The sequence below is a fragment of the Pinus tabuliformis genome, chromosome 4_2, assembly GCF_031772625.1.
Source record: "Pinus tabuliformis cultivar Carrire ecotype Pingquan chromosome 4_2, CPIR1, whole genome shotgun sequence".
Taxonomy (NCBI): Eukaryota; Viridiplantae; Streptophyta; class Pinopsida; order Pinales; family Pinaceae; genus Pinus; species Pinus tabuliformis.
The window spans coordinates 662,793,054-662,865,142 of NC_142304.1; positions in this window are offsets into that span (position 1 = coordinate 662,793,054).

Here is a 72,089-nt window from a genome sequence, read left to right on the forward strand (position 1 = left end):
ACATAATTTAAAAGAAAAAATAAATCTATAAAAGAAAAAGCACACGCCCACAGGCTCTGTTTTTGACAAAAATCTGAAAAACCAATATGGATACATTATTTTTAATTAATCCACCTTTTAAATAAAATGAAAACGAGTGTTTAAAATTAAAGAGTGTGTTTCCCCGATGGGGTGCCAATCCCTGGAGTGCCCTTATGATCATACAAATGATCCTTGATCTTCATGGCATGACGACACTCGCTTATGCAGGAGCGTGGGAGTCGAATGGTTTACAACGGGTGGCATTTAATGCACTCCTCTTTTTTCACCCATGATGGCTCCTCATGTGAGTGGGTTGTATGTAGGAGCTAGGAGTTCATGGCTATGTGGGAAAGGTCTTCTTTGCCCTTCTCTTTTATCCTTGGGGTGGTGCAATGGCTTGACGGATGGTCTTCTGTGGTGCTCGAGGTGTCTTTTGTTTTAGCTGTGAGCTCCTGTGATAGAATTCCTCATCGGTGTGGTGGCCAACACGACTCGGGGGGACAAGGACGGTGGAGGGTCTCCTCTCGTTAGGGTTCCATGAGATGAAGGGGACCTTTTGTTCCATCCTCACCTCAACTAGCATAAAGTGTTTCAAGTGATTCCTAATCTCATATTACTTTGAATATATTGGTCCAGTTCTTGTTAGTGATCCAAATTGGATTATTATATTTTTTTTCATCCATCTCGATGCATTTAGAGTGGAAAAAGTGGAGGAATTAGCTCACGAGACCGTTTTTACAAGAGGGACCTAGTTTGGTGAAACAAGGCTCGAAACCTTCCGGGAGCATTTTGAGGCATCAAACGACATTTTTTGGGGGTCATTTTTTTTTGCTTAAGCATATCACCTTTGTAGCCTATTCTAAACACAAAGATCTTTCCAACAACGCAAGAATCACATCAATCAAAGTATGTATGCAAAAGTTATGCCACCCAGAGGTTGACCTTCTTATTTTCACACCTATAGTTCGGGAAGATGTTGTGTCAGCCCCCATTATTCATGGAAAAGGAGCTAGCCACATGTTTGTGATGTAAAATACCCTAGAAGAGTCTATTTTGTAACTCTAGTTAAGCGTTGATGTAGTCAAACTTAACCACTAGTAGGCTATCGGGCGGTGTTATAACCGGGCCACTAGGAGGAAGAGGCATTCCATTCTTTCGAGAGCATTCTGTTCCATAGTTGAGAAAATATAGGTAGGAGAGATAGGAGGTAGAGCACACACAGAGGATTTGGGCACTATAGAAACCCACGGGCCACATACATTACTTCTTTGTATCTGCAGCCATATTTCCAGATAGAGAAAGAGAGCGAATCGACTTCACCTTCCAGCTGGGTTTTTTCTCTAAAGGGTTTCCCAGAGAACATATCTTGTGTCTTATGTGTGTGAGAGCTTATTTTTTCATTCTCTATTTTTCTGCTTGATTTACTTTTACATGCATGCACTAATTACAATTAATTTTACAAATCTAGAAATTAAATAAAACTGTAATAGTGTAGAATCTCAAATTTTTGATATAATATTATCGTATATGTTGTGACGAACTGTGCAGTGGAATATCCACGACGGTTTACGAATCAATATCCAAAATTGGATCAGTTGAATTAAACTTGCCAAGAGAATCATGTGGAATTCATGAAAGTCCTTAGTCATATCCAACATAACCAATGGCCATTGCATGATCAGATGGTGAATTCATGGTGTAGTAAACATTTCACTTTGGAAAAATTAGAGAGATTGAAAACAAGTTTGGCTCACATGGAGGGCCATGTTCACTATGATTTCAAACCACCCTCATCTCCAGGGGCAAGTTCGAATAACACTACTCGAGTTAACTCAGTTGATTAGTAATGAACGTGAGAGTTTTTCTTACTTTGCATGTGATTTGGCGCTTTTGGCCTGCAAAATCTTTGGTCGTCTTATGTTTTTTGTATGTTGTCTACGTATATGGGTTTTAATCTACTAGCCAACAAATTCGGTCCGATTGATGTTGGTTTTTCGAGATGTACTTTGCAAAACTTAACTTTATGAGTTAATAGAAAACCTCGGCTTACAAAATAAAATAAAATGAAGAGTATTTAAAATAATATCAAAATTTTTGAAAAATCTAAAATAATAATAATATTAAAAAATGAATCATTATAAATATTATATATATATGATTTTGTTCATGGTTTATTTTAAGTTTTAAATTAAGTATAGTTTAATGAATAGAAAAAGTGATTATTTTTCTAGTCATTTTTGCCAAAATTGGATAGAGATTTTTAAAGACCATAAGTTTAAGCTATTTAATTTGTAAAGTTCAAATGCTCCAAGGATTTTTTAGGGTGCTTAATCCATTTATGCATTCAAAAAAATATTTTAAACAATAAGAAATCACAATCTCGCCTGAAATTGTATTTCTAGATTTCAAGGTAAAAGATCATTTCATTTATTAGTTAGACCAATGTTGCACTAATCGTTATCGGAATATTATCGGCGTGGGGAAAAAATGGGAAAAAATCGTAAAAATCAGGAAAAAAATCAGTAAAAATCGGGAAAAAATCCTAACATACAAAAATATTCATTTTTTACCATTTTTTAATATCTAAAGCATCTACAACATAAAACAAATACATTGACACATAAGTATGATAAAAGAACTAATATATAAGATGTTTAATATCATTTCTAGTGCCACATCACACATAACAGTGAATCATGTCCTGAATAGTAAGTCCTGACTCATGACTCCCAAATCAGCCTCAAAATATCAATAAAAAAATATAATAATGTATCTCATATCATGAGTCATAATGTCATATACAATGAAATGAACCAAATAACTAAAGTCTAATACCAGTGATTTTCTTTGCCCTTCTAGATGTAGATGTTGGTGGAGTTGGCAGTAGACTCTGTTGTGCTCTAGAAGCTGAAGAACTAAGAGCTACAGGAGGTAGACCACATCCTCTACTTGTGCTCTAGAAGCTAAAGAACTAAGAGCTACAGGAGGTAGACCACGTCCTCTACTTGTGACAGGGGTAGCTTGGGTCACCTCTTCCTCCTCATAATTATTATTATTTTTTTTCCACGATTTTTTCTTAAAAAATTGTGATTTTTCAAAATCGGCAAAAAAACCCCGATTTTATATTCTTTTTGAAAAATTGCGATAAAACGATTTTTTCGCAATTTTTTGGCAATTAGTGCAACACGAGTTAGACTACCCCTTTTAAGTTATGTTTTTTCAATTTTCTTTGTTATATTGCTTTTTTATTAGTTTTTTAATGGTTTTGTTGGTAATAAAATTAGTTTTTGAATTATGATTTTATAAATATAGTAATTTTAACTTAAAAATAAATAAATAAATAATTGGTAACATTTTTTGATTTGAAGGTTAATTTTAAGACTTTGGTTACAACAATATAAGTTGTCAAAGCAATAGTTTTGACCAAATTATATTTTTCGTCTTAAAAAAATGCTAAAGAAGATAAAGAGTGGGGTGAGGTAAGGTGATACTAGTAACTCATTTTTTCTATTCAATAGTTTATTTTATTTTGATTACAAACAACCAATTAGGAGTGGCGTGAGTAGTTGACTTACTGAAACAACTTGGTACCATGCTTCCAAATAAGTTCTTTGGATTAGATTTCCATGTTTCCCTTAATATTATTACAAGTTTTTAAAATTATTGTTATCAAAAATTATAATTATAACTTTGAACAAAAAATGATTTCTAAAATGTTATTTTAGATTTAAAATAAAAACAACCATATAGCCTCTAAAATTATAAAAAAACAATAATTATTTATAAACAATAAATTAACAAAGATATTAAAATATCATATTAATGAAATATCATATTAATGATTGAAATTTAATGTATAAAAAATAAAATAATAACTCATATAGTTCTTGCTTTAGCGATCATCACCCACAACCATAACCCTAAATTCTAGGGTTGTATTCCATTGTGATTTTATTGAACTTTACCAAAGTCATCACCAAATCATACTCAATGCACATGGAAAGATAAAGTTTAATAAAGAACATAATTTTATTTTAATTAATATAAAATTGATTAACATGTGCTTACAATGTTAAGTTTTAATGAGAAATATAATTTTAGATCTTAGACTTTTGTGATTTATATTGATAATAAGATTGTTTTTCAGAGTAATCATATTAAGAGATTTGGTTGACGTTTCAAACCAATTAATGTGGTTCATCTTCAAGACAAAGGTGAGAAAATCAATCTTCACAAATGTTTAAATAGCAGAGAAACATCCTTTCTTGGAATTAACCTTTATGAAACGATGATTAATATGGGTGAAAATCGGAACAACAGATGGATTCCTGCAACGTTTCAGAAAAGTGAGATCTGATTTTTTATTTGAAACTTGTAGACGAGCTCGTTTGAACCGGGCGAACCTTATCAGCCAACTCCCTTCTGTGCAGGGTTATGATGTTAGATCTTAGACTCTTGTGATTCATAATGATAGTAATATTATCTTTTGGATTAATCACATTATAGAGATTTGGTCGGCCTTTTGAACCAACTAATGTGGTTCATCCTTAGGACAAAGGTGAAAAAATAAATCTTCACAAATGTTTAAATAACAGAGAAGCATCCTTGCCCGGAATTAGTCGTTATGAAATGATGATTAATATGGGAAAAAACTAGAACAACAGATGCATCCCTGCAGTGTTTCAGAAAAGTAAGATCTGATTTTTTCTTTGAAACCTATAGACGAGCTCGTTCGAATTGACGAACCTTATCAGCCAACTCCCTTCCATGCAGGGTTATAATGTTAGATCTTAGAATTTTATAATTCATATTGATAATAATCATTGTGATTCCGTATTAATCATCGTTTCATAACGCCTAATTCTGGGCAATGATGCTTCTCTGTTATTTAAACATTTGTGAGGATTGATTTTTCCACCTTTGTCCTGAGGATGAACCACATTAGTTGGTTCGAAATGTCAACCAAATCTCTATAATGTGATTACTCTGAAAGACAATCTTATTATCAATATGAATCACAAAAGTCTATCTAACATTATAACCGTGCACGAAAGAGAGTTGGATGATAAAAATCGTCAATTCGAATGAGCTCGTCTACAGGTTTCAAAGAAAAAATTAGATGTTACTTTTCTGAAATGCTGCAGGGATGCATCTGTTGTTCCGGTTTTCACCCGTATTAATCATCGTTTCATAACGAATAATTCTAGGCAAGGATGCTTCTATGCTATTTAAACATTTGTGAAGATTGATTTTTTCACCTTATCTTGAGGATGAACCACATTAGTTGGTTCAAAAAGTTGACCAACTCTCTATAATGTGATTAATTCTAAAGACAATCTAAATATCAATACAATTTTACTTTAACTAATAATACTACAATCACACTAGTAAATGCCTATATAAAATATATTAATAATTATTAAGTATATGGTAAAATTTAAACCTAATATTAAACTTTAATAATAAATTTTAATAATAATTCAAATTCAAAATTGTAAATTTTTTATTAAAACTACTTAAATCCCAATAATTTAATCAATTTATTTATTTATTTTAGGTTCAAAATAGTATAACATTTCAGAATAAAAATTAAATTATTTAATAAATTCAAGACGCACCTCAAATACAATATATTCTCTCACATACATACATACATATATTAAACCTAATGTATACTATAAACCCTAATATTATTAAAGCAAATATTAAACCTAAAAATTAAACCCTCATATTTATGAACGCTCTGCACATGAAAAAAGGAAATAAATACCAATCCTATTTCGAAAAGGAATCAAGAACATAAATTCAACTAGATGGAATCGATCCTATTCCTGCAAGTACCATCGCGACCACATCTATGGCATCAAATTCAAAAAATTAATTTAGCAGACTAACGACATCTCTGTAGTCAAATCCTAGCTCCTTGAACACAAATTCTACTTCCAGAAAGAAATCAAGAATCAAGAACAACAATGTAAAAAATCAAGAAAATCAATCCTATCACTGCAATTGCCATGGTGAAGGCGTCTCTGGCACTTAAGGTAATAATACCAGCCCAATAATACGAGCCCACGAGATGGTGAGAGGGAACGCCTCTTCTAATATGGTCGTGAATTCATACCCTCTCCAGAACTCACCTTTGGGAATACTTTTTTCTATAAAAGAATTTATCGGAGTTGTTTATAATGCGATTTTTTGGAGATTCAAGTCACGGAATCCGGTCGAAGAAATTGAGGTTAAATCTTGGTTTGTTGCAGTTAAAATGATTTTTTAACTGCATATTTGGATTCAGCACCCTGAAAAACCCGCTTTGATTGTGCAGAAACTAGCTATCAAACTTGCGATTCCAATAAATTGCTGCCGATTTTCACTGGAAAAACCCACCGGAAAGGCTTCCAAAAAGTCGCATTATAGACAACTGCGAACTTATCCGCTGAATCCAAAAAAGCAGAGGCATTGCATCTCTGTAAGGAAATAAAATCTTGTTGATCCGGGAGAAATGGGGATAAAAAAAAATTGAGATTTTGTTTCGATTAAGGTTTTGACTCATAAACTAATATCATAATTTAAATATTATTTTTTAAAAACAATTTAATGTAACAATTTCTTAATAATATTTGTTTTTAATATATTAATAAATTAATATCATAATTTAAATATTATTGTTTAAATATAGTCCTTACTTGAAATTCTGGTTTTTACATTGCTTTCTATTTAACCTTTTGCTATGGTCTATCTCTTGATCTGGTTACTTGAAATTATGGTCTTTACATTGAACCATACTTGCTGGTTCGAAACGCATGACCAAAAAATAATTTATTTATTTATTAAAAATATAAAAAATTCAAACTTAATTTTAATATAAATATTGATTATCGACTTAATTAATATAAAAATTAAATTAAAACTAAAATTATATATTTAATAATTTAATTATAAATTATAAATTTAAATATAATTTAGAAAATTGGGTAAATCTATCTTATTTTATTTATATTCAAAATAAATTATATATATTTTGGACCAGCAGAAAACCTATGTTTTAAGCCCTAAACATATATATATTCTGGTTTTAAGCCCTAAACATATATATATATATTCTGGTTCTAAAGAAAGTTGGAGGAAATATGTTTAAGCTATAAATATTTTTTACTAGATTTAATTATTTATTTAGATATAGCTTCTATAGAAAATAATAATAATAATTATTATTTTATTTTAATTTATGTGAAAATTATATGTTTTTTTGTTATTTCAAAATCAATTAACTTCTCATGTTTAAATTAATTAACTTCTAATGGTTAAATTTGATTTTTATTTGTCAGGCTTATAATCATTATTTGATGGACTGGATATGAACTCCTTAATTCAACATATTTTTTCATTTCAAATCTGGTTTACTAAATACACTAGGGTTCCTACTTTAGCATGGGCGGAGAAATAGTGTTTGTAAAATTAACTTATTATCATTTAGTGATTTTTTTGTGCTATTCACGAGTGGAGTTGGTTAGGAATTCATTTCTTCAACCTTTCATCTTCAATTCAAATCTCGATTACTTGAAGAGTTGGCATTCTGGTTGGCTCTTGTGTGTGTATATGGTGTTGGTAGAATTAATTTGACTTCTGAGAGTCATTTATTTATGGAGGTGATTATGATTTTTTGTTTTCTAATTCTGATTTTTTAGTATTGGATTTCATATACCTATATGATTGCTTGTATGTAAATGCTGGTAGACTCAGCCCATTGCCATCAAGTGACTCTTCATAATGTTTAATAGCAAAGTTGGTTATGAGTTATTTTTTTCAACATTTTATCTATTTAATATTTATAATTTATATATTTACTTGGAATATGGTAAAAGCTTCATAATTTAATGGTCAATTCACAATGAAAATAATGATCATTCAATGTTATATGTCAATGTGGGTGGACTCCTCAATGTTAATCAGTGACTAAAATGACCCATTGATGGTTCATTTCTATCAAAAATATTTTTTTTCTAGTGTAAAGAAGAAGGAATAAAAATATTGTTAAAATTAAAAAAATTCTCATGATCACCATAGTGATAATGCATATTTGCCAATTCCCAAACTACACTAGATTCAAAGAGTCTGTCACTTTTCTATCACCAAATGGGTTGAAGATGAAAAGTATTTTCTCTTAGATTGTTTGGCTTATATTTACATTAGATTTAAATTTTAAAAAAATAGTCATGCCACTAAACTTGTTGGCCTTATAGCTCAAGAAAACTATGTTGATTTTGGAACTATTCTTTTATTGCTTCTTTAGTATAGAAATAAAACTGTAAAGAATTCCATATGATCTCTTACCTTTTAAATCTGTTATGTAAAAAAATTAGTTAATTTTAGGTTTATTATTTAATTTAGGTTTAGTTAGACGAAAGGGCACGATCATAAGATCATGCCCTTTCCTAAAGGGTGCCCATGGCGGTATATAAGCCAGGCAACCCACTGTAAACATCATCATCTGTAATTTTCATCTCTTAATAAAATATTTATATATAAATTCTGGGTATCAGACATTTTCTGTTTCATTGGTATCAGAGCGGTTCATTCTCGGTCTAGAGTTGTCCGTCCGTCCGCTGCCCACAGTCCCCCGTCCTCGCTGCGTCCGTCCCATACACCACCATCGACCGTGGCCAGCCTGCGGTGTTACAATGATATTCAATATTTCGATATAATTTGCCAGCTTGCGGTGATATATATCGATATTCGATATAAATTGCCAGCCTGCGGATATATATATAATCGATAAATTGCCAGTCTGCGGTGACATATATAATCAATAAATTGCCAGCCTGCGGTGATATATATAATCGACGTGACTGTTCAGAGTGCCTGCGGTGACATATATAATCAATAAATTGCCAGCCTGCGGTGATATATATAATCGACGTGACTGTTCAGAGTTTAATGATATATAAAAAAAATAGTTATAACGTGATTTGTATATCATATTTTAATTTATATATAATATACATATATATAATTTAATTAAAAGTTATATAATTCATAACTTTAATTTATATATATATATATCTATATATATATATATATATATATATATATAAATAAAAGAAGTTAATAATTATAAATTATAATTATTATAATTTATAAATAAATAAAAAATAATAATAATAATAATTAAATTATTAATTTAATTTAAAAAAAAAAAAAAAAACTGGCAGATAAATACACGCCCCCGCAAACCCGCTCAATGTCAACAATGACAATGGCGGATTTCCAGAAAAAATTGGTTGACGCAGAGCATAAGATAAATAACAACCACGACGAGGTCAGTAAAAGATTAAATGAAGTCGAAAGCAAGCTTGGGGAGCAAGCAGACAAAATCAAAAATCTTCAAGATTCAACAAATCAAATAGAGATTAAGATGGAAAGTCAACATGTCCAAACAGAAGTAAACATCAGAGATGCTTTAACAATGCTGAGACTTCTGTGTAAAAGGTCGAATTGTACACCCGAAGAGCTATTAAAAGAAAGTGAAGAGAATCAAGAACACCTCTCATTAGATTCAACAAAATCAACAAATTCTCATGAAAAGGTCGAATCCCCAAGAAAATCAGCGACACCCCACCAGGAAGCAAGTAATACGGCCTTTACAAACAAGCAACTTTGGGATACCCTTACTAATCAACACCCTCTTTTTGCTCAACCATTAGCCACATACCAGAAGAGGGCAAAGGTTGAGATGCCTAAATTCGATGGAAACGAAAAAAACAACGTTGCATGGATAAATAAAGCAGAAGAATACTTTGAGATATATGACATCACTGACGATGACGAAAAGCTCAGACATGCATCCATGAAAATGGAAGGAGAAGCATATAACTGGTATATGTGGTGGAAAAAAACAACACACGTCATTAGCTGGAGAAAATTTAAAGATGCTTTTTTTAAAGATTTCAAGGTGTAAAAGAAAGAAGAGTTCTTTTCAAAACTCATCAAATTACGACAAAAAGGAAGTGTGGATGAATACATTCAAGAATGGGAGACCTTAGTAACTCGAGTGCCTGGGTTATCAGAATCTCGTTTAATTCAGTCATACATCTCGGGACTTAAAACCCATTTACAAGTAGAACTTGAGATGCATGACATTTCATCAATAGAAGTAGCAAGACGAAAAGCAAAAACAGCCGAAAAGAAATTCGAACAAATATTTTGGTCAAAAGCCGAAAAAACATATTCAAGACGAAGAACACCTCAGTACGCAGACGAAAAAAATACAAGATATGTTCCACCACATCGTCGTGAAGATGAAAAATCTAATGTGGAAGCGCAAAGGATAAAGGAGGGTAAATGCAAGCGTTGTGGTGAAAAGTGGGATCCCAAACATAGGTGTGCTAAAGGAAAAGAACCAAAAAACCTATATAATTGTGAAGCAACCAATGACTCAAACAGTGAAGATTCTGACATAGAAGAAACAGGAGATGCCCCAGAATTCTCACCAGAATTAGATGACGAAAGTATTCCGCAAGTGTCGTTATCAGCTATGACAGGTATATCACAACCTCAGACTCTAAAGTTAAAGGGACACATTAAGAAGAACAATGTGGTGGTTCTCATTGACTCTGGTAGCACACACAATTTTTTGGATGCAACCATGGCCAAGAGACTCAATATTTTTTCATTTCCCTTACCAAGCATGAAGGTAATGGTAGCAGACGGTAAGAGGATTGAAAAAGTGGGGAAATGTCATAAGGTTAAATTGCAAATTCAAGACTTCAGTTTAGAGTCTTCGTTCTTCACAGTACCATTAGGAGGAGTAGATGTAGTCTTAGGTGTCCAGTGGTTACGAACCTTAGGTACTTATGCCGCTAACCACCAAGTACAATTTATAAAATTCAAATGGGGAGGTCAAAAGTACAAATTACATGGGTTCCAAGCACCAGAAAATCAAATTGTATCATCATCTCAGATGATGAAGATGATTCGAAGAGGAGCACCTGCTTATGTAGTACAATGTCATTAGTTAGAAATGTTATCTGCAAATATGACCAGTGAAGAGTCACCAGAGATACAAGAACTAATTAGGAAACATGAAGAAGTATTTCAAGGTCTACCTCTAAAGATGCCGCATAATAGGGAAATTGAGCATACAATAGAAGTCAAGGCAGGATCAGACCCGGTTAACATCAAGCCATACCGATATCCACATCACCAAAAAACAGAAATCGAGAGATTAATCCAAGACCTCTTAAGGTGTGGAATCATCTCGAAAAGTAAAAGTCCTTACGCTGCTCCAGTGGTGTTGGTAAGGAAGAAAGATGGGTCATTCAGGCTATGTATTGACTATAGGGGATTAAACAAAATAACAATTAAAAACAAGTTTCCAATCCCCTTTATCGACGAAATGTTGGATGAGCTACATGGCGCAAGGTATTTCTCAAAATTGGACCTAAGATCAGGTTACTATCAAATTAGAATAAGATTAGAAGACATACCAAAAACCGCATTCCGAACACACGAAGGTCATTATGAATTTAAAGTAATGCCATTTGGATTAACCAATGCACCAGCAACGTTTCAAGCAACTATGAATGAATTATTTCGCCCACATCTCAGAAAGTTTGTATTAGTATTCTTTGACGATATTCTAATTTACAGTAAAACATGGAAGGAGCACTTGCAACATTTGGATAAAGTTCTTACACTACTTAAAGAACACCAATTTTACGCAAAAAAATCCAAATGCACCTTCGGAAAGGAAGAAGTAGAATACCTTGGACACATTATATCCCATGAAGGTGTAAAGGTGGACCCTAACAAAATCAAAGCTATAAAAGAATGGACCAAACCTGTTAATATATCCAAGCTAAGAGGGTTCTTAGGTTTGACAGGATATTACCGAAGGTTTATTAAAAACTATGCACATATCACTGCACCTCTAACAAATCTTTTAAAGAAGAATTCGTTTCTATGGGATGAGGAAGCAGGAAGGTGTTTTGAAAAATTAAAAGAAATTATGTCTAATTCTCCCGTATTAGCAACACCAGATTTTTCTAAACCATTTATCATTGAGTGTGATGCTTCTGGATTCGGTACAGGTGTAGTACTAATGCAACAAGGACATCCCATAGCTTTTGAAAGCAGGAAGCTCAATAAAAGAGAGCGCCTCAAATCCACATACAACAAAGAAATGCTCGCTATCATGCACGCACTAGCTAAGTGGAGGCAATATCTTTTGGGAAGTAAGTTTTCTATTCGAACAGACCATAACAGTCTCCAACATCTCCTTCAACAAAAAACGCTTTCCGAAGAACAACAAAAATGGATTGAAAAAATTGCCGCTTTTGACTTGGAAATACTACATAAAAGAGGTAAAGACAATGTAGTAGCAGATGCCTTATCCAGGAAAGATGAAGAACCAACACTACTTGCAATGTCGTTTGTTGTTCCTGAGTGGCTTAACGAAATTCGAAGTGAGTATGCCAAGGATCCAGAAGTAACAGCAATAATCAATAACCTTCCCAATAACTCAAAATTTGAGTGGAAGAATGATATCCTATGGTATAAGGGAAGAATATATCTAAGTACAAATTCCAAGTTTAAGTTTAAGATACTCAAGGAATTACATGACTCACCGTCAGCTGGACACGTAGGATTCTTTAAGACTTACTACAATGCACGTCAATCCTTCTTTTGGAAGGGAATGAATCGTGATATTCAGAAGTATGTAGCAGAGTGTGACACATGTCAAAGGAATAAAAGCGAAAATATTACGACACCAGGATTACTTCACCCCTTAAACATTCCAAATCAGAAGTGGGAAGAAATCTCAATGGACTTTATCGAAGGATTACCAGTATCTGAAGGCAAGGACAAGATTTTCGTAGTAGTCGACAGACTCACCAAATATGCTCACTTTATGGCAATAAAGAAGTCATACTCAACAAAAGAAATCGATGAAATATTTTGCAAAAATATATATAAGTTGCACGGTTTTCCAAAAGTCATTGTAAGTGATAGAGATGCCAAGTTCAAAGGTAATTTCTGGAAGGAATTGTTCAACCATATAGGAACTTACTTAAATATCAGTTCCGCTTATCACCCGCAAACAGATGGCCAAACAGAAGTTGTCAATAAATGTTTGGAGGACTACCTACGTTGCTACGCTACAGAAAAACAAAATAAATGGGCTCAATGGTTACACCTTGCTGAATGGTGGTATAACTCCATCTATCATACATCAGCAAAAATGACGCCATTTCAAGCCCTATATGGATATGAACCCCCGAAATGGAAAGATCTATCTATTGTCCAAACAAATCTACCTGCTGTTAAAGATCAACTAGAAGAAACCCAAAAAATCGTCCAAATATTAAAAGAAAACCTGAATAATGCAAGGAATCGTATGAAGCAACAAGCAGCCCGTAACAGAACCGAAAGAGAGTTTGAAGTTAGAGAATGGGTATTTGTTAAGCTCCAACCATACAAACAATTATCCTTAAAACAGAAAGGAAAAAACAAATTGGAACCAAAGTTTTATGGACCTTATCAGATCAACAAAAAGATTAGCCAAGTTGCGTATGGTTTAAGCCTTCCAGAGACAAGTCGTGTTCACAACGTCTTCCACGTATCTTGCCTTAAAAGGGCACTAGGTAACAATCAAACGGCACAAACATCACTTCCATCCCTAGATGATGAGGGAAGAGTCATTTTAGAACCAGAAGGTATTTTGTCTACTAGAGAAAGGAAGCTTCGTTATCGTACTATCAAGGAATATCTGATCAAGTGGAAGGACTTGCCCGAAGAAGAAGCTTCTTGGGAGAATGAAGCATTTTGTCAACAACATCCATCGTTATGTATGCTTTGAGGACAAAGCATTCTTTCGAGAGGAAGGCAATGTTATGTAAAAAAATTAGTTAATTTTAGGTTTATTATTTAATTTAGGTTTAGTTAGACGAAAGGGCACGATCATAAGATCATGCCCTTTCCTAAAGGGTGCCCATGGCGGTATATAAGCCAAGAAACCCACTGTAAACATCATCATCTGTAATTTCATCTCTTAATAAAATATTTATATATATAAAATTCTGCGTATCAGACATTTTCTGTTTCAAAATCTCATAGAGTATTACAATATCTACTCTTTGCAATACTTTCCATCATTAACAAACTTTAAGAGTAGTGGTAAAACTCATTCTAATACCAACAAAATACTTCAAACCCTAAATAACATCCACCATAAGGAATTAATATCCATTAACATCCACAATTGTTACAATGCGAAGTTGCCTATCTATTATATGTTTTGGAGTCTTTGGCGGGAATCTAGGGGATGTTTTTTTGGTCAAACCTTGATTTATGTTGTTTAAAATAAGTTTTTGATAGTATGTATGGGTTCAACACCCTTAAAAACCCCTAGGACACTCGGATTGTGGAGATTTCAGAACTCAAACATGAGATTCTAACAAATCCCTGCTACATTCTAAACAAATTACCACTGAAAATATGTTGAAAAACCTTACAAGACATATAATAGATAGAAACTATCGGATTCTCGTCAAATTACAAGTGAAAATATGCTGAAAAACCCACCAAAATATATAATAGATATAATACGACTTACAAATCTAGCTACTCCATTGAAATATGGAGAATTTTAATTTAATTTTATTTATTTTCAGAGGAAAAAAAATATTAATATACATTATGAAAATAGTCTCCAGTACATCTATCAGAGATTGTTCAAAAAAGATTGCAGCATAAGGGAGATGTCCATCACTATCTAGACAAATTGACTTATAATAACTAAATTCCCTAACGCCCTAGAAGTCCACTGCTTAACATTTACAGTACATTATACCATATAGAAATGTAAAAAATGTCTTGTATGTATTCATTATTATTAGACTAAGAACGTAGCCTATGGGAGTGGAAGCGAGCAAACTTCTTTAATTATGTTATCCTCATAGTACTTGAAATTCAAAACGTCGACAACAACATTTAGACCTTCTTTTAATAGAGCATCTGCAACCATGTTTGATTCTCAAAAGGTGTGTTGGAAATATATAATCTAAAAAACAACTTAAGAGATCTGATATGTTCGAACCAACAACATAGGATTGGAGGAGCAAAATTAGTGTACCCCATAACACCATCAATAAGTGACTACGAATCTCCATATATATATGAATGAATTCCATAGACCTTCTCTTAATAAACAAGAGCAATCCCCATAGTGCTAGTGACTACGAATCTCCACATATATTAGTGCATTCCATAAACTTCTCTTGATGAACAAAAACAATCCCCATAATGGCAACATCTCAGCGCTTGTATTTGTACCACTCCCACCATACCAACTTAATTTGAAATGTGTTCTATCACTTTCTATTACAAATTCTGAGACATGCCCCACAGCCACAGAAACCGCCCTATGCCACTCCATTACTTGTCGAGTCAAGACTTCGGAGGGAAATTTTTTTATTTTATATATACTAGTGTTCTTCATAACCAACCAATACGTGAATTTGAGGCGACAAAAATCTTAGGCCCCAAGATTAGGGAAGTCTAAATTTAGCGGCGTTCACGGTTCAAATTTCATATCGAACAATGAAACTCTATCTTTGTAGCTCTTGACTTTCGTTTTTAGTATGAAAACTTTTAATTTAAAAGCCATTTTATTTTTCCTCTGAAATGTCGAAAGCCTACCAAAACGGCTTTGATGGCAGGCTACCTTTAAATGTCCTTCCAGAAATGTTAGCCGGTTTCTGGTGAAATGAAACCAACCGATTTTTGTTGAAACGTGACCTAGAGAGGAAGCGGTTGTGTTCGGGGAAGCATTTGTTCACAGAGTCACTACCAGTGATCAAATTTGAAGAGCAAGTCTTAATTTTATTTAGAAGGGCGTACATTCTAATCGCCCTTCCATAATGAAAAGCATTAAAAAAAAAAGAAATTCAATTGACAAGAGTGAATTACCCTCCCATTTCTTTTTCCTTAACAAATCAGTAACTGTTTGGACTAATCTAAGGGAGACCCCGGATCAACCCTCATGGCTGCCACTATAACACATAGAGTATTTCCAGTAACCTTCAAGCCAGATATACCAAATCTTATGATTTAGCAAGAGTTGAGACTCACAAATAAGGGGAGTCTACTCCTTGAGCCAAGATTGTAGCAGGACACCAAGAGTCTTCCCATTTCTAGTGAATGTTTTGAAAGATCAAAGGGTGTGTTGATTGATCAATTCCGAGTTCCCCACCAGGCAATTCAATCCTTAGATTCTACACTTTCTTGAAATTATTTAAAACCTCACCAGGAGAATGATGGGAAACCTCTGCAACCATGGATTTCTTTGGGCCCAAAACATGTTGCAATGTCTGCCATGGCCTAACAATGTTACCTAGTACCCATCATGATTCTCATCAAATAGCTCCATATACCCCTGTTTTTACTACTTTTGTTAAGGATGGTTTCTTCATTGGATATAACATAGTCCACCTTAACTACCACAGTCTGCACTTGGGGGACTAGACTAGAGAACCTCTTTGAAACTGCACAACATCATCCCAAGGTCTTAATATCACCAAATTTGTTGAATATAAGCAACAAAAGTGAATCTAGGAGTCTGACAATGTGGTCTACCGATGCATTAAACCCCATGTTTGGATCAATATAGATATTCCTCAATATAGCACATAACCACGTAAAAATCAATTAATTTAGGACTTAATCAGAAACTGCTTCACAATCAAATGCAAATCTTCAAATCTTTGATAAATCTTAAATATCATGAATTCTCATAATCATTTACACAAAATCTCATACTATTATGGCTAGAAAATCCTATAAGAACCTTCAGATTTATAGTAAAACAAATAACAGTCAGGCTCACTCTAGTGCAAATCTTCAATCTTGTTCCATCTCGTGCAACCTCATATTATCCATTACCAAACCCAATCCCTTAGAAAAACTACAAGAACCTCAACACAGTGATTAAGCTCCAAATTTTTATGAATTCCCACAACGATTCATACTAAACTCAATATCATTAGATCCCAGAAAACTCCAAAGTTAAGATGGATCTAGTCTGGTATTTTAGCATAGATCATATTATGATAATAGTTTTACCCCTGGCCTGCTGTAAAAGATTGAACACCAAAATCTTCAGTATTTGTATCTTGGAGTATTTGTTTTTGAGTTGACACTTCACTTGTTGTTTGGTTCGCAGATTGATGGACATGAACAACAAAGAATATTTATAGGAACATACTGCATGTTTGGCATGAAACAAGGATCATAAAAATTGCTTCCAACAGCTTTGAAGGAGAATTCAATCATTGCAAGAAGATATAACTTGTATTCAGAGAAAATTATTCAAATTTTCCATCTCTGCCATTATTGATATGGCTGCAGCTTGATCAATTTTTGAGAACTTGCTCTACCAAATTGCAATTCCAGACTTTCTCAAGAACTATAAATGGTAGACTTTGGCAAGAGCTGTAAAATAGTTTCTCTTTGAATGTATAATAAGGCCATTTTCATTTTGTAACCTTATTTGGGATTATATACAATTGTAAAGCAACATCGTATATGACTTGTAATGTACTCATTCAGACATAATCATGAATAATCCATGCTAAAAATTTAGGACGAGCTTCAATATAGCTTTCGTGGTTCGGAATTATGGCTTCTCAATATTTTGTCACTTCTAATTCAAGCTAGATATTGTTTAAGAATGTGCATCAATTTAATAAAATAAACCCTGAAATTGCCTGCGTTTGAGAAACAATTTTCAAATTCTAACCAGAAATATTCATGCCTACTTATGCTCCTACATCATCCAACTAACAAGAAAACGTCAGTATAGTACTTCCATCTATAGAATTAGACGAGGATCATTGATCCCTCCTTGTTGAAAGGTGATCCACATAAGTACTAATAGACAAGAAATGTTGTAATTAAATAATCATTTTCTTAGGCAATAGCTACTCATCTTGCTTGGCCAATCACCCAATACATAATCAATTGTGTCTAAATATAATTTTCCCTTTTACTCCTATCATCTATGTAGCGTATCCCTCCCCTATGTGACTAATGCAAATTAGATATAATGTGTATTATCCTTGCAATTGTGCATTTGTTATGTTTATATCGCAGTCCATGTGCTTTCCATTAAAAAAATTACTTAGATCTATAACCAGTTAGCTCACATGACATAGAAGTATGTTTAAGGAAATTAAGGGTACCTACACTTATCTACTTAGTATTTATCATTCTTTATCAATTGTAAGCAAAGACATGGTTCCTGCACACTCATTCTTCTCCCTAGAAAAGTTGCATAGAACTCTGTTTCATCACATATCATACATGGGGTTGAGCTTAGGATAATTCCTAAAAGCACTAAGATGGTAAGAAAATTTTATTTTAAGAGGCCTTTCAGTTTATACAATTTATACGCATTGTAACTGACAAGTGAATTTCAAACAGGCCAACTATGTTCATAACATTTATGTTCAGCAAATGTTATGTTTTAAGTCTTTTTCCTTGAATTATTGTTATATTAAGCAAAGGTTGGATGTTTGGTGTAAGAACATCCAAAAAAGAATTAGTTTGAGATGAAAGAAAAACTGTACATCTCAACATGCAGTTGAAGGTTAAACTCTGAAAACATGGGGCTGAAGAGCCTCAATAAGATGATTTCACAGTACAAATTCCATTGTGCCAAGAGTCATTTGATGTGGTATGGGAAATTGCTATTAAATTGATAGGAGTAGTGAAGAACATATATGTAAGAAATACAATGTTATCCAAATAGTAAAAGGAAATGATGTCGATGGATGGTCAACTTATAGTTAATGGGATTTGTAATTACAAACATGCTACATTGGACTGAAAGAGTGCCTTTAGTAGTTTTCCAATGATGAGTAAAATAGATGTGGCATTTGAAGATTCAATACACATTTTGTCAAAGAAATGGCAACACTAAGACAACTGAAAAATTTCTATTCATTTTGACTTCATGTCTGAAGAACTTTTGTTGAGACGTGGTTAGCTAGATTCAAAATCATACCAAAGGCTTTGGATGGTTGTATTGTCTTGGTGTTAAGTGTACAGAAAGTAAATCATATCATCAGATTGGAACTACTTACATCATTGGCACTCTAGTGAAGTTAAAGAATAAGGAAGTTTCATAAGAATTGGCATAATCTGTAGGTACAAGCAATGTCATTGCAATATAATGGTAGTTATGATCTATTATATGGACATGCTAAGAAATCCAAGGCCAAAAATTGGCCAGAAAAACATGGCAATACAACAAGTTGTACAAAATCAACACAGAAAAGGAATGCATTCAATAGATGGTGGGACTCAATAAAAAAGGTAGATATAACTCTGGCCACTTATTTCAGCTCACTGAGAAGATATACAAATGGTAACTTTTACAATTTGGTGGAGGAACTCGCAACTACAATCAATTATTTTTGTTATATCTATTTCAGTCTTGTTAAGTATCTACAATAAAAGAGGCTCAACTTGAAATAGCACTGTCAAGCATGGCCTCCCAGAATTCTCTTGATTCTAGCCTTCTGCTTAGCAGTGAGTTTGGAGGGAAATCTAATTTCAAACTTGATTCTAACGAGGAGCATTTGTGGAGGATAAGTTTCACTGACCAGGTGTTGAAAAGTGAAGTTGTTGTGTCAATAACCGAAGGCCGCCTCCACAATAGTTCTCAGATTCCTTCTCATCGTTCCCATGCCGGCGTCACAGGGCGGAGTCCATCATGCCGATTTTTTCTCTTGAATTTATCAATGCGTTCCTCATTTTTCGAGGTTTGGGAGCAACTGTGGCTTTGATCCATGGCAACATCGGTTTTTATGGCCACGATAGCCATATCAGAGGTTGTCAGATGATTCTGTAGTTTGGTTACAAGAAGCATAAAATAGAGGTTCTCCATCTACAGTTCATGCTCTAGAGAAAGCAGAGAAACATACTCATCAAAACTCTTTGAATCAGCAAGGTAGACTAAAAATCTGGGACTTACTCTTAATATTTGTGCTACCTTCACCCTCTCCGGTAAATCTCTGATCACCACAACATCGCCTTTTTGAAGCAGCACTAACTTGGTAGTAGTGGGGTTTAACGATGTATAAGATAGGCAACCATCATATGAAACCCCTTTGCAGGTGACATCCAAAGGGAAATGTAAGGGGCAGGTTCAGAGACTGCTCTTTCTTGGCGAATGCAAAAAGAAAAGGGGTAACCACTGTGGTGACTCGGTGAGTTGAAGACAAGTCGGGGACAAGACTTTGGACTTCAATAAAATTGAAATTAAAAAAAAATCCACGAGTTGACAACCCTTCTTAAAACATTCTGAAATATTATTTCAATTTTTTTTTTTTAACTTACAAAACTCAAATTTTAATTTTTTTTTGACCGGGAAATTTTTCTCCGCACTTCTGTGACGTACCAGAGGCCCTTTGAAGGGCTCTGACGTGTTCAATTTTGAACGCTGGACTCACGACCTTGGGCTGTTGAAGGTTTTGAATATGATGAAACAAAATAACGCACGGTATGTATGCATTTATTTGAAGAGTAAAGAGTAATATACTTGAATACGCAGGTTTTCACATTGGGAGATTATGTTAATAATTTTATTTATTTATTTATTTTTAATTAGGGAATAACGGTTTAGATTATAGTAAATTTCTATGATAATAGTAATATTATTATTATTAAATAATATTATTACGACATTTTTATTATTAGGGTATTAAGGCGGAGTGTCCATTTAAATGTCGGATGTTTCTAACAATTTATGTAATTGTCTATAAAAGTAATATATGTTTAATGTTAAATATTAATTAATGCACATTATGATCATTATAAAAAGGAGTTGAGAATAATGGAAGTTAGATTATTATTTGGAATTTTAATTTAAATATTAATTAATAAATATTAAATATTTTATTTTTAATAATTATATATATATATTTTAAATATGAAAAATAATGTACGTAATTCTAGATTCTGGGTGTTTGTTAGTAGAGAATTATTTATCATTTTAATGGTTAACATGTCCAAGGCATCTAATCCAAGGGATTGGTGGCGCCTCAAACCTATCCCTCATCTTTCCACCAATCAAGAGATCATGATTGTCACGCCCCTATATTGGTGGTAGTCTTTCAACCACTCATAGGCGGGTGCGACACTGCCATACTTTTTCTTTTCACTAATACTCAAATGTGCGGACTATGCCTAACCAAACACTTAGCCAAATTTTACTTCAAGTGTTATATCGAAGTGGAAATAAAGTTCAATTAATCTTCATTGATCATAAATATGCACAGCGGATACAAACCATTCAACACATCATCATAATGGGAGGGGCAACTCCCATGAACTGAAGTATGCCTAATATTAATAATAAACACAAGTTTTGTAATTCAATTGTACATAAAATTACAACTGTTGCGCTACTAACAAACATGGCTAGCACACTGCTCTTTTACAAGTCGTGCATGTAGAAATTAACCAAGTTGTGCCACCGTGCACGGTTTGCCCAAACACCGAACTACCTTGGTACTGTCGTGCCCACCATCCACTGTCTTGGTCTATCCGCGCCATTCTACACCTTTGTCGCACTGCTTCATGCCCTCTTCACCTCTCGACACACCCCCGTGCCTTATCGCACTGTTCAACACATCATTGCACCGTTCTGCACACGTCTCATAGTTCTGCAGCCATCGCACAGTTCCTTACCCACGTCCTTCATGTTGAGTCGCCCTCGGGTTGGGTCGCCTTGTCAACAAGTCATATTTCTGCGTGTTGTGGCTTGTAACACTGTTCACCCATCGCACCACCCTGTGGTCTGCCCAGAAACTTTGACTTTCAACCAAGAAAACACGGCCCTGTGTTCTACACTCTGCTTGTTGTTGTTCGACGTTCCTTTCTCACTTCCTGCGTCTAAGTCCTTGGTCGATGCTTGCTTTTTTGCTGATCGATGATGATGCCTTCCAACACCATCGCCATATTTTATTTATAATCATGCCACACAGTCATGGCAACTCCAAGGGACGCGACCCTTCATTTCACCATAGGTCGGCCCATCCACAATTCAACACATCAGCGTGCCTATAATATTCAAGTCGACCCTCTCATATAAATTCAGCTTGCCCAACATATTAACTCAACCAACAGTTACATGACTCATCACACTTCCACCGTGGGTTGCTCGGGTTGGTTGCCCACTCACTTGACTCACCCAAACATCGATGCACGACTCGTCCACACGTCTTGCCTGACACCCAATCGTCTCGCCCACTTGCTATGGGCGTGCGCTCGCCCAACGCCTTTAACCAACACACTCACCCAACACGTTCACCATGTCTCACATCAACCCAAGTTGGGTAGTAAGGAGCCCGTCGCACATGGGCGTGCCTGCTACAACTTGGTCGCCTTTAACCGAACGTCATCCCGTCATTGCACTTTGCCCGAGTTGGTCATTACGGGCGCTCGTCACACATGAGTGTGCTCGACCCAACTTTGGGCCTGGCATCCTCCACCACTCTAGAAATGTTGTCACCCTCGACAACACCATCTCAAAAACCTCCATTACTAAGACATATCCATATGTGTGGGCACCTAGATAGCTCTACCCATGACCTACTCCATGCTACAAATCTATCGAAATCTGCAAGAAAATCATGTTTTGGATCCCCTGTGATGGTGATTAGTTGGGTAGCTAATCAAAATGTAACATCACCTCCACAAGAACACATGCTCCCTACATCATCATGACCATCCTCGCATCCTACTGTCAATCATGTCCATCTTGCCCAAAGTGTCTGCTCATAAGTATATAGGTCTCACTGCCATGAGCAGCAAGCAATGAGCCTCATCCCCATGCCAGTTTAAGAAGAAGGGGAGGATGTGGAGGCCAAAGGCTCTCCCTCATCCTCGACTAATATCTCAATCCACCTATCTGAATCCTCCTCTTCCAATCTCTGCATGTATGCTTCCCTACTCTCCTCCCGAGTCTCTGGTCTAACATCATTTCCTTCCACTTCCTCTAGCATGCCTGTCAAATCCATGATACTATCAGACAATGCTCTAATAACTCGTGAATTCCCCATGAGTTTTTCCTCTATAGAAGACAAACTCTCATAGAATTTTATCCCACTTGATGTCCTCCACATTCATCGCTATCAATTTACATCAAGCTGACATAGCTGCCATTGTCAATATGCCCAAAGGTTCATCATCCTGTCTGTCGTAAATGTACAACTTCTTCATGTGTGGCACCATCATATCTTCGTACTGCTTCAAAAATTCCATACCCAATACAACATCATAGTCATCGATCCACACAATCATAAAGTCGATCATTAGGGGAATTTTGAAGTCTAAAATGGACCTCCTAAGAAAAATGTACAACCAAAATAAACTTTATAAGAACCAATAGGATTCAAGATGATGATGTCAACCATGGGGGATGATTCACCATTTTTGGCGTAAAAAAGTAAAAAGTTTAAAAAGTAATAAAATAATAAAACTACTTTTTTCAACTCGTATTTTCAACTTATATCCCTAAGGTTTTACTCAAATTTCGAGAGGGAGTACTCGTTGGATGCAAAATTTGATTCCTCATCTAAGGAGTACCCATGTTGCATACTTTCGTTGGACCCTGCTACATGAAAAATAAGAAATACATGAAAAAAAATTCATGTATTTCTCATTTTTCATGTAGCAGGGTTCATCGAAAGTATGAAACATGGGTACTCTTTGGATGAGGAATCAAATTATGCATCCAATGAGTGTTTTTTCTCGAAATTTGAGTAAACCCATAGGGAGATAAGATGAAAATACAAGTTGAAAAGTAGTTTTTTATTTTTTCCCTCTAAAATATGATGATGTAGTCTATTCTTATTTTATTATTTCCACTATTGTTTTATAATTTCCTTAGGAGGCCCATTTTATACCTCAAAAGTCCCCTAATGCTTCCCAGACCACTCACCAATGTTTATATCCATATTCTCTACCATGTCAATAACCGTATCTGATGGAGAGTTCACTGCTTTAAGACGAGCTTGGGTTGGTGAGAATTTCAACCCAACTTTCCTCGCAACTTCCTCCCTGATGAAATTATGAGTCACACCACTATCCACCATCATGAGTAAAGTGCCTTGCCTAATCTTCATGGTAACATACTCCAACTTGTTCCTCTCAGGATCCCACATTGGGACAACATCTATAGCTACCGCAGCTCCTAAGATCTACATCACCCCAATTGCTAGATCTTCCTTCTTCTTCTTTGCATCGGTTTGTGTTGTTGCAACTGTTAGCGCTTGAAATTCCACCTCAGGCCGAGAAAGGTAAACCTCAAGGCCACATCAAACCATTTAGCCTCGTAGCTAGCCCTACGGGGCAGGAGAAGGCTCTCTCCGGTCAATCTCGGTAGATCTGCAATGGGATGAGATGACCAACTAGGTAAAACTGATATTAGGCTAGTAAATTGATCGGAAAGATTGATTTTGGGTTTTTGGTGGCAAATTGAGAAGAGGGCAATTTTGGGTGCAGGGATTAGACACAGTTTTTGCAGGGGGTTCTTTGGGGCGAGGTAGGAGACAGTATTGATGCTTTAAACTGAGGTGAATGGATAAGAAAGACAGGTGAGGAGCTAAGGAGGGCAAACAATAACTTTGAATCCTCCTTAAACAGTAGAAAACATTGAAATTAAACAAACTTAAAAGCAGAGCATGGCAAGCATGAATTCTTACTTGAACACTTCATTTGTTTAATATGCAGAAGTAAAGAAAGGAAATGAATCACATAACAAAGCTTACAAGAACATTGAGAAAAACACCATCAACACATGAGTCCACAAGAATCCCAAAGAGGACTGCAAAACCCTGGTCTTCCTTAGCCAAAAATTGCAGAGATACAGTGAATAATACAATGATAGCTTCTCCCTCAAGAGTCCAACCATGAAAATGAGCAAGAAAGTACATAATATAGATGATCTAACCTCTTTCCCTGCCTCCATGGGTCGAGCTCACTATCCTAGGAGCTGTTTCAACCACTTCTAAACTAAGCACTACAAACTAGGCATTGAAAACAACTTGCCTCTATAAACTTGGAAACCAATTCATACATTACATATTTACCCATTACATGAATGAATCTTCTAGAAGTGTTAAACAAGAGTAAAAGTGTCTTAGAGTTACAAAAATTACATCAAAGATAATCATCTTCAACCCTAAAAAGTCAAACTGAGTCAAACCTGCGTTTTCTGGGCTGTACAGTGCAATCTGGCAAAAAACTGCCTGACAGGTCGCGCCCCCCTGCCTGACGGGTCGCGCCCCTTTGGAGCTCTGTTTGAGGCACTTGCAGGTGGCCAAATTGAGCAAAAGTGGGCTTGTTGGAAAGGTCTGTGAGTCTACTTTCCAACCCAACTAGAATTTTTGAATTTGGAGGTCATTTGCCCTGTCAAAACTTAATTCTCCCAAGATTGGTTTCTGCAACTCAAAAAAGGGGCAGAAAGTCAAATTTTGCATGTATTTTGACCTTCTGGAGGCCCAAAACTCCATAAAAACTCAAGTCCATCCATGGGCATATGTAACTTTGCATAAAAAATCAGGAAATGCTGAGTTTTTGTGAAAAGGAATTGCCATGACAAAGGGTCTCACTGGGGGTGAGACCCGTTAAAGAGCCAAAACCTGTAAATTACCAAAAAATGCCAAAATTACCCAAAATTCTCAAATTTTTTTGGGATTTGAGCTGTGTCTAGGCCTTTGAGTGAAGCCTCAGCCAAGATACAGAGTGGATTGGTCTTCTTTTTCCCTTTTAGAGCCTCGGACAACCGCCTTTGAAACATCTTCATTTTGGCCTTGCACACATGCATTCTTGCCCAGTAATGGTTTTTCATGTTCCTCAGCAACTTTTTATCTTGGTTGGCCTTAGCCAACAGCCTCTCCAAGTGTGCGTTCTCCTGAATAAGCATAGACTCTCGGTCAGCAGGCAATGGGTCACCGGGTCTTCTACGGTTCAAGGTTCGGTCACTACGAATCCTCCATAACTCATCAAGTGCTTTCTCCTCCTCCAACTGTTTGTTGCGCTGCTCCAGGTAGGTGATGGTCCATTGGGCACCCTCAAATCTCCTCTGCAAAACATCATTTTCAGCTCTGAGATGCTGAATGATCTCCTTTGCCTCCTGGCTAGGAGAACTAGTCTCAAGATCAACAAACTCAACATCGGGAACTCCTGATGGACCCTCATCAATCATGGGCTCTTTGCCCCTCTCTGGTACCTGTGCTGGTGAAGAAAGTGAGGCCCCTTCCACCTGATGTGGAGATAACACTCGCTGAGCTGAAGATGAAGGCGAGACCCCTTCCACCTGCTGTGGAGATAGTACTCGCCTGGCTGCTGCAAATAAGGCCCTTGGGCCTTTCTGATAGGTGACCAGAGGTGAGGAGCTGACAGGTCTAGTGACAGGGATGTCATGCTGGTGTGATGGTCCTCCCTCCTCGTGAACAACCTCAGGATGTGGCTGTGATGGTGCTGTGAAAAACTCACGAGAGATGAACTCCTCCCATGAGATGCCCTGCTGAGTCAACTGATGCAAGACTATGAGCTGAATCAAACCATAATGACATAGGCTCCTGTACTGCTGGGCCGGGGTCTTCCTCTGTAACATGGGCACCATCCTCTGAATGTTCTGAAAGAAGAAAACCGGGATGTTCATCATCCTCACTCGGGTGAAGTGCATCAAGAGGCGAATGTGATATGAGTACACCTGTGAAAATCTGCCCTCACAGGTAAAATAGTGCATAATAAGCCTCATGATGGGAGCATACTCGCTCCGGAGAAATCTGAATGGAAAAACACCCGCCAAATGTCTCATGAATGGTGGCCGGACATAAGGCTCAAAGTGAACAGTATCTAGCATCTTGCGCTTATGCCACACCTCACCAACATTAGGTATCCCTGTAGCATGTGAAATCACCTCGGGTGTCAATGTAAAGTCCACCCCTGCAAGGTTGACATGTCCATCATGCAAATGTAAAACAAAGAGGCGGGCCAACTCTCTGTGATGTTGAATCCGAGAGATCCTCTCACAAAACTGATAACAAGACATGTACTGAAAACAAGTGACTGCCATAGGACAAGCCTGTAATTCTGCCAAAGAGGTGGGCTCCTCTCGCTTATGATGTCCACCCTTACCACCCTTACGAGGCTTCCTCTGTACTTCAACCTCTGTAGATGATGAATGGTCATCACTTTGCTCATAAGTCTCAGTTTCTGACATGGTTTAGGAGCAACGTGGACAAACTGTACTGCTATCTCTGCCTGTAAAAAGTACTGAATTCTATGTTGTTTCAAGGGGAAAAAGACATGAGGTAAATGTTAGGGGAGGGACCTTTTAACAAGGAATTGGGAATATATAAATATAACAGGGAATTTTTAAGGAAAATGTTGCAAACCATTATGCATATAGGAATACATATTTCAGGGATATTGGGAAATCATTTGCAAAGATCACTGCATATGGGAAAAAACATGTATGAAAGTGAACATGGGAATATGCATACATGTATTAATAGGGGAGATAGGGAAACATATGCACAAAACTGCTGACATATTCACCAACATTTTTATTGTTTACACATGCATATGGTGGAGGGAAATTAGGGTTTGAATTTGTGATGCTTTGGGAGAGGGGTAGGGTTTGCATTTTTAGTGATTAAGGAGAGGGGAGGATTTGTAGTTCATTTATAAAATAGTATGGGGAAAAATAGATATACATATAAGTGTGAGTGAAAGGGAAAGGAGGGAAACAAATACAAAGGAAAAAACAACACCTTGAAACAACACAAACCCCAGCACATTTTTCCCATTAACATTGCAGTCATATGAAGAGGTTTCACTTGCAAAATTTTGATCATTAAACATGTTCATGATATCCACCATTCATAACCAGCAACCATTCCATGTTTAGAACACCTACCTCAAACGATTTGATGGCTTGGAGGGCGTTTGAGCGAATTTGTTTGGAGTTTGCAGAGATACAGTTCAACGGGTCGCGCACCACGCCCAACGGGTCGCGCCCCTCTGACGGGTCGCGCCCGTTGTTTTTCTGCACTGGAAACAACCCTCTGACGGGTCGCGCGCACCTGACGGGTCGCGCACCTGGCCTGACGGGTCGTGCACCAGTGTAATGCCCAAAATCACTCTGTTTTTTCTCCTTTCTCTCAATTACTCTCTCAAACCTCTCTTGCAAGCGTCTAGGATGCACAATGAGAGTGATAGGAGGGAATTTGGGTTTTATAAGTTTCATTTGAAAAAATTTCATTCACAAACCCACTTTCTAATGTTTTCTTTTTGACACTTTATAACACTGACTTTTTGGTTTCTTTTGTCCTGAATTTGACTCATTGAGTGCTTTGACTTGATTCTTTTTGCAGGTAGATCATCTGAGGGATCTTGGCAAGGGGACCAGGGTTGCATTTTGTCCACTGAAGACCTTTGAAATTTCATCACTTATTTACAAAAAGTTGAAAAATGACCTTGGCTTTAAAAACAGAGTTTTTAAATCCAAGGTGAAGATTAGCTGTACCAGATAAGAAATCTTGAAGAAACACTTTTACAATCATCCCTCTGGCTTGCGGAATACTCATTGATTTTTCAGACACATGACCCTGTAAACATATTTGACCAAATCCCTAGACCTAGGAAATTGACCTCAAGACAAGACAAGACAAGCTTGAAAGAGCTAAATGACTGAAATGACCTGAACCAGCAATGCCAAGAGGGGTACAACACACTAGCTCCTCCATCAGGGTTATGGCATGCCTAACGGGATCCAAAAATTGACACTGATGAGACACCTACTTATGCAAATGCAAAGAGCTTTGATCGCTGATGGAGGGCTTCAAGACCGACACTAACAGCAACCACCATCATTCTAGAAGGATAATTCTTCACCGTGTGGTTCTCTCCGCACAACCAACATTTTAGAGGCTTCTTCGTCTTTGCCTTGTCATTCGATCTAGAATGCTCCTCCCTTGTAGTATTCTCTTTTGGTTTATTAGACTTCTTCTTTCTCTCTTCGGTCCCTTCATCATAATTTTCTATGAGACAATCAACCGCAACAAATGGTTCTTCTAGATATTTTGGTCTTTTGCCTCTTCACCTCATTGTGTGCCCAAGGTTTCAATCTTATGATGAAATTGAACACCTTGTCTTTCTCTGCCATGCCAGGTAATTCCAAGATTGCACTTGAGAATTACCATTGATATGCCTGTAGACTCCCTATTTTCTTAATGTACTTAAATTTCGTCTTTGCATCCCAAGTCTCATCTTGTGGGTTAAAATGAGCCTGGAAAGCTTTCTTCATATCGTCCCAAGTAGAGATGGCATCAGCATCACCATTGTCAATCTGATCTAGCTTCCGTCTCCACCCCATCTTAGCATCCTTAGTGAGGAATTGAGCAGCTACCTTTGACCTTGGATTCATCATCAGGTATCCCCAATCACTCTAAGTATTGCTCCATATCCCATAAGAAATTTCCAAGTGATTTTGCGCTCTTTATCCCATCATAAGAATCAGGTTCCTTAACTTTCACATGAACAATCCCTCTAATTGGTCCCTGCCCAACTGCTCTCTTCAAAACAACTATTTCATTCCAAGCATCATCAAGAGCTTTCTTCAACTTTAAGATTTCATCTAAACCTTCATCTCTTGCAGCCCCAATGTTCTTGACCTCCTTCTATGTTTGCGCATACTTCCATTCAGTATACTCATATCGAACCTTGAGTTTCTCATGTGCTTCTTCCAACTTCATGAACTTGTCTCGGAACTCATCATTCTCGGCCTTCAACGAAGCCATCTATGCAACAAACTCCTCCATATGGTCCAATACCCTATCCACAAAAACTACCTTGGCATCCCTGCTAGATTCACCTGTCACCTGAGGTTCTTCCACCTGGTCTGCCATTATTTTGGCTTGTGGTCTTATTAAGACCATACACCAATCCGTTCAACTTCAACCCTGCAACAAGCCCCTATCAAACTTCTTCAACTTCAATTAAAGCCCTACGAAAAGTTGGCTCTGATACCAACTATCATGCCCTTATCCCAGTGGTAGTCTTTCAACCAACCACTCATAGGTAGGTGTAGCACCGCCACACTTTTTATTTTCACCAATACTCAAATGTGAATACTACACCTAAGCAAACACTTAGCCAAATTTTACTTCAAGTGTTATATTACAGAGGAAATAAACTTGAATTAATCTTCATCAATCACAAATATGCACAGTGGATAAAAAACATTCAACACATCATCATAATGGGAGGGGACACTCCCATAAACTGAAGTCTACCTAATTTCAATAATAAACAAAAGTTTTGTAATTCAATTATACATAAAATTACAACTATCGTGCTGTGAACAAACATGGCCAACACACTATTGTTTTACAAGTTGTGTTTGCAGAAATTAACCAGGTCATGCCACCGTGCATGGTTTTCCAAAACGTCGAACTACCTTGGCACTATCATGTCCACTGTCCATTTTCTTGGTCTACCCGCTTCCTTCTACACCTTTGTCGCACTGTTGTACACCCTCTTCACCTCTTGACACACCGATGTGCCTTATCGCACCGTTCAACACATCGTCGCACCATTCTATGTAAGTCACTAAGTTCCTTACCTGCACCCTTCGTGTCGGGTCGCCCTTGGGTCAGGTCACCCTTGGGTTGAGTCACCCTCGGGTTGAGTCGCCCTCAGATTAGGTCACCTTTGGGTTGCATCATCGTCAATTTGGGTCGCCCTTGGGTCAGGTAACCCTCAAGTCAGATCGCCCTATCAACATGTCACATTTCTGCATGTAGTAGCCTGTAACACTGTCTGCCCATCACACCACCCTACGATCTACCCAAAAACCCCAAATTTTGGCTAAGCAAACATGGCCCTGTGTTCCACACTCCGCCTATTACTATTTGGCCTTCCTTGCTCACTTCCTACGTCTAAGTCCTTGTTCAATGATTGCTTGTTTGTTGATCGATGATGATGCCTTCCAATGCCATCGTCATCTTTTATTTATACCTATGCCACACGGTCATGGCACCTCTAAGGGACGTGACCCTTCATTTCACCTTGGGTTGGCCGATCTGCAATTCAACACGTCGGCCTGCCTATAATACTCAAGTTGACCCTCTCATATAAACTCAGATCACGCATCGTATTAACTCGACCAACACTTACATGACTCGTCACATTTCCACTGTGGGTCGCTCGATTCGGTCCCTTCCTCACCTGACTCGCCCAACCGCCATTGCACGACTCGTCCACACATCTTGCCCGACGCCCCGATTGTCTCGTCTGCCTGCTATTAGCACATGTGCATTCGACGCCTTTAACCGATGCACTCACCCAACACGTTTACCACATTGCACATCGACATGAGTTGGGTAATACGGGTGCTCGTCGCACATGGGTGTGCTCACTACAAATTGGTCGCCTTCAACCGAATGTCATCTCATCATCGATATTTTCCCAAGTTGGTCAATATGGGCACTTTTCGCACATGAGCGTGCCCGACTCAACTCATGAGTTTGGAAACAATTTTGGCAAGATTTTCCCACCTTAGCGTTTATGGTCCTTTAAGTTATTACACACACATCCAACTGATGGCAGTACTGACTTACCCATGCATGGGGGCACTAGAGGGTAGAAGCATTGGTTGGAAACAATAGAGGGCATAAGAAGACAAAGGGACTGGTTACAATATTCCTTCATAGTTGATATGGTAAGGGAGTGTGGTACACCTCATAGGGGAACCAAAGGTAGAGGCAGGCCACCTCTACCCCTTGGCACAACTAGGGCATTAACTAATTTGATATCCCCCATCATTATTGGTGCTTAGTTATGGACCTGGAGTCCTAGGAGATGGGCATCACTAGTGACAATGTGTAGGCCCTCCATAATAGACTAGGTCAACATCTTTGTCACAAGGAACTTGATGCTACTGTGGTGTTGGAGGAATGTGTCTCGGATTTGAACTTTCACATACATCATGCTAAAGTATATTTATGAGGCATAATTGGTGCTCCGGGCCTTCAAATCCAACACTCTTCCTCATCTACAACCATTTCCTCTTCTTGGAGCCTAACAGATTCTACCTGGCATGATACTAGAACCTATTGACAACATTCTCAAAGAACTGTGGGCCCTCCTATTCCAAGCCTTAGCACCAACACAACACCATGGAGAACATTCCCGAGGATCCTATAATGTCTAGTTGCAAAAGATATGATACCAAAGGCCAAGGCAACGTTACCCATCCTCAACTAGTAACACACCATTAGCCCACAGTTCACTCTCTGGCAGAAATGCACAATGAGCCAACTAGGCATCCTCTACCCAACGTCAAAGATTACTTTCGACCTATGCTAGTGGTATGGGAAGATCCTCCTGAGCTCAAGCATGGGGTGGTGAGCCCTAGCAAGCATTTCTTGGCATATTTTAGGTTCCTCATGTGATTTGGGTCTTGTTGATTGTGCTGGACCCGCCAACATGTTAGGGGATCTCCCCGGTAAGAAGTCCCAACTAGGCCTCGGACCGTTTGTTGTAGGAGTCCCAACAATGGGTCGTACGGTGACGGGCCTCTGAATTAGACATAAATTAAGGCCCATGCCTCTAAATTAAAACATAAATTAAGGCCTATGACCATCCTTCAGCACATTAAACCACTTTTTCTGCATTAAATAATTTATTTTTAACTTTAATATATTTATTAGGAAGATTTTTGACTAATTGGATATTTGTGCCTAATATTATTTATTTTTGTGGAATATTATGAGAATATTGGGTATATTATGAATATTTGGAGGAGGAGATAATTTAGGGACTTGTTCCCTATTATAGGAGGATCAATAATAAATAATAAATCAACAAGATATTATGGAATTATGGCACAGATTGTGGAACTCCAATGATTGAGAAAATATAGGAATGTGTTCCACTAATCAAGGGACCAGATCCACTAATCAAGGGATTTTGGTGGGGAAAGCTTCCTCCATTCATGGGGAATGATTCCTAATCATTTTGTATAAGTACCAAGTCAAATTTTCCTCTAGGGATAGATTTTCATTAGTGTTATTGTGGAGAGAGCTTGTATTTTTGCAGCTCCATTGTATTTTCTTGCAAGGATGTAATTCTATTGATGAAAATAATGAATATTGGTGTCATGTTCAGCTTCTAAATCTTGTTCTCCTCCATAGGTCTCTGATTTTCCTTGGGCTTGGCCATTCCAGGAACCTCAGAGCCCTTTTGTATCATTTTCTTTCCTTCTTTTCACTACTTATTCACATGCATCTCTAGTTCCTATTTCTGCATTTAGTATTAATGATTTCTTATTGTAGGATTGAGTTAAATAGTTAATGAAAGTTCTTTTGCAGGATTACAAGCATTATTTCATCCTTGGAAAATATTTGGAAGTTCATAGTAATCATTGAGTTGCTTGGATTAGTCTTCTCATTCCAAAATCTAGATTGTTGGACCTCTTTTTTAGCAAAGAACAATAAATTTCTGCTATTTTTTAGAGCATGCTAATGAGCTTAAATCGAGTTGGTTCCACTTGCATTAGATCAAAAAAAAATTCTAGTTCATAACAAAATTACCCCATTGCATTTGCACTTGATTTGGTTAGGCATTGTTTAGATTTACTAGCTTACTAGTTCTCGAATTTCTAGATTTTCGACTAGTAATGTTTTTCTATTTTTTAGCATGGATTACCAAAGGTATTTTTGAGTGATTCCATTTGGAATAGGGACCTAAGACATCCTAGTTAGTAATGAAATTTGTCCCATCCAATTTGGATTTGATTTTCTTGGTCATTAAACCCTCACCAATTTCATCATTTCACAAGGAAACTTCTGCAAGCTTTTTGAGCAAATCCATCCATCTCCCAACTTTGGTTTTGAGTTTTCAGTGATCCTAGGAATTTTATCACTCCATTCCATCCACCAACCACCTTCCCTAAGCCTTCCATCACCTCCAACACCCATCATTTTTCTCTCGGCTGTATCCTATAGGTTTTCAGGGGATCCTGTAGGTTTTTAGTACATCCTATAGTGGTATGTTTTGAGGCCGAATTGAGGGAAAACCTCCAGGAAGCCACAAAAGGTCACCTAAGGGTCTCCCAAGCCTTCCAACCATCCACCATAATCTCCAAGCCACCTGCCACATCACCAAAAGAGATTAGATTTCACACTTGTTTTTCCATAAAAAGAATAAAAAGAAAAAAACAGATTTATTTCAGTCCTTTACATGCACGATAGTGATGTTTGATGTTTTGAATCTGCATGCTTAGGACAGTAGGATTGCATACATGTTAACTTAGCATTCTTTTGAAGAAAATCCTCTTAGCAGTTAGTTAGAAAATGGTGTGTTTTAGCATTTTATTTTAGTCTCTTTCCTTGTACTTTCTTTCTTGCAATAGGTTAAGGTTCCATTTCGAACATTTCATTTTCTGCAATTAGTTTAGGATTTGACTTCAGTACATGCACTCCATTACATCATGACAACAAAGGAAGGACACATTGTATGCCGCACATATAGTGCCGATACCTCTTAATTTTGTACGAACCCCAGGTTGATAATTAAAGTCGGTAGCCTTGGGAGTTGTAGCATTCTTGTTGCAATACCGAGGCTCATCACTTTTTGGTGCCGTTGCTGGAAGGTGTCAAAGTATGCATCGTTTTCTTTCCTAGTTGATTCATTTCGTTTTACTTTTTGCAAAAATAAAAATAATAATTTTATTAGGCATATTTCATTTCAAAAATAGGAAAATTGCATTGCATTAGTGTTTTCGTTCAATCATAAAAATAAAAAATTCTCTAACACCAACCCACGCCCCCATTTGATTACATGGTGCAGTAAGAGCCATATTGGTGGACTCCAGTATTGCAGCAATGATGCTGCAACTCCTGGGACTGCTTTCCTTACTTTTACCAACCCGGTAGTTCGTAACAAACTTGGAAGCAACGGTGCTGTATGCACAAATACTAGCTCTTACTGCAGGCTGTCACTTGATCAGTTGGCACAAGTTCGCTAGGAGCTCAAGCCAACTTCTATGAGTTATCAGAAGAAGCTTTTAATTGTGATGGAATAAAGCTAATATCAAAAGGGCTATTCTACTTGCAGAAAGAAGATGAAAGCTGAAAGGAAATGCAAACCCTAGCAAACTTTAGTTTTACCCATTAACCCTACCTTTGCAATAAAAAGAGATGAAACTACCGAAATGGATGCCATGGACCACTGTTAAGATAAAATGCATGTACTTAAGCTACTTCTGAAGGAAAATGTGGAAGAACCATCTTTTTCTACTTTTGAGCAATTTTTATGCAGAATTATTATGGTTGTGCTTTAACTTATTTGACTGTGCAAATGTTTGGTGGCAAAAGGAGATGGATTTGGTTGTTGCATATGATGGGAAAGGTGAGGAGAGGACCTAAGGAGTCCCTAGCACCCTTCTGGAGAGTTCCATGGCGATCAGATCTCGAAAAATTGCTCGCACGAACTTCTACAGGAAGTCTGCAGGGGATCTACAGGAAGTTCTACAGGAGCAGGCCGAAAGTGATTTTTGAAGATTTGGAGAAGGAAAAATGGTGGGAAAGTGGAAATGAGGGATGGATAGAGATGTTAAGGGGTCTATAACCTTTTAAATGAAGCTCAGGAGCGAAGAAGATGTTTGGATTTGTTCAAAGGTGAAGGAATCAATTTTGTACAAAACGTAGAAATTAGGGATGTTTGGAAAGTGTGACGAATGAGTGAAGAAAACCTTGAGAAAAAGACTGGAGCAGGTTGTATGATGGAGGAAGGATAGGCTGGAGTGTCTTACAGGTGCTCTGCACACTTATTTTTGAAATTGACCCAAGCAAAAACTATGAAAACAGAGTTTTATTTATTTTTGACCTAATTCTGACCTAGAAAACAGAAAAGTGTTGAACAAAACTTGATGGATAGGAAGTTATGCAAGAAAGCTATGGAAACTGAGTGAGAACAGATCTAAGCATGAAAATTTAATTGGTATCAACTTTTCCAACTCGAAATCTAACACTAGCAATTGCATTGGAAAGCAAAAACAGTGTTTTTGTGGCAGCAAGAGTGCCTTGGTCTCAATTCATGGTCCCAAAGAGGGAGAAAGGAGATCAAGGGCTGCTTGGTAGCCTTTTTGTGGATATTTTCTGTTATCAAACTATCAAGTCAACCTGAAGCAAAAACAACTATCTTAATCATCAAAAACAACCTAAGTAACAAAGTAAGATTTAACCTAAATAACATAAATTATTCTATGAATGCAAGAAAAAACATATATAAATACAAGAAGGAGGTACTGGGCACTTGGGTTGGGCCCAACCCCAAGAGCTATAGCCCCTTTAGAAATATCAGTTCTGGTTCAAGGCTGAATTCATCTTCATTGATCAAAAAATAATAGTCATGTCACAAAACTGTTTACAGAAGGAACTTGAAAATGAGCTGAATGCAGAGCTTGTTAGACGGAAAGAGTCGATAGTGCGGACACAACCAACCTCCCTAGGAGCCTAAGACTCTCTAGTGACAAACAAGACAAACAAGAGAAATCCTTCTCTAAACATGCATTTACTATACGAGAAATCAAGTGTTTGGATCCTACCTGTATTCCAACGCTGTTGTAGCAGTCCAGCCTCGCTGATCCGGATGAGCTCCTCCTTCACTTCGAAACCTGCATTCACTAACAATCAAACGATTAAATAGCACTTGATAATCTCATAAAATAAAACATATTTAACACGTAGACCAAGGAGTACATGAAACAACTCATAAATAACAAGTTATTGAGAAGAATGGACTCATTTGCATTAATAGGAAACAAAATGAACAATTACAACCTGAGCCTTGGTGTTGTGCAAGTCCCTCCCAGGGTCCATCAAGAGTTCTCCTTTACTTTGACAAAGCTCACCCACTTCCAAATAGAACAAGCAAAGATGGTAATATCTCCTCACAAGCCTCTAAATGGAAGTCCTAATTCCAGCAGCATCTACCCTTAGAAATGTTTAGCTTCCAACCTCCTCTCCTTCTGGCCCAATGCCTGTATTTATAGTGCTCAAGAGGAAGTTAATCAGGTCCACCATCAATGGGATAATCCCCTCTTTGGATGGGATAGCTCCTCTCTTGATGGGATAAGTTCCTCTTTCATAGGGGTACATGAACCATCTAGAGGCGCTCAATACACGTCGAACAACCTTCTAGAATGCTCTAGAAGTGACCACAAGTAACTTTTTAAAGATGAAACTCGCGCCTTTTGACCTTTACAGGGGTACGCACCTACCCCTTTACATACAGAGCATACAAGTATGCAGTTTTTGTGAACATTAGGTGCGTATACGCAGGTAAGGCCGAGAGAATCTGCGTACCCACAGAGAAACACATTTACAAAGACTTTCTCTCTTTTTGGAGTTTGACATGGAGAGCAGAGGCATAAGACTTGCCCAGGAGGATAGCATGACTATTGATAGAGCCATACTAACTGTAAATAGCCATGGTGACATTTTTTAGTGTAACAGATTGCCCCCTAAAGTGCGAAGCCTGTAGTAGATTAGGGTTTTGTATTGTCTAGGAAGGGTGAAGCGCTTTATCATTTCAAGGATTATCTCGTGGAGAGCCTGGTCAGAACCTGCAATTTTCAACACAAAATACATGTATAAGATTATATCATCGCTGAGGTAGGCATTCCCATACTCAGATCAAAACTTTAACTAACAGACTAACTACTCTGATACAGGAATGATCTTGCAGTACATCATAATCATAGACTTTTGTAGACACAGTATGGGCGCAGCCATCTGTTTATGATTAGTCTACTAGATAATGAATACAAAACTCCTTGCAGCCTGGATGGTGGAAACTAGATCCAGGGTCTTCATTTCTACTTCCCGAATTGGTACGATTCTAGCCATGCGAATAAATGAGTTGATGTCGAACATGGTAGAAACCACTTGATTACCAGTCGATGATGTAAACTGTTAACAAGTGTGAGAGAAGCCACCAGTAATGTCAATGGTTCTCAAAGTACCCAGTACAATCCATGAGATGTGAATGAATGAGTTGATGTCGAACATTTCACGGAATCCTTCGATCGAAAGTCAATGATGTAAACTGACGTCAAATGCGAGAAACCTGCCATTGATGCATGCAGACTTCAAGGTACTGACGATTTCTAAGTCATCTCTCTAGATAATGTGCTGATGTCGATAGAAAGCGACCCGTTGCAGGCAAGCCCACAACACGAAATCATTGTTAAAGTTGAAGAAATGTTGCTGTAAGGACTGGCTCAGGGATGGTCAAATGGATGACAAGTATTTTGCAGATGAAAGTTTATTTACAGAGACCTCTTGAACACATAACGACACGATAGATGGTTTGGTTACGATTTGACCCAAAGTTAATACCCAGAAACGGTTGAAGACTTTCAAAGTGGTTTGATCAACTTTTAAGGCAAAGGATTTCCCAACCCAGGTGAACGGAAAGTGTCGTGTTCAAGAGCGGTGATAAGGTTCTTCTGTAACAAAGGATAACAAATAGGTTCATTCTTCTCTCTTTTCCCCCACCATTTCTGGCAAGTACCTCTTTATTTTTAACAAGCTTGAGGAGGATAACATATGCTTGATTATAAGCTCATCCTTCGGATGAGTCCAACCTAGTTTTGATTCGAACCCTAGGAAGGAGTGGTTCGTTCCTGTTTGTAATTGAACAGGTCCTTTACTGTGAAATTTTAACGAGCCCAGTATAGGAGAAACTCGACGTTTTTCAATTTTAGAGAGTCTGAAAAACTTAAGAAGACTCCAGGTTGAACTTTTTCGTAAATTTGTGTCCCCCAAGCCTGAAAAAGTATAAAATAATACCTGGGAGAACCGCTTGATCTTGCGACCAAGGAGTACTTTCATGATTAGTGTCTCTGACCTGAAAAGTAAAAAGCGATCAAGGACACGTCGTTTTATTTCCATATCGAGTTTGAAACGACAAAAACCCGACAATCTTTTCCTGTTTTTACGGTCAGAAAAGAGCTATAAGGGGACCGTCTTTTAATTCCGTTTTAACGAGTGTAAAAGAAATGCTCGGCAATCTTTTCATATTTTAGGAGTCAGAAAAGAGCTTAAAAGATGACTCTGATGTTTTGGTTCGTGAAAAATGATGATTTTACTCTAAAGTCCTTTTGTCCTGCACAAAAACGACACATTACTCATACATGTTTAAGATGGGTAAAAATACATTGAAAAATATCTTTTCATGGTGAAAAATAAACAAACTTAACATTCATTCATCCAAAAAGCCTATAAAAAGACTTTTTACCATGTCATTTTTACCATTTTACTGTTGAGGTTGAGAAAAGGGCTTTTGACAAGAAAACTTCCTGTGGTCATTGCGGAGAATCCGACCGTCAGAATCGAACGCCGTCTCATCAGGTATTCTACAACATCCTTCTCTTGCTTTCCATCCGTTTAAAATTCATTTTTAAGTTTTTATTTGATTTTTTGGGGGTCTTGGGGTTTCAAGATGTGCCCTTCGGGGTACGCAGGTCATGCATTGCTGACCTGCGTACCCCGATATTTTCTCAATGAGGAAAATACCAGGTGTACGCACCCGGCCTTAAGGGAAGCTGCGTCCAGACGCTCTGTTCCTAAAAGCCGGGGTGCGTACCCCGCAAAACGCATTTTGAAACCCTCATTTCTCCAAAATGAACCAAAATTTTAAAATTTTATGGACTCTAACAGATGTTTTATGATGTGCAGGGTGCACACCATGCTTGATTGGCGCGAAAGAGAACATGAGGACGTTGATTTGGCCACAATAGGTCATCAACCTTCCATTGATGCGTTAAAAGCATGCGGACTGTACAAATACTGGGCCATACCTGGCATGAGGGGCCAGGTGCCATTCCTTGAGTGGCTGGTTGAAAGGTGGAACATTCAGGAGCAATGTTTCTACATCAGAGAGCACCAGCTCGAGATAGAGCCCTCCGACATATATTTTCTCACTGGCTTGCCTAACAGGGGCGAGCAACTCTCTCTATTCGGGACTAGGCCGGGTGGCCAATCCCTTGCTAGTCTCTGGCTAGAGTGGTGCAACAATCAAAACCAGGAGAAGGGGATAGAAATCAAGTACATATCCCGACCTGAACTTATGGTGATAGCCTTTACTGTTACCAGACTTTGCGGGGCGGCCGCTTTGCACCATGCCACCGGGTCCCAAATGCGGATGGCTATAGATTGCTTCCAAGGCACCATTTTCAACTGGTGCGATGCTGTGTTGGCCAATATGAAGGGCCAACTAACCAGGGCAAAGAGAGGACAACTGAAGACCTTTGGATATGGGCCTTTAGTCGTGAGCTTTGCCCTAGAGAGAGTTCCAATGCTGATCCCCTAGCATCTTACAGTTCCAGTTGGGGCTCCTCGGGAGCCTAAGTTGACGAGATGGGTTGCGGTAATGGCCCGGAATCCTGACGAGGGAGCAGCAGTTGTTCGATTTCCTGATGGTTACTTTCGCTGGCTAGAGAGCCAGGTCTTTTCTATTCAGGATTTTCCTTATGCCGAAATGGATTTTCGGAATGATCCGGACATGGTTCTTCCACAGGGAGAACAGTGGGACGACAAAGGTATTTCATTTTTCACAAGTTTTTAAATTATGTATATATTTTTTTTGTTTTTATATATCGCCTCAAAACTGACAGCACAAATTTTCAAAATGCAGATGTAGGTCCATGACGTCCAGCCAACCTCCAGGCTTTTGAGAGGAGAGTACCAGCTGTACCAGCACCAGCCCCACAGGATGCGGCCGCAGAGACCTTAGCTGAGCTGGAACAGGATCTAGAGCGTCTGACGACAAATATACTAGAGACCACCATAGATGACATTCCCATTCGACTTCAGCGCTATGTGGTCGCAGTCCCAGGACCTTTTAGGAGGTTCTTGTGTAGGGTAGCGCGGGCAGTGGTCTCGTATAGAGAGCACCACCAGTGATTGGCTAGTCACTTTTGTAGACACATATGACATTTTTGGTTTTTTGTACTTATCATTTTTGCCGATCATAAGGTGTTTTTCAACCTATGATCGAAGACGATGTATATTTTTGACACACTCCTATCTATATATATATCATCATTACCGGCTCATCTTGTTTAACATATGTGATGAAATGTTTTTAAATTTACTTGCATGATTATTGTAAATGTCTGTCCAACATTCGAGAAGCAATTGCATCTGCTAATGTATTTAAAGACCTTGGAATATGCTGATATTCAATGTAATCAAATTCACGTTCCAAGAGGCGCACTCTCAAAAACAACCTTAATAACACAGGATTTCTAATGGCATATACTCTATTAAGCTGTAATACAATGAGTTCAGAATCTAACCTCACTATCAAACGTCGAATTCCAAATGAAATAGATTCAGACAATAATTCAACCACTGCACTGTATTCTGCAATGTTGTTCGTCGTTTGACCGAGGCTCACCCCATGCATAGAAACTAACTCGTCAGAGGGCGAATAGATAACCCAAGCTGCGGAAGAGATATTCCGTGTACTACGACAAGCACCATCGGCAAATCCAATGTACGTTTGGAGAGGCGTCGACATCTGCAATATCAAGAGTAAAACCAAGATAAGCCAGAATAACGACGAAAAACACACTTTCTAAGCTAAGCACACTATCTAAACTAACAAACATACTAGCTAGAAAGAAAACCTAACCTAACTAAAAATTCTCCATACCCACCATTTAAGCATAATACCTCTTTAGGTAAAGTCCATTTCTGGGTTTACCCAAAGAGTCCCCATCAAAATCTACCAGCTCATAGGCCCCTTTTGCTAGCTTTCGCTTTACAATGTAGGGTCCATGCCACATAGGAACGAATTTTCCAGCACCTAGCTTATCGTTAGCTTGATCATATAATAGCACTAGGTCTCCCTCCGAAAAACTTCGAGGGGTCACATTTCTATCATACTGAGCTTTCATTCGCTTCGCGTGAGTCTCGATTGCCAATGCAGCGTCACGTCGAGTCTCATCTAACTGAGCTAAGTATAATAAACGTTTCTCCTCTTCGGAAGTAGCTGGGAGTAATTCGACAGCCATTTGAAGTGATGGGATTTCGCATTCAATGGGTAACACAGCTTCCAAGCCATAAACTAGCTGGAAAGGAGTGAACCCTGTTGAAGTTTTCACTGAAGTTCGGTATGCCCATAGCGCTGAAAATAACATGTTGTGCCAATTCGACCGATGAATACCAATGATTCGTCGGATCATGATAACCAAAACTTTGTTGATAGACTCAACCAAACCGTTGGCTTGCGGATAATAAGGAGTAGAGCTATCGTGGCGCAAACCAAGCTGGCTTGTAAGCTCAGTCATCATGATGTTTCGAAAATGGCTCCCATGGTCAGTGATGATTGCTTGCGGGACACCAAACCTAGTTATAATGTGATTGAATACGAAAACTGCAGCTGTTTTGCCGCTTGCGTCGAATGTAGGCATCGCCTCGGCCCATTTAGTAAAATAATCAACCGCGAGGATGATATACGCATGCCCCCCGGCCGAGTGAGGGTTACAAGTAATAAAATCGATACCCCATTTGGCGAAAGGACCAACGGCAATTATAGGATGGAGAGGAGCAGGTGGTGCGCACATCTTGCGATCAAACACTTGACAGTTGTGGCACTTTCGGACCGCAATGATACAATCTTTAAACATGGACGGCCAGAAATAGCCAGCGCGCAACACCTTCTGAGCTGTGGCATACCCAGACATATGACCGCCACATGCTCCAGAGTGACAATCATTCAAAACCCTCTCAGCCTCTTCGTGAGTTAAACAACGTCGAAAAACTAAGTCTGCCCCCGGCGATAAAGTGTATCTCCAATAATTCTGTATTGCTGGGATTGAAACCGAATTTTTCGACGTTCCGACTTTGAAGCTTCAGGCCGAAAGGTTTGGGTTTGGAGATAGATGATTATATCCCTGTACCACGGATCTAAAGTACTGATAAGAAACAAAGATTCGTCCGCAATGGACTCTTCTGCCACAGTTTCTGTGTCAGCACGCGGGAAATCACACATCAATTCCGCAAAAACTAAGGATTTCTTAGACTTGGACTTCTCGAACTCCAAGTCGAACTCTTGCAGAATAACGATCCATTTAGAGTACTTGCCCCCTAGCAGTTGTTTAGTCAAAATATAAATCATAGGGTTGCAATCCGAAATAACTGTAGTTTTACGGAGAAGAATGTAGTGACGAAAACGCTGGACAGCTTGAACGGCTGCCAGGGCCAATTTCTCCACATGCGAATATTTTAGCTCAGTGGGGTTTAATGTCCTACTAAGATAATATATCACATGTTCCATTCCGAATTCATCTTCTTGAACTAACACCATTCCAATAGTGGAATGCGAAGCTGCGAGGTATAAGAAGTAGTCCTGGTTGTAGTTGGGAGGATGCAACAATGGTGCATGGGTCAACGCGTGCTTAAGTGCATCAAAAGATTGTTGGGCAATCTCGTCCCAAAAGAATTGAGCGTTCTGTTTCAACAACCGTGTAAAACCTTTAGTGACCTCGGCGTAGTTTGGAATGAATCGGCGTAAAAAGTTTGCTTTCCCTTGCAAACTTTGGAGTTGGCGCAAACTCGAAGGAGGAGGCAATTTGATGATAGCTTCGACCTTCGAGGGATCGACGCGAATGCCGACCTTTGAAACAACAAATCCCAGCAATCGACCCGTTTCTATACAGAATACACACTTGTGGGGATTCAACCGAATACGATAATGCCTACACCTCATAAAGATTGCTCGTAAGTGAACAAGGTGATCAGCTCGATGTAAAGAATGAGCAGGCAAATCATCGAGGTACAGTTGCACAATGTGCTTGATGTCATGAAATGCGTAAGACATCACCCGTTGAAAAGTGGCTCCGGCATTCTTAAGCCCAAAAGGTAATTTGCAGTAAGCAAATGTCCCCCATGGACAAATGAATGCCGTTTTTGGTTGGTCGGCAGGTAGAATATTGATTTGATTATAGCTCGAAAAACCATCCATAAAGGAAAACATTTCACTTCCGGCACAATCATCAATAATTTGATCGATATAAGGCGTAGGATAGTTGTCTTTTGGACAAGCTCGATTTATATCCCTATAGTCGATACAGATTCTTATTGTTCCTTGTTTCTTGTTAACCGGAACAATATTCGATACCCAATCTGTTAACGGGATTGGATAAATGAAACCTGCTTTCAACAGCTTCTCGACTTCTGCTTTAATCGCAGCCGCTTTCCGAGGGTGAATCTGACGCAACCGTTGCCGGACGGGTTTAGCATCCGGGTAGGTCTTTATTTCATGAACAACAATGGCAGGATCGATTCCTGGCATTTCCTCGTAAGACCAGGCAAACACATCGCGGAATTCTTGGAATAGGGCCTTGTAAGTTTGAATTTCATCTTCTGTACATGAGGCACCTATATGAATGTTTTCCTCAATTCCGGGCTTCACTGAAATGTCAATGGGAATAGTACGAGAAATATTCCCTAAATTCAACTCTGAATCAGAATGTTTCGTTGGATTCTGAGCGTCTTTGACATATTCAGCGGTAAAGATAGATGAAAAATCGTTTTCAAAAGCATCATCCTTAGGTAAAAACAAAGATCTATGATGGAGATCTTCCCATGGTAGATCGTCTACACTTAGGATTTCGCGAAGTTGCTCATCAGATGACACGACTTCGGGAAACGCTATCCGTTCTGAGGTTGATGTGAAAAGTGATTCTTCACTGACCACATTCATTTGGTCGATTTGGGTTGAACGCGAGTCGGTAAAAGACATGACGGCTTCATAAGCAATTTCATATGGACTCAAAGGCATAGCATCACCGAATGAGTCTATCTCAGATTCAGATGGGACAATCCAAGGATCGTCGTAAATAATGGTGTCTGATGTAATCATATGAATTGATGCAAATGAAGGGTCTGCGTTGATTGGAGGGAAAGGAAAAGTTCCCAGTAAACCGGAATCTTTAACTAAACCTACGCCAACGTCCCTATAAGGGATTGTCGTCTTACCGACATGCTGGATACTCTCTGAAGAGGCTGGGTCGGATGAAAAGTATGTCAGCTGATCAATGGTCACGATCTTACCGTTATGTGGAAACTTTATTACTCTGAAGACCGATGAAACGACCGCTGTCATAGCATATGACCAACTTCGACCCAAAAGAAGGTTGTAGTCTAGAGGGGCATCAACCACCTCCACATCTAGACTAACGGTTTTCCCTTCTACCCCTATAGGAAATTCGTGTAGAATACCAAACGGACGGAACCCACGGCCATCAAAGGCCTTAAGGATGGTCGGGGATTGGTTCAGCGAAGGAGAAACAAGCGATCTCCAACACTGAATCGACATAATACACGTAGAAGCTCCCTCATCAATTACAGTTCGATGAATAGGCCTGTTTTTGACTATCACTGGAATTTGGAAAGCCATTTGATGGGGAAGGCGCGGTTTACTATTTTCTAGATCGAAGATTATCAGATTCGGGTCCTGAACATCAACAGCTCCGATAGCCGAAAAAAGTAACTTTCGCTGTGTTGGGCATGATTGCAGCACTTCTAAAGCCGACATTGCTGAGGGTGAAACAGCTAAGTCCTCAACAATGTTGTAATTCTGGGCCGCTCTCGCATGTGGATTGAAAGAAGACCTTCGAAGTACACCCTTGGCGGGCGGTTTGATTACTAAGTCCGGGTTAGGTTTTTCGATCTGTAGTGGATCGGAACCAGGAGCTGAGGTTGATGGATTAGAATGAGAAGATTCTGCTTCCTTACCATCAACAGGATTCTTACTACCATAATCTTGCGACCGAGTCGCAATCCTCACATGAGACATCATCAAAATGGGTTCTTCACTGGCAGTCGAGGAAGAACCTATCATCTTACTCTCCTGCTTTGGAAATGGATCTTTCAACACAGCAGGAGTGGGAGAACCTTTGACTATTTTCACAACCTCGGCCCGATGAGGGCAATCTCTTGTAAAATGATCCTCTTCACAAATAAGACAAGGATATCGAGGTTTGCGCTTTTCGTCATTGGTTTCCGACTTTTCTGTTTTCTCCTTTGGAGCCTTGTCTGCTTTAGCCTTCTTCTTTCCTTTCTTCTTTCCACCGTTTTTTGATTTGGCCGTAGATGACTCTACAGCGTGAATATCGGCGGAAAGTTCAGGAGAAGACTCTCCTGTCGGGGAATCAGGCAAGGTGATTATAGGAGTAGTAGAATTCTTGAAAGATTTCTTCTTGCTCTTTGTGTTCACCGTACCAATCATACCATCAGCGGCATGAGATCCCGAAGGAGAAGCAACGATTTGATTCGATTTTGGAAGATCTGGGATCTTCTCGTGTAACGTACCTGACTGAGTATAAACTAAGTCAAGGTACTGCGCCTGAGCAATGACTTGCTCCTCAGTAACTACTCTGGCCTTAGCTACATCTTCAGTAATCTTCGGTAATAATGATTTAACAAACCATTCAGCTAAGATTTGGTCCGGAATAAAAACTTTCACTAACCTTCTTCGACGTCTCCACTCATGAATGTGATCAGAAATATACGTGGACGTCGATTGTTTTAGTGAAGTTAATAACTCTGTGCCGTTATCGTATCTGACCGGCAACTGAAAGTGAGTTAAGAATGAGGTAGCTAACTGGCTAAAATTGTAAAAAGAGGCCCGTGGTAACTCAATGTACCACTTGGCCGCGAGACCAATGAGTGTACGCTGGAAAAGACGTAAGCGGATCGAATCATCCGAGATAGAATTTGAAGCACACCAGAGGTGGTAAGTCATCACATGATTGGACGGATCCTCTCCAGACTTACCTTCGAACTTGGGTATATCACTGGGCAACTTATTTGGCATTGGCGGCCAGAACGGAAGATATTGAATTGGATCGTTCGTTAGGCGCGTCAAGTCTGGTAAATCCAAAGTTGCGATAAACGGTAATTGCCGGTTAGGATCTCTAAAACTCTGGGTCACAAGACCAGTCCCAGGAGGAGGATATCCAGGATAACTAGGAACAGGAATCGCATTAGGGATATTATATCCTCCTGGAAAACCAGGATTAACCGGACCGTACTGGGGTTGTTGAGGTTGTTGATAAGTGTACCCAGGATACGGTTGATACTGGTAAACCGGCTGCTGGACAGCTTGCCCATATTGGTACTGTCCCTGGTACGGTTGATGAACAAATTGAGGTTGAGTAGTGACAACCGTACTTATACCAAGCTGACCTATAGGCATCTGGACCGTGGTTTGAATCGTAGATCCAGACAACGGTAAAGATGTCTGAGGAGTGGTTGCAGAGACAGTAGAAACCGGAGCTGTCGATACTCCAGAAGTAAGTGTGGCAGATGTTGCAGTAGTTGCTGCAGCCGTTTGAGATGGAGTACTAGGTGAAATTGGCGGCTGAGTAACTACCGAAGTTACAGAAGTTTGAACATTTGACTGGACAGGTTGCGGTTGCTGGGGTGGACCAGAAACTACGGGTTGTCCAGCTTGAGGTACCAACTGTATACTTGGTTGCAACACCTGTTGACCCTGTGATGGATCCCACACTATCATTCCAGGGTATTGACCCGTAACAGGTTGAGAATACTGAGATCCATAACCGGATTGAGGATAGGATTGATAACTGAAAGGTACAGTTCCCATACCTTGAACATATGACTGACCTTGAGGTGGTTGATAACCTTGACTCGAGTATTGACCTTGAGGTTGATAACCTTGGGGTAAATACTGATACTGGGGTTGACCTTGACCTTGAGGTTGATACCCTTGAGGTTGATACCCTTGGGGTTGATACCCTTGAGGTAAATATTGATACTGAGGTTGACCTTGGGGTACATATTGAGGCTGGGGTTGACCTTGAGGCATGTATTGCACCATAGGTACATACTGACCTTGAGGCTGCCCTCCAGACACAATTTGTGTACCTTGAGGTTGCCCCCCAGGCGTTAATTGAGGCTGCCCCCCAGGCGGTAATTGGCCACCTTGAGGTTGAGAAACAGGAACTGAACCTGACATCATGTAAATGTCTCCTACACCCAACGGTTTATTACCATTGTTTCCAGCTAATAACCCATGATCAATGGGTTGAGGAGATGCCCCCGCAAAGGTACCAGAAAGTGATTGATACCCGGTGGGAACAGAAGGACCGCCGTGTAAGAAAGATTCAGGAGTTTGAGTAAACACGAACGACTGACCAGACATATTTACAGGAGTATAAATACCTCCAGGTGGAAAAGGAGTACGAGGTGTAGAAAAACCTATCCCTGAGTTGTCTAAATAATTGGTTAACGAAAGGTACCAAGTAGTACTTCTAGGAGGACTGTAAAAGATAGATTCACGCTCCCTGAGCTCAATAGCAAGTTAGTCTTCAAGGTTAGAGACGCCTATTTCTTCCTCTGGAGCAAGTTCTTCAATAGCAATCAAACCAGTAGGAAGATTTTCGGTGATAACTCGTTCTACTCTTGGTGAATCTGGAACACTAGAAGTTGGAGTAACGGGTTCAGATATTTCAGGTTCTTCGCCTATATCACTAGTAGACGAAAAACTACCAGCAAGCTCAGAAACTGTAACAGCTTCGGGATTATAACCTGTCTCTAGACTTTGGTAATCTGGATGGACTACCAAGGAAGATTCTCCTTCTTCAGGTGAACCTACTCTACTGCCACTAGGAGGAGTTACAAGGACCTTCAATCCTTCGTACTGACCTGGGACGTCTTCAGGAGATCCACCCCGTGATCTACGGAGTTTCCTCAACAAATCAGTTCCGGTAACAATCTCAGGTGACTTGCCCCGAAGTCTACAGGACTGTCTCGGTAATTCTGCCACAGCTAAAAACTTTTAACTACTACACACGAAAACAAAGTAAAATCTCAAATCAAACCACCTAAAGTCGCTAAAGAACCAAACAAATTTGAATCACACGCCTAAAGAATCTAGGGCGTCAAACCAAGCACAAACAGTAGCCTTCCAGACCGAAAACGCTAGTTGGAGATGAAACCCAACATCGCCGGATTCAGTACAGAAGTGGCGGGTGGAACAGTTACCCCGACAACCTGCTTAATGAATAGACCGGCACAAGTTCCTCCACTTTAACTGTCTCGAGTGAAGTGAACCCCCCGGAAAATCCAAGTGAGTCTAGCCGACGTCTGCTCCAGGTACAGTGGGATCTTCCCTCCACCGTCACCTCGGTAGAATCCTAAAGATAATGGTCACTAAGGTTACCAACCGCAACAAATGCACTTAGGGGAACAATCTACACTCCGAAAGCACGCAAGGGCAGAGTATCAAGCTCAATCCCCTTGCCGGTTCCTTGACAATAATCCAAGGTTTACCGACAAGTGACCCCTGGCTCCTCGACAATGGTTAATCCGAGGTTTACCGTTTGTAATACGTGCGTGTCTGGCGTCGTTCCCAACGATGGAGGATTGATCCCCTCACTGGTTCGGACACGAGCTCGTGCTTCTCCTTTAAGAGGAGCTTTCCCAAAGTACAAATGAGACAATTGGATTTATTCTATCACAAGATAAGCTACTTGTTTGGTTTTGTTGTCTTGGAGAGTTAATTACTCTCCTACTCCAAGACACTAGCCTGATCTAAATTGGTGTTTCAGAGCCCTAGTAAATAAAAGTTACTAAGTTGATTTTACTTTAAGCGTTAATTTTATGGTTTTTCTTAAAGACAAAAGGTAGCGGAAATGAAACCAATGGTGTGTAGACTCGACTCAAACAACTACAAAGATGCACCTAAGATGATTTACGCTACTTTTCTCTTTCAATGAAACTCCTAACTAAGAGAGTTGGAAAATGCAAATTTTATAGAAAACAACTTTCTTAGTAAAGACAATCAAAGAAACAATTCTCTTTTATCTTTCCAAGCATACAAACATGACCACTCCTTACGTGCACGAAAAATTCTTTTTCTTTCAAAATACCTCAAAGCTACTTGAAACAAAACTTTTCAAAGGAGATGTTTTTGTATTTTCTCTTATTTAATAAAGCATATAAATCTATTTTAACGAAAATCAATCTCAAAATCTATAAAATCTATGAAAAATTGACTCACAAGCAAATCAAAAAGAAATTTACTCTAAAGCAAACCTAACGAGGCAAAATCCTACAATGATGATTCTAGGTTGTTTTACTTGACCACAATCAAGCCAAGGACTAGCTAATGCAGAATCAAAAGACCAGTCAAAACAAAACTCAAATCTTTTTGTTCTTTTTGTAAAATGGAATTCAATACTCAATCAACAAGCACTTCGAAATTTGCCAAAGAGACAACTCAAAGGTAAGTTGCACTCACAGGTAGACTTTATGACAGGTCTGACTCCTAAGAAGGCTGACAAAACCAGAGAGATCTAAGGCTTGACAACTTCTACCGCCAAAGTCACTACAGGACCTACTCAAAAATCAAACCCTAGGGCTTAAACTTCTATGAAATCCACTAAAACATTCAATGCTATCGAAACAAGTTCAGGTGAAGATCTTTGACAAGAGACTAATGGATCTGGGCAGTAAAAACTAAGAAAAAGCAAAATCTAAGAGGAAAAATGTGAAAAATGGAAAGTTCTTAATTTTTAGCAGGGTACGCAGGCAACCTGTTAAGACAGGTGTGGGCCCGCTCTGTGCACACAGCAACAGTGCGTACAGGTACGCACTGTGCAATACTCAGAGGGTGCGTACTACTGAAAAAAACCAAGAAAAACTAAATTCAATCTAACCCTAAGCTAACCCACCCAAATACAAAGTCACAGAGCCAAAAACCAGAAAATAAATGACTTTTCTCAGATCAAAGTTGCATACAAAGGAAAAAAATTTCTCATCAATGGATTCCCCAGTGGAGTCGCCATTTTGTCAGGCGGAAAGAGTCGATAGTGCAGACACAACCAACCTCCCTAGGAGCCTAAGACTCTCTAGTGACAAACAAGACAAACAAGAGCAATCCTTCTCTAAACATGCATTTACTATACGAGAAATCAAGTGTTTGGATCCTACCTGTATTCCAACGCTGTTGTAGCAGTCCAGCCTCACTGATCCGGATGAGCTCCTCCTTCACTTCGAAACCTACATTCACTAACAATCAAACGATTAAATAGCACTTGATAATCTCATAAAATAAAACATATTTAACACGTAGACCAAGGAGTACATGAAACAACTCATAAATAACAAGTTATTGAGAAGAATGGACTCATTTGCATTAATAGGAAACAAAAGGAACAATTACAACCTGAGCCTTGGTGTTGTGCAAGTCCCTCCCAGGGTCCATCAAGAGTTCTCCTTTACTTTGACAAAGCTCACCCACTTCCAAATAGAACAAGCAAAGATGGTAATCTCTCCTCATAAGCCTCTAAATGGAAGTCCCAATTCCAGCAGCATCTACCCTTAGAAATGTTTAGCTTCCAACCTCCTCTCCTTCTGGCCCAATGCCTGTATTTATAGTGCTCAAGAGGAAGTTAATCAGGTCCACCATCAATGGGATAATCCCCTCTTTGGATGGGATAGCTCCTCTCTTGATGGGATAAGTTCCTCTTTCATAGGGGTACATGAACCATCTGGAGGCGCTCAATACACGTCGAACAACCTTCTAGAATGCTCTAGAAGTGACCACAAGTAACTTTTTAAAGATGAAACTCGCGCCTTTTGACCTTTACAGGGGTACGCACCCGCCCCTTTACATACAGAGCGTACAAGTACGCAGTTTTTGTGAACATTAGGTGCGTATACGCAGGTAAGGCCGAGAGAATCTGCGTACCCAGAGATAAACACATTTACAAAGACTTTCTCTCTTTTTGGAGTTTGACATGGAGAGCAGAGGCATAAGACTTGCCCAGGAGGATAGCATGACTGTTGATAGAGCCATACTAACTGTAAATAGCCATGATGACATTTTTTAGTGTAACAAGCTGCACTAAAATGCGAAAATAAACTGTTCAATGGCTAACCTACTGAGACCTGAGGCATTCTTATTTATACAAGTTGAGGACCCCAACATTCCTTCTAAACTTTAGGAACTCGGCTGCCAAAACTTGCAGATAACAGCCACTTCACTAGACCTGCTTGGCTGCCCCTTGAAATCATCTTTGGTGGGCTGTTGAACTCCGAGCTATTGGTGGAGAACTCGAGGAAGGGGTCATTTAGTGTAGGAGACACCCCTCCTATAAATCCACAGCCTTGTTTCTTCCAATTGGCTGCGAATCTGCTTCATAAATGCCCGATCTTGGTCCAAAAATGTCCAAAAATCTGCAATAAGCACGTATTAGACTTTGTGGTAAAATGACTATCCCCATTCACTCAAATAACATAAATATATTCAAAAACATGCATAAAACTATGGAGAATGGTGGATTAAATGAGAATAATAGGCAAAATGAGCCCATAAAGCTACCCATTTCTGGGGCTCATCATCACCCCCCTGCTAAATGGGTTGCTCATCCTCTGAGCAACTAATCCAGCGCTTCATCCTTGATGGCCTTAACTTCTTCCCTGACATCCCATGCTTCTAAGGTGATGTCCTCTTCTCTGTCATGAAACCATACCTTTCTATCTACTTCCTCTCATTGCCTGTGTTCTTCTTCTTCCTTGACCCCTTCCAGTAGTCCTAGGAGTAGTGGAGGACTGAACTTTAGGCCAATCCAGTTGGCCTTCAGGTTTTGCATCGATTGTTTATAAAGGGGCACTCTTGCCAAAGCCTCCCTCATTCTGGTTGGGGAGTGATACTCCCTGATCTTCAAGCTATAGGATAGTGTATTCCATCTCCTCATACAAGCATGAAGACAATCATCACCAAATAATCTTTCCATGTCCTCAAAATGGGCGATGGCTTGCGCTTGCTTTTCGACATAATTTGGGAGAACTTGAGGGTTGTTGGCAAGGTGTTGATGAGCATATACTAGGGCTGAGGGGTCTTCTGGTTCTGCCCTGATTAGCAGGGGCTCATTCAGTTCTTTGGCCATGATTTGTTGAACTTCCACTGCCCTTTTTTCCTCATGGATCATCCAGGAAGCCATGGCCATGAGTTGTACATCTCCCAATGCAGCATTGGGGTCCCAAAAGTTCATATCAGGGAGTGCCATATTATGTAAACCTGCTAATTTGGCCTTGTCCTCAGTCGGACTAGTGTCACACAGATGCATAAATTGACCATAATGTTGGAAAGGGATTGTGCCCCTTTGGGCCAATGTTTTGATTTGAAACTGAAGCCATTGGTCTTTAAGATACAATGCATAATATTTGGCCAGTTGTCAACATTGCAAGGCTTCCATTGCCCAGCTAGCCATGCAGTCCATCTGGGCTTCTCTTTCCTGCAACTGTTGTTTCAGCGTCAGTGTTTTAGCTGCTGCCTGAGACTCCCTCTCCTGCTATTGCTTTATCAATATTTCCATATCAGGATGTGTCTCTTCCCTTGGTTGTTGTTCCTATGCTATTTCCTGTCCTGCTAGGGGACCTTCCTGTAGTTGTTGTTCTTCAGAAATTTGTGTCATGTCTGCCTTTTGAGCTTGCTGTTGCTGTAACTGCTTTTTCAGCAGTGCATTTTCCTCCTGCAGCTGGGCTCTTTTACTGCTTTCAGTGTGTCTCACCATTGCCAACTCTCTTCTCAATTCTTTCAGCTATTCTTCCAGGTGGCCGATGTCTGCAACTCCCTTGGATTTAGCAATTCTCATCCAAGTGTGAGTCCTAACCCGTTCCTGTTCCAATGCAAAGAAAAGTGGTACAACAAAATTCTGTGGGATGATCTTCCCACTTTATAACAAGTTGTAATATGAGCCCAAACTAGGCTGAGGGCTTGGTTCAGGTGTCTCCTCGGTCTTGTCTTCTTCTTGTGATTGCTTCGCTACCTCCTCTTCCAATTTTTCAATGTCCTTTAACTTGGACATTGTTTCCTGTAGAGAAGTCTCAACTTCTTGTAGAACTGTTTTGGTGTCCATCAGTCTGATTTTCTCCTTCCAGGTGGAAGTCTTGGGACTTCCTCTTTCATAAGTGATAGATATTTTGGAGGGGGATTCCTCCTTCTGTTCAGTAGGTGCATCTGTGATTATGATAGGTTCCTTTGGTGGAGGCTGGGGCTTGCCCACCTTTATCCGGGTGCTTCTTCTGGCTTTAAAATACATTGAAGTTTCCCTTTTTCTCTTTCCTTTTTGTTTTGTTGGAGTGCTTAATGCAGCCAGCACAGATGCTGCTTCTTTCGCCAATGTCTCAGGGGATGTTTCTTCCTGCTGCTCCCCTTTGTCTTTTCTGGGCTTGCTGTTTCTGTTTGTGCTTCTACTGTTTCTGGCAATGGCTTCTCTTTTTCTTTCTGGGTTCCTGTCTTGCTTGTGGCTGTCTTCTTTTGGACTTTCTTAGGCTTTTTCTTCTCACTTCCTGTTCTTTTCCTTTTCTCTATCGTTGGGGTGGTCTTCTTTTCTGCTGTGGGTTTTTCAAGTTTCTCTTCTGTTTCCTGTTCCTCCTCTGTTTCCTGCTCTTCCACTATCTACATATTTGGTGTCTCTTCATGTCCTTCTTCCTCAATTTCCTCCCTCCTCTTCTTGACTGCCAAATGGGCTGATATCCTCAACCAAAGTTTTGATATCATCATATCTGGACATATTTCTGAAAATGTCCCAAGCTATGGGAATGGTATAGGTATGTAAGGCATCTTCTACCAACAGTTTGATGAGCCCATGGTGGGCCAATTGGTCTGAGATTCTTGCATTTAGCTTAGTATTGCATTCTATTAGAGACTGGAGAAGGAAATATGGGAGACTCAACTTTTTAACTGGAGGTAGATCTATCCCATACCTCAATTCATGTAGTAACCTGAAGTGATAACCATACACAATGTTGAACCTCCCCTCACAAGTGATATACTTCATTATTTGGTAACTAACTTCATTCCATGGAGGAGGCAAGCTTGTCCTCCTAAACCCATTTTTATCCTCTACAAGATCTTCCCCAGGTTGAAAAAATGTCTTCTTGGCCACCTGTCCCAGTGAGTTTTCCTTCTTACTCTAGGGGAGGCCTGTAATTCGACTAATAAAATCAGGGGTGAGTTCTAGGGACAAACCCCTAATTCTGACTGTGGCATGAGTTTTTACATGGGGTTGTTCTTCGGTTACCTCATCATCATATCCATGTATTTTATCAAAGAAGATCATCCAATTTCCCCTGGTGAAAAGGGCCACCACCTTAGGGTGCTCATTTAATTGGTTGGAGTCCAAGGGCTCCTTCCTCATAAATCCTCCTGGCATGGTGTTGAGTGTTCCTTTTTTTGCGTTTTAACCAGGGATAAAAAACTCAGGTGGGAAAAAAATAGTGAACACTAAAATAGAGGATAGCTGAATTCTGTCTTTTTCTGAGATCAAAGAAGGAATTCCCCGTGTGCTTCCCCTTACAACATCAAATTGCAATAATCCCATGTTTTTAAACTACTGTTATCCTGGATTTGACGTTCTGTTTTTGAAAAGAAAAGATTTTTTTTATAGGACAGAGGATAAGGGCACAGGTTCTTTTTTAGCAAGTAGATAGATATGCAAATTCGTTTCTTCTTTTCACACACATAGGCTAGCCTCTACTGTTGCAAATATTTTCCTTTCAGCAGAATATGAAAAAGGAGAAGACAGACTTCGAATATAGAGAGGAAAACAGGAAACTGTGTAGAACTCAGGGAAAATATGCAGACAGACTTTCAAACTTCGTTCTCCTTTTTTCAATCCAATTATGTGTTTTTAATCTACCACCTTACTCAAACAAGTCATGTGCAGAGAGGTTTTCCCGAGCCTACCTCGTTTTGAGCTTGAATTTCGACGAAAATCCCAGGTTTTCCTTCTGCAGAGCTGATCTCTACCTTTCCCGTAGAAACCTTCCTGTAGAAATCTCCTGGCTCCTGTAGAATGAAACAACGCTCCTGTAGAGCTCAATAGGCAGGAGGGTTTAAAAAACTGGCAGAGAACTGGCAGAGGATGACTGGTTAGCTGCTCTGGAAGTGGGTAGTGCGTACTCCAGTCGAGAACGTCGTGAATGCAAAGTGAACAAAGGGTGGCGAAGGCCTCAACTGAGCTGTCTTTTAACTGCTGGCGTGATTCGTGGTGAGGAGATGAGGTGGCCGGATGGGTACGTTATCCCCATCCAGATCGTTGGTCCTACGTCATAGTCATAATGTTTCTGCATGCTGACTAACCGCCATCACCTCCCTTACTCCCGTTATCTGCTGCCACCACTACCAGTCCCGACTGTTTTCTCCTGAATGGACATACCACATGTGCTGGCTGCGTATCTGATCAGCAGTTTTTGAATTTGACAGGGGCTCGGTTGAATTCCATGAGGATGTGTAACTGAACGAGGGTAGTTAGTTAACTGGCCACCGATTCTATTCAATCGTAACCATTCCCATAGTCATGCAGCCTTGAAATATGATTCATGTAATTGAGGAATAGGGTTAGACACTTACCTGCTCAGTCGCAGCCGCGTTATGCATATTTCGGATTTTGGAACCCATTTCTTCACTACTGTGGCTGCTTGCTCTCTGCATGCTTGGCCTCGAGCTTTTGCTGATGTTCTTACGTCCAAACAGAGCTCCTTATATGTTTCATATGCCTTACTTTGTTGACCCTATCTCTGGAGTATGCTTTCCAGAGGGATCAGCTGCTACAGGAATCCTGTAGGATTTCCTGTAGCTGCTTCTCCTTCTGAAATTCAAGCTAATATCGGAGTAGGGTCACAACTGCTGACGGGGGACTTAGCTGATAAGGAATCACAGATGGAAGGTATCAGGTAGGGTGAGTGAAAAGGCTGCTGCTGCGCAAAAAAAATTGTTCTTGTTTTGTTCTTGTTTTTTTTTTTTTTGTGTTTGCAGCATGAAGGAAACAAAATTTCTGTGTGTGACTGCAGGGACAGAAAAATGAGTGCAATGAAGGTGTACAGAGATGGGAAGGCGATATAGGGTGATGGATGGAGGCAGGGAGGTCCACAGGCCTCATAGACAGGTTTCCAACCTTCAGGTCCTCCTCTGAGATTGATTTTGGCCTTTCTGTATTTTTCTACAGGATCTTCCTATAGAAGATACAGAGTTTCCTGTAGGATGCGAAATTTCAAACCAAATGAGACCAAAACTTTGGGAAAGGGTAACAGTGATGGAAGAATGGACTGTGAGGGATGCATGCAGCTTGGTCATGTATTTTGTCTTTGTCTGACGTGATCCTCCCAAAACCTGCAATGACCTTACTACAACCTGCAATTTATTCAAAAGAAATTAGGTTCATGTTTCTTCATTTTTCTTTTTGTTTGTTTTTTTTTTTTTGAGACAGCTGGGGTGCCTCCAGGAGGTTTTCACCCTCATTGCATGCCCTGGGCGCCTCCAAGAGGTTTTCACCCAGAGATCTTTAATTTCATTTTTTTTTCTCTGTTTTTTCTTCTTCTTTTTTTTTTCTTTGTTTGTTTGTTTGTTTTTGCTCAAGGTGTGGGTGTTGTGGAGACAGGAACCTATTACACTACCAGCATTGATTTACCCAGAGTTTCAATGAACTCCTACTTAGAAAGGGGCTTCCTATAGATTTTCAATCAATGCCCATTGACAAGCATGGGGATGGTTTCTTCATCAATGGTCCTGATAAGGACTGAACCATTGTCATTGCATTTTTCCACTGTATATGGTCCCAGCCATCTGGTTCTCAGCTTTCCCTTGAAATCCTTGTACCTTGAGTCATACAGCAGCGCCCAATCTCCCGGCTGAAATTGTTTCTCTCTGAGGTGTCGGTCATGCCATATTTTTCTTTGAAGTTAGACCACCTCTGAGTGGAGAAGGGCCTGCATTCTCTGTTCATCTAATCCATTTAGCTGAAGCAATCTTTCTTTTTGTGCATGGCTGAGGTCTAGGTCCAGCTAAGCTGCTAGCCTTAATGTGTTATATTTGAATTCTGTAGACAACAAAGCCCTCTTCCCATAGACCATCTCATAGGGTGTGAAACCTGTGGTAGTTTTCCAAGTAGTGTTATAGGCCCAGGTGGCCTCAACCAATCGGTCTGCCCAATCTTTTCTGTTGCTGCTCACCACCTTAGTCAAAATCTCTTCCAAAGCTCTGTTAGTGACTTCCACCTGTCCATTTTCTTGGGGGTGATAAGGAGTGGAATTTTTGTGCTTAATCTTGTGGTGTGTGAGCAGATCTTCAACTAAATTGGAGGTAAATTGACTCCCTTGATCTGTAACTAGCTCTCTTGGTTAGCCAAACTTGTAGAAGATATTTTTCCTTAAAAACTCAGCTACTTTTTCCTTTGTTGCTGCTTTTATTTTCTTTGTTTCTGCCCTCTTTATCAGGTAGTCCATGCACACAATGATGTAAGACATCTGTTTCGAAGGAGGGTTGATAGGACCCACAAAGTCCATGCCCCACTTCTCAAATGGCTCGAAAGTCACTTGAGGTTGCAGGGGCATCTCATCCCTTGGAGTTCGTTTCCCCATCCTTTGACATTAGTCGCATTGGCTGATGTATCTCTTGACATCTTGATGAAGAGTGGGCCAATAGTAGACTACCTGCAAAATCTTGAAAGCGGTCCTCTTTGCTGCAAAGTTGCCCCCACAAGGTCCATCATGACAGGTTAAGAGGATTTCAAATACTTCCTTCTCCCTGACACATCGCCTCAAAATTTGATCTGGGCCAAGTTTTAATAGGTTGCCCCAATCTAAGTGAATGGGGTGCTTTTCCTCACGATCTTGCTCTTCTCTTTTGAGGATAGGTGTGGCGGAAATTGTGTTGAAATCAAGTAACTTGCTATATCAGCAAACCATGGAGAGAGTACTGAAATAGCAAATAAGTGTTCATTTGGCATTTGATCATCCACCATTTCTTCTTCATCTGCAGGCAGATCTAGTCTAGATAGAAAATAAGAAACAACATTTTCCTTACCATGCTTATCAACAATAGTCAAATCAAATTGCTGCAACAAAAGTAACCATCTAATGATACAAGCGTTTACATCTGGTTTATTCATCAAATACTTAACTGCAGCATGGTTAGTGTGTATGAATGTTTGATAACCAGTGATGTAGTGTCTGAACTTGTTTAGGGAATGGACTACAGCTAAGAGTTCTTTTCCAGTTATCGTGTAGTTTAATTATGCCTTGGACAGGTTTTTGCTAACAAAGTATATGGCATATGGTAGCTTCTCTTCAACTTGTCCTAGGGCTGCTCCTATAGCTTTGTTCGAGGCATCTGTTTGAATGTGGAAAGGTAGGCCCCAATTTGGACCTCTCAAGATTGGGGCAGTTACCAGCTTACCTTTCAAAACATTCAGAGCCTCTTGACAGTTGTCAGTCCATATAAACTCAACATCTTTCCCCAAAAGACCAAACAATGAAGAGGCTAGTTTGCTAAAATCCTTGATGAATCTTCTGTAATACCCTACTAAACCTAGAAAACTCCAAACATCTCTTACCTTTTGAGGAGGTGGGACCCTTTGGATGATAGCAATATTGATGGGATCTACTTGTAATCCTTGCTGAGAAATTGTATGACCTAGCACGGTCCCTTCAGTCATTAGGAATTCACATTTTCAGAACTGAGGGACAAGTTCATTTGAATACACTTGGCTAAAACTTTTCCCAGGTTAGTCAATGCTTCTTGGAAGTTGGACCCATAAGGGGTAAAGTCATCCATATAGATTTCCACCGAATCATGAACCAACTTAGCAAATATGCTCAGTACTGCTCTCTGGAAAGCGGCAGGAGCATTGTACAACCCAAAGGGAAGGAAAATAACTTCTTCCCTGCCAGGCCATCTAACACTTGATCTATGAAAGGCAAAGGGAAATGGTCTTTCTTAGTGGGATTGTTAAGCTCTCGATAATCTACACAGATCCTCCACTTTCTGTTTTTCTTCAGCACTAGCACCAAAGGAGAAACCCATTCGCTGTCAGAGATGGGCTAGATGAATCCTGCATCTAACAACTTTTGTAGTTCTTCTTTGACAATGTCCTTGAGGGCTGGATTCATTCTCCTTTGAGGTTGCCTAACTGGTTTACAATCTTCCTTGATGTAAATGTGATGAGTACAGACAGAAGGGTGGACTCCCTTCATCTCCTTATAGTTCCAAGCAAAAGCATCCGAGTGGTTCTTCAATAAGCTACACATCTCTTTCTCTTGAGAGGTGGATAGGGCTGAGTTGATCCTCAAGGTTATTTTTGAGCCAAATTCCACATTCTTAACTTGGAGAGCACACAGAGATTAACTAAGGCATTGGCTTGGGTTTCTTCCACCAACTCTTCTAATGGCAACTCACTGGGGAGTGGATTTTGAATCAAATCTTCAATAAGATCATCCTCAGTTTGTGGACCCCTCATGGTAGTTTCAACTGTACACATTGGTGCGGAGTAGACTTCATCCTCATCTTCCTCCTCCAACCAGAGGGGTAAATCATGTTCTAGTAGAGGTTGGGCAGGAGGATAGAGGACTAGCTGCTTGGACATATGCCCATTCTTGATTGTCATGTTTCCAGCTCGGCAACTGATGTAGGCATTTGCAGTAGCCAACCAAGGTCTTCCTAGGATGAGAGGATACCCAGTGAGATTTGCCTTTGGTTAGAGAACCAAGAAATCAGCGAGGTACTCCCAGGAATCAATAGAGACCATGACATCTTCCACAATCCCCTCGGGGGTCACAGTGGAGCGGTCTGCTAACTGCAGTATTGTCGAGGTCTTTCTTAGGGAGCCCTGAAGGTTGAGCTTGAGCATAGTGTCCCTAGTCATCACATTAATGGCAGCCCCTAGATCGATCAAGGTATGTGGGATTATGGTGCCATTGATGTGGACATCGACTACTGGACTCCTAGGGTCTAGATATTTTGGACAGATTACCTGCCCCAACATCAGGTCAGACAGTTGTCCTACAACATTGATAGTTGGGGCATCTCTCTTTCGCCTGCCTGGGTGTTTAAAGCACTTCTCCTTGATCATCTTGTTGTATATGGGCACATCCTTTATGGCTTGGAGAAGGGGTATTTTTACACATAGCTGTTTCAGTTCTCCCAGAAGTTCAGTTTCTTCTGGGGTAGGTTGTGTGGTTCCAGCTAGTCTCTCAGGAAAGGGTGGAATGGCTTTCGGTTCACTTTCCTGTTTCTCTTCTTCATCCTCCTTAGGAAGAGGTTAGTTGTCTGGGAGGACCTTCCCGGATCGTAGGTTGATCTCCTGAATCTCCACAGCATAAGTAGGGCATGTAGTTTCTCCAGTATATACCTGTTGGGCCTATCTATTATTGGGGTTCGGGTTCGGTTGAGCATGTATTTAGGGTTGTCTTGGAGGAGTAGGAGGTGATGGTTGTGGTTGAGCAGGCAGTGGAGGCAAAAGAGTGGGAGGAGAGTTGTATTGGGGCCTCCACCCCTGATGAGGTGCATTCCACTGAGGTTGTGGCTGAACATGAGAATGAAACGAATGAGCGGCAGGTTGAGTATGGAATTGAGATGGATACGACCAAGGAGGGGGTGTGGACCAGGAAGGATGAGCATGGGGACCTCGAAAAGGTATGTGAGTGGATTGATTGAGGTTGTAATAAGTCTGGGATGTCCCTTGCATTCCCTGTTGGTAAGGTTTGGATCCATGTGGCCTCCTTTGGTTCATGAAGTAGAGTGGTTCAGTGGCTCCTTCAGCCCCTTGGTACATAGCTTTAAATCTGGGTAAGGATGGGCACTGATTTGTAGGGTGGTCTGCCTCACAGACAAAACACACTTCTATGGAGTGCAATGGACACTCGTTCCTAGGATGCTTTCTAGTGCATCTGGGACAAAAGATGGCCAAAGCCCTCTCAGCTTCCTCTTGCTTCTATTGGATTCAGAAGGTATCCATTTGCATGGAAATGGTTTGTCTCATCTCACTTTTGAGGTCTTCCATCTGATTTGCAAACTCGTTTTTGGATAAGGGGGCATTGGCTAAAAGTTGACTTCCCCTACCTCTTTTTCTGATTGCCCTAGAATGGTTTCTAAACATAGTCTTTATGTCATCATAAGGTAGCTGGTAGATGTCTCCCCCAGCTAGAAAATGGAGGGTATCTAGAAGGTCTTTAAGGACTCCTCGGAGCAAAACCAACTTCAGAGATTCGGGGTCAAGTGTGCACCTGGCCCTTTTATAACTGAGTTGAAACCTTTCTTCATAGTCTTCTAAAGGTTCATCACTTCCCATGGTCATCCGAAAGATTTCTCATTTTGTTTCCTTTGACCTACAGTAATCCCGGTATTTGTTGTTAAAGGCTTGCTGCATCTGAGCCCCAGTTGTGATACTATTTCCAGGTAATCCCATGAACTAGCGGAGTGCTGCATCCTTGAGGGTAGAGGGAAAGAGTTTCAACTTTTTCTCATCTTCTGGATAGTCATAGGTTCGAAAAAGGACAACAAACTCAAACAAGAAGGTATTAGGGTCTTCAGTGGTCAATTCATGGAAGTGAGGTAAAGGTGAGAGACTTATGTTTTTCATCTTTATGTCCCCATTGGTTTCTTGGATGGGAAAGGTGCCTTCTATTCTCTCCTCATTTCCTATACCGTTTCTGTGTTCAGCCATGGTCTTAGGAGGAATGTTTTCTTGCTCTTCTTTTGTTATAGGATCTTCGTATATCTCTGGAGGTTCACCTATAGGTTATTCTGAATCATTGCCACCGAAGAAGAGAGAAGGGTGACTTAGTGATGTGTTGGGGGTGTTGGGTAGGAATTTTCTTGAATTTTCTCTATTCCTACGAGGCATGAAAGAGAATCTTTTTTTTGGATTTTTGTGGTTCTTTTTCTGCTTGTACCTGCAAAACTGAAATTGACTGAACAAAAAATTGCAACTAACTACAATAAATCTTGCTGAAAAGAAAATTGTTGAATTGAAATGAAAGCAGTAAATGGCTATTTACGCTAGCAGAATTGAAATGCTAATCTATGCTTGCAGAATTGAAATGCTAATCTACGCTTGCTGAAATGAAATGAAAGCAGGAAATGTCTAATCTACGCTTGCTGAAATGAAATGAAAGTAGGAAATATCTAATCTACTTTTGCGGAAATGAAATTGCAGAATGGAAATGAAACAACTACTCTACTTTTGCTGAAATAAACTACTTAGCAGAATGTTGCAGTAGAAAATAGAAGAAAAGCAGTAATCACAAATACTTTGACGATTCTCCGGCAACGGTGCCAAAAAGAATGGTGGGCTCTAGTATTGCAGCAATGATGCTGCAACTCCTGGGACTCCCTTCTTTACTTTTATCAACTCGGTAGTTCGTAACAAACTTGGAAGCGACGGTGCTGTATGCACAAGTACTAGCTCTTACTGCAGGCTGTCACTTGATCAGCTGGCACAAGTTTGCTAGGAGCTCAAGCCAAATTCTATGAGTTCTCGGAAGAAGCTTTTAATTGTGATGGAAGAAAGCTAATCTCAAAAGGGCTATTCTACTTGCAGAAAGAATATGAAAGCTGAAAGGAAACGAAATCCTAGCAAACCCTAGTTTTATCCATTAACCCTACCTTTGCAAGAAAAAGAGATGAAACTATTGAAATGGATGCAATGGACTATTGTCAAGATAAAATGCATGTACTTAAGCTACTTCTGAAGGAAAATGTGGAAGAACCATCTTTTTGTACTTTTGAGCAATTTTTATTCAGAATTATTATGGTTGTGCTTTAACTTATTTGACTGTGCAGATGTTTGGTGGCGAAAGGAGATGGATTTGGTTGTTGCAGATGATGGGGAAGGTGAGGAGAGGACCTAAGGAGTCCCTAGAACCCTTCTGGAGAGTTCCATGGCGATCACATCTCGAAAAATTGCTCGCATGAATTTCTACAGGAAGTCTGCAGGGGATCTACAAGAAGTTCTACAGGAGGAGGCCGAAAGTGATTTTTGAAGATTTGGAGAAGGAAAAACGGTGGTAAAGTGGAAATGAGGGATGGATAGAGATGTTAAGGGGTCTAGGACCTTGTAAATGAAGCTCGGGAGTGAAGAAGAGGACCTAAGGAGTCCCTAGCACCCTTCTGGAGAGTTCCATGGCAATCAGATCTTGAAAAATTGCTTGCATGAATTTCTACACGAAGTCTACAGGGGATCTACAAGAAGTTCTACAGGAGCAGGCCGAAAGTGATTTTTGAAGATTTGGAGAAGGAAAAACAGTGGTAAATTGGAAATGAGGGATGGATAGAGATGTTAAGGGGTCTAGGACCTTGTAAATGAAGCTTAGGAGTGAAGAAGATGTTTGGAGTTTTTCAAAGGTGAAGGAAGCGATTTTGCACAAAACGTAGAAATTAGGGTTGTTTGAGAAAGTGTGGCGAATGAGTGAAGAAAACCTTGAGAAAGAGACTGGAGTGGGTTGTATGATGGAGGAAGGATAGGCTGGAGTGTCTTACAGGTGCTCTGCACACTTCTTTTCGAAACTAACCCAAGCAAAAACTATGAAAACAACGTTTTACTTATTTTTGACCTAATTCTGACCTAGAAAACAGAAAAGTGCTGAACAAAACTTGATGGACAGGAAGTTATGTAAGAAAGCTATGGAAACTGAGCGAGAACATATCTAAGCATGAAAATATAATTGTTATCAACTTTTCCAACTCGAAATCTAAAACTGGCAATAGCATTGGAAAACCAAAACAATGAATTTATGGTAGCAAGAGTGCCTTAGTCTCAATTCATGGTCCCAAGGAGGGAGAAAGGAGATCAAGGGCTGCTTGGTAGCCTTTTGTGGATCTTTTCTGTTACCAAACTATCAAGTCAACCTGAAGCAAAAACAACTATCTTAATCATCAAAAACAACCTAAGTAACAAAGCAAGATTTAACCTAAATAACATAAATTATTCTATGAATGCAAGAAAAACATATATAAATACAAGAAGGAGGTACTGGGAACTTGGGTTGGGCCCAACCCCAAGAGTTACAACCCCCGCAGAAATATCATTTCTGGTTCAAGGCTGAATTCATCTTCATTGATGAAAAAATAGTAGTCATGTCACAAAACTGTTTACAGAAGGAGCTCGAAAATGAGTTGAATGCAGAGCTGCACTCAAGTGCGAAAATAAATTGTTCAGTGGCTAACGTACTGAGGTCTGAGGCCTTCTTATTTATACAAGTTGAGGACCCCAACAGTCCTCTTAAACTTTAGGAACTCGGCTGCCAAAACTTGCAGATAACAGCCACTTCACTAGACCTGCTCGGCTGCCCCTTGAAATCATCTTTGGTGGGCTGTTGAACACCGAGCTGTTGGTGGAGAACTTGAGGAAGGGGTCATTTAGTGTAGGAGACACCCCTCCTATAAATCCCCAGCCTTGTTTCTTCGAATTGATTGCCAATTTGCTTCATAAATGCCCGATCTTGGTAAAAAAATGTCCAAAAATTTGAAATAAGCACGTATTAGACTTTGTGGTAAAATGACTATCCCCATTCACTCAATTAACATAAATATATTCAAAATCATGCATAAAACTATGGAGAATGGTGGATTAAATGAGAATAATAGGAAAAATGAGCCCATAAAGTTACCCATTTCTGGGGCTCATCACATATCACCATGCACTTTTGCAGGTATAAGAAGAAGAGATGAAAAATAATGTAGAAGAAATGGATGGAGATGATGACAATGAGGAAGATCCTCTCAGATTTCCCATTCAAAATACTGATGATAGTGTGCACATGAAGAACATCCCTCCATCTTTTCTTCCAAAATTTCATGGTCTAAGGTCTGAGGTTACAAAAACCTTTCTCTTTGAATTTGAGATTGTTTGTATATCTTATGGTTACTTATTAAAAACTCAAAAACTGAGATTGTTTCCAGCAACTTTGAAGGATAGAGCTCTTAAATGGTTGATGAGTTTAGGGACTAATTCAATAAGATCATGGAATGATATGCAAAAGATATTTATAGAAAAATATAAAGATCATGATCTTAAATAAGAAATCTTTAGAATGAATCAAAGAGAAGATGAGAGCCTTGAGGATCCAATAGAGAGGTTCACGTATAATGTTAAGAGGGAAAAACTACATCATTTAAGATCCGACACACTAAAAATACTCTTACTTAGAATAGTTAAGGATGAATGTATTGATCTCCTTAAACTCATGAGTAGAGGTGATGTATACCAATTATCATTTGATGAAATTTGTGAAACATGAAAACACATATCAAGAGGAAGGGCAAGAGTAAGTCCATTGACATCAAGATTGGTAAGTCAAGCTAAACTTGGAAATTTGTTTGATGATTTTAAAACAAAAATTCTTAGTGTTAGCTATGCTACGTGTTTAGGCGTTTGGATGATCAAGTTTCAACTTGGCCATGTGTTTTTGCAGGAAGGGGAGCTCGCAGCATTTCTTTTAGGCTTCTTCCCCTTCATTTTCACTTATCCTCACATCCTCTGTTATTTGCATTTTTTCCTCTGCCTATTTAAACCTTTCGAAACCCATGATCCCGCTGCCTTTGTTTTTCCATATAAATTCTGCATAGCCCCTTTTATTTAAGCCCCGGGCGCTAAACTTATCAACCCGCGCCCATGTGACCTACCCCTCCATAACCCTTTTAAGCCTTTTCTCGTGTGTTAAACATCGATCTCCTCTCCACTGTCGACCGCGTTCGTCACATGATCAGACAGTTAACGCTCCTCCAGATCGCACGATTAGCGCACCCGTTAACCCGCGGGGGTGGTGGTTTTGGCTGCCATGCGTCGTTATTTGGTTGGATCGCACGGGGTTATACGGAAACCACCACCGCCCGATAAGCGGTGCGGGGAAACCTCCCGCCCGCTATACCACTGTCCCCTCGGTCGTTATCATCCGCGCAACTTTCATGTGCGATGACAGTCGGATCTGCCCAACGGTGATCCGATAGCCCTTATTCACCCCGATTGTCCACCTCCCAATGGCCTCCATAGTCTGATCTCCATCGTTGATTTGTATGATCTGACGGCTGAGATTCATTCCTCCAATTCAAGTCTGCGTCCACCATTCTGTTCTCGCTTGTAACCTGTTTTGTGCTCCCAAAGGATGAAGGGGATGATTTACCTGCTCCCTGCATAGTTAAGGCTTCAACAACTGCAATTAAAGACAGGATGGCCAAAGGACAAACAGGACAACCTTGAGTAGTTAACACAGTTATTAGCTTGTATCAGTTAGTAGTTCACCTGCTTAAGAAGGATAGCAAAATATCCAGAAAGGCCAATTTTGTCCATTAAAACATTCAGAATTGCAACAGAGGCCCATTTCAGATTGTAAATGTGGTTGGTGGTCCATTATGACCCCTCCACGTATTGCCTAGCAGAGAAATTTTGTAAATAACATCTACATATATCTAGAAGACATAATGTAATAGGTTGATGAGTGTTATTTTTATGTAAGGTTAAACTTCTGGAGATTGTAACTATTGTGATACCTGCAATGTCTGGTCTTCATTTTCAGCTAATGCAAGCTTCTTTTGTTGTTAATTTCTCACTATCCACTTCTTCTTCTTTGTTCCAGGTTGTGCCTATTATGCATTTGTTCATGTGCTGTTGATGTTTAGCATTAGAGGGGCTGTCATCGCACCTCTTTGTTTGAATCTAGATGTATCATTGAATTTGTATGTAGGTTTCTATTATTTTAATGCCAGAGAGATGTCATCCTATCTATGCATTAGGAAATAGATTTACAGACCTTTTAACTGGTTGCAGTCGACCATCACAGGGTCCTGTGCATCTGCTGGTGTGGTCAGTCTTGTCCATCATCACAATTTCCTTAAACTATGAGTAATTGGTGGTCTAAAGCCTTGTAGTCTAGGGGTGTTCACCCATGTCTGGGGTTAAGCATAGTAGAAGTGGTATCTGGCTTGAATATGCAGCATTTCTTTCATTCATCCACCATTTATCCAACATTTTGTTGAGTTTGTAATGTTCTCGAGCATATCTGATATACAACCTAGGAGAGTTTCTTAGGGTGATAACATAAAATAGAAACCACCTGCCCGCTATACCACTGTCCCCCCGACCTTTATCATCCGTGCAACTTTCGCGTGTGATGACCGTCAGATCTACCCAACGGTGATCCGACGACCCTCATTCACCACGATCATCCACCTCCTGATGGCCTCCATAGTCTGATCTCTGCCGTTGATTTGTATGATCCGACTGTTGAGATTCATTCCTCCGATTCAAGTCCGCTTCCACCATTCTGTTCTCGCCCGTAACCTGTTTTGTGCTCCCGAAGGATGAAGGGGATGATCTACCTGCTCCCTGCGCAGTTAAGGCTTCAACAATTGCAATTAAAGACAAGATGGCCAAAGGACAAATAGGACAACCTCGAGCAGTTAACATAGTTATTAGCTTGTATCAGTTACTACTTCACCTACTCAGGAAGGACAACAAAATATCCAGAAAGGCCGATTTTGTCCATTAAAACATTCAGAATTGCAGCAGAGGCCCATTTCAGATTGTAAATGTGGTTGGTGGTCCATTATGACCCCTCCACGCATTGCCTAGCAGAGCAATTTTGTAAATAACCTCTATATATATCCAGAAGACAGAATGTAATAGGTTGATGAGTGTTATTTTGCTGTAATGTTCAACTTCTGGAGATTGTAACTACTGTGATACCTGCAGTGTCTGGTCTTCATTTTCAACTAATGCAATCTTCTTTTGCTGTTAATTGCTCACTGTCCACTTCTTCTTCTTTGTTCCAAGCTGTGCCTGTTATGCTTTTGTTCATGTGCTAATGATGTTTATCATTAGAGGGGCTGTCATCCCACCTCTGTGTTTGAATCTAACTGTATCATTGAATTTGTATGCAGGTTTCCATTATTTTAATGCCAGAGAGTTGTCATCCTGTCGATGCATTAGGAAGTAGATTTACAGACCTTTTAACTAGTTGCAGCCGGCCATCACAAGGTCTTGTGCATCTGCTGGTGTCGTCAGTCTTATCCATCATCACAATTTCCTTAAACTGTGAGTAATTGGTGGTCTAAAGCCTTGTAGTTTGGGGGTGTTCACCCATGTTTGGGGTTAAGCATAGTAGAAGTGGTTATCTAGCTTGAATATGCAACATTTCTTTCATCCATCCACCATTTATCCAACATTTTGTTGAGTTTGTAATGTTCCCGAGCATCTTTGATATACAACCTAGGAGAGTTTCTTGGGGTGATAACATAAAATGGCGCCGTTGTCGGGGAGAGGAGAATTGAAGCTCAGCTTCCCTGGGAGAATGACACAGTTTCAAGCTTTGATGATAGACAAGGTTTGAACATAGTTTCTAGTTGTAATCATCTATCTGGCGACTCCACTGGAGGAAGAAAAATTATTGGCGACTCCACATTGCAAGTCGGCGCAGCTGGTGAGGCATGCTCGGAGAAATCCTTAGAAGCCATCAGCTAAACCATTTCCTGATCCTGAGAAGATCGTTCAGCAGAAGAAAATATCGAAGTAAGGAGCACTAGGATCAGGTAAGCCTTAGAATTTTTATGTATCTCTGCTAGTGTAGAAACACCTTCCGAGATTCATTTAGCTCCTTAGTCATTCATTTCCCTTTCAGACCTCAATTGAAAGAAACATTCCTTGCTGTCCATCATATTCCTCTATTTCTGCTATTCTTTTCATTTATTCATTCCATGCAGTCCACCAGTATCCATTTCGTATACCTCAGTCATGGCAGGCCAACAAGCCCTCACAAAGATAGAACGAATAGTCGCTGCTAGGTATCGACCCTTAGTCTTACCTACCCCTTTGAATGCCATGCCTACAAGTGATTATCAAGAATTTATGCCAAAGTTTACTAGTAAAGAAGGAGTATCAGCTGAAGAGCACCTCAAATCTTTTTATAGCTATGTTGATAACTTGGATATCAATGAAGAGGATGTTTGGATGAGGGTTTTTGTCCAAAGCCTAGAGGGAGAAGCTAGAAAATGGTTTATAGAATTACCCCCTAGGTCTGTTGCAAACATTGAGGCCCTAGATGATGTATTTTTAAAGCACTGGTGGAATAATAAAGATCTGCTCTTTTATCATGATGAATTTGGGAGCTTGCAGAGAGAAGACGGTGAGTTGTTGTCTGAATTTAACATCAGATTCAATCATATGTACAGCAGAATGCCAGATGAAGTAAGACCCACCCCTGCTTCTGCCATGCTTACATATGCTAAATCCTTCGATTCTTAGTTCTGCTCGCTGTTAAGAGAAAGAAGATCTGCTTCTTTGGCTGATATGCTAGCTACAACCTTTGAAGTAGAAGCAAATATTATTGCTGCAGAAAGACTCCAAGGTGGTGATGATGAAAACAGAAGACAGGGAGGAGAGTCCTCATCATCCTTAGATCTCGAGATAGATAAATTGGCCAGGATGATAGAGCTATTGACCATTGAAGTTTCCAAATTAAAGGTTGAGCAGTATTCTGTGGAGGCAGGAGCTCATTGTTCCATTTCTTTTCCAACTCCAAATCCATGTAGAGGAGCATAGGAGCAGTTGCAGATTTTGCAAAGAAACAGAGATGTAAATGAAGATCAAAGGGTGAAGACCCTTTGTCAAAATATAGTTATGGAAGAAGTGCAGTATAATGAGGAGGAGGTCCATGGTTTGAAAGGTGCTCCTTTCCTAACCAGAGCTGCATATGAAGAAGCATTATCCAAAAGCACTGCTCAATAATTTGTTGTAGCTGCAGAACAACAAGTTGACCAGCAGGAGCAGCAGGTCCTTTCATCCTCCAAGAATTTGTGCGCGAAACCATTTCATCTTCCAATAACTGTGCAGATCTGCAAAGTCACATGCCTCCATTTGTCCCCAGTCCAGTGATTAAAAAGGGAGAGGAATTCTCTCCATCATCTTATGTTTCTCTGTTTGCTCATATGACAATCCCTCAAAGTTGCTCCTTGAACACTGAGGCAGAACAAATTTCAATGCTCAAGACTGAAACTAATCATCTCAGTCTTGATATTCTGAAACCTGCTCAGATGGACTCCACACAGACTAAAAGGGAAGCTTATCAGATAACAGAGGAAGAGGGTGCACAATATTGGAATCCCTCCTTGGATGAGGATTGTTCAAAGAAAAATGAAGGAGCAGATAATGTCTTTTTGCCCCCTGGACAAGAATACAATGGTTCATCATTCATATTGGTTGTGCAGGCCACAGATGATAAAGATAAATACACAGCATTCATGATTATCCAGCAGGTGTACAAAGGCTCCCATGAAGAACATCCAAGGAGAAGAGCACACAGAAGGGGAATGAAATTTGATCCCTATCTACCCATCAAGGTCATACCTCCTAAACTCTTTGAGGTAGAGGATCAAATAAATCTGGTTTTGCTGATCTATGATGAACCGGATGACAGGCAACAATTTTGATGGCCCAGCAGGTGGGCAATTTTTGAATATTTAAGTTTTCAAGCTTTAATGATTGTAAACAGTTCCTTGTTCAGTTTTAGTGTAGACCTAGTTTGACTCCATTCCCAATGGATACTAGACAAATGTCTTTAAGCTGGTTTTGCATGAAGGCATTGGTCTACAGGTTCTTGAGACCTCACAGGGAGGATCTCATCCCCAAAAGGAGCCAGTGTTAGCTATGCTACATGTTTAGGCATTTGGATGATCAAGTTTCAACTCGGCCATGTGTTTTTGCAGGAAGGGGAGCTCGCAGCGTTTCTTTTAGGCTTCTTCCCCTTCATTTTCGCTTATCCTCACATCCTCTGCTATCTGCGTTTTTTCCTCCGCCTGTTTAAACCTTCCGAAACCCATGACTCCACTGCCTTTTTTTTCTGTATAAATTCTGCATAGCCCCTTTTATTTAAACCTCGGGCGCTAAACTTATCAACCTGCACCCACGTGACCTACCCCTCCATAACACTTTTAAGCCTTTTCCCGTGTGTTAAACATCGATCTCCTCTCCACTGTCGATCGCGTCCATCACACGATCGGATGGTTGACGCTCCCCCCGATCACACGATTAGCACACCCATTAACTTGCGGGGGCGGTGGTTTTGGCTGCCACGCGTCGTTATTTAGTTGGATCGCGCGGGGTTATA